We start from the raw sequence: 72089 nt of genomic DNA on the forward strand, positions 1-72089 counted from the left end.
CTGGTATTGTTATGTGTACTCCCCGACTGCTTATTGGGGCGCTCTGGTATTGTTATGTGTACTCCCTGACTGCTTATGGGGGCACTCTGGTATTGTTATGTGTACTCCCTAATTGCTTATGGGGGCGCTCTGGTATTGTTATGTGTACTCCCTGGCTGCTTATGGGGGCGCTCTGGTATTATGTGTACTCCCTAATTGCTTATGGGGGCGCTCTGGTATTGTTATGTTTACTCCCAGACTGCTTATGGGTACTGTGTGTGTACTGTGTGTGTATACGATGTGTGTGTGTGTGTACGGTGTATGTACGGAGTGTGTGTACGGTGTGTGTGTGTACGGTGTGTGTGTACTGTGTGCGTGTGTGTACGGTGTGTGTAACGTGCCTTTATTTTACCAAGTGTAATCTTATACAGCACAAACACAGATCACAGCACTTACTAATTAAGAAAGGATGTGACCAACCCGCCACATATCAGAGAGTAACACATAAGACTACAACCGAGCAGCAGGGGGCGCTGGTCACAGGAGCGAACACTCTAAGGAAACAACAATGCTAAAACCAGTCTGTACTGCTTCACTAGAGACTTATACAAGAGTATAATGAGGCCCTCACTGTACAGGCAAAGACCCGGAGCGAAGACTGTGGAAAATGTATTTTAATTTTAAAAAAGAACCGGTTCGTGAGCCGGAAGAGCCGGATCACCAAAAAGAGCCGGACTGCCCATCACTACCGGGAACCACTTCTTCTCGCGGTGTTTACTGTAACTGCTTCCCGCGTCATCCGCACGTGACAACCCGAGCGCCACTCCGGAAGCGACAAGCAGGGAACGCTGGGAAATGTAGTCCCGTGACTCTGTCAGCACCTCGTGATGGCGGGGGGCGGGGCCTCCGGGCGGCTGTGCAGTAGGGGGCAGCACACTGGCCGGTGGGAGCTGGTCTGCACAGTGCGGTCAGGACACGGCAGGGATCTGTGTTCTCACGGGTGAGCCTGGACTGTATGTCCGCTGCCTGCCCTGACTGCAGCCAAACCTGTGTAATGGCGGCTTCTCTACCACCCCTGGGTTAGCCCCCCCCTATTGAGAATTTGGGTAAAAATCATTCCTTTCGTTAGATCTTTGTTAGATCCTGTTAGATCAACCAAAACTAACGTTAGATCTCCTCTGCAAAATGAGATATTTACGATCTTTTTCAGGGGGGCTAACCCGTAGCTAGCCCCCCCCCCCCCCCCCCACTTTGAAATTTGTCGTTTTTTGGATGGATTCTGATAGATATTCATTATATCCAGTTTGATCAGCAAAAATTAACATCAGATCTCCTTTCGTTCCCGAGATATTTATGATCTTTTTCTGGGGGGGGGGGGGGGGGGGGGGGGCTAACCCATAGCTGTCTGAATGCAAAATCCTACAGAGGCAAGTAGCGGCTGGGAAAATTCATTGTGGCGGTCTGAACTAGAAATAGGAAAAGCAAATGACCCCAGTAGCAGCAAATGGCGCATGTGACCGTTGGATATAAGGCCTCTTTCACAGCACATGTGACCATTGGATATAAGGCCTCTTTCACGGCGCATGTGACCATTGGATATAAGGCCTCTTTCACGGCGCATGTGACCATTGGATATAAGGCCTCTTTCACGTCGCATGTGACCATTGGATATAAGCCCTCTTTCACGGTGCATGTGAGCATTGGATATAAGGCCTCTTTCACGGCGCATGTGACCATTGGATATAAGGCCTCTTTCACGGCACATGTGACCATTGGATATAAGGCCTCTTTCACAGTGCATGTGAGCATTGGATATAAGCCCTCTTTCACGGCGCATGTGACCATTGGATATAAGGCCTCTTTCACGGCACATGTGACCATTGGATATAAGCCCTCTTTCACGGCGCATGTGACCATTGGATATAAGGTTTCTTTCACGTCGCATGTGACCATTGGATATAAGGCCTCTTTCACGGCACATGTAACCATTGGATATAAGGCCTCTTTCACGGCACATGTGACCATTGGATATAAGGCCTCTTTCACGGCACATGTGACCATTGGATATAAGGCCTCTTTCACGGCGCATGTGAGCATTGGATATAAGGCCTCTTTCACGTCGCATGTGACCATTGGATATAAGGCCTCTTTCACGGTGCATGTGACCATTGGATATAAGCCCTCTTTCACGGCACATGTGACCATTGGATATAAGGCCTCTTTCACGGTGCATGTGAGCATTGGATATAAGCCCTCTTTCACGGCGCATGTGACCATTGGATATAAGGCCTCTTTCACGGCACATGTGACCATTGGATATAAGCCCTCTTTCACGGCGCATGTGACCATTGGATATAAGGTCTCTTTCACGTCGCATGTGACCATTGGATATAAGGCCTCTTTCACGGCACATGTAACCATTGGATATAAGGCCTCTTTCACGGCACATGTGACCATTGGATATAAGGCCTCTTTCACGGCACATGTGACCATTGGATATAAGGCCTCTTTCACGGCGCATGTGAGCATTGGATATAAGGCCTCTTTCACGTCGCATGTGACCATTGGATATAAGGCCTCTTTCACGGTGCATGTGACCATTGGATATAAGCCCTCTTTCACGGCGCATGTGACCATTGGATATAAGCCCTCTTTCACGGCGCATGTGACCATTGGATATAAGGCCTCTTTCACGTCGCATGTGACCATTGGATATAAGGCCTCTTTCACGTCGCATGTGACCATTGGATATAAGGCCTCTTTCACGGCGCATGTGACCATTGGATATAAGGCCTCTTTTCTCCTCGCCACGACAGCACCCACTTGAGAGAGGGGATCCGCCCATTAGGAACAGGAAACCCTATGGAGAGAATAAAAGGGGCGGTCCCCCTCGCTCCCACAGTTGGTTTCCTGTTCCTAAGGGAACCCAATGGAGAAGAGGATACCTAGCCTGGATGCCGCCTGTGCGGTTTACTTGTGAGGACGGCAGGGGCTCCAGTGCTGGAAGCAGCGTCGAGGGTCCTGGCTTCAGTTTCCCCCCTCCGCTGGCAGGCTCCGTGAGGCCAGGGCTGCAGGTCACATGGGTCACGGGCAGGAGGACGCATCAGGCGAGCCTGCGGCAGGAGATCATACCCCGGAGTGCGGCGCCGCTGCTGGCGGTAATTGCGCGGGTATTGCTGCCATTTTCGCTCCCCTGGAGGCCAGGTACATGCATCCAGTGTGGGAGCAGAGGAAAGATGACGCCGGGCAGTGCAGCACGAGATCCAAGATGGCCGCGACCCGGAAGTGGTGAGTACTTCCGGGTTCAACAGGAAGAAAATGGCGGCGCCCAGCATTAAAACACTCCAGCGCTGATTCCTCGGCATCCAAGCATGGCGACGCCACCTCAGGACTCAGCGGTGCCTTCAGAGGACACAGCTAAATTCCCTCGCAGCAGCGCAAGCAGCGGAAGAAGATCCTCCACAAAAAGTGCTAAAGAGAAGAAATCTGACCGATCTTCATCTCATTCTGTGCCTGCATCTCCTCCTCCACGGCCGGTACCTTGATCATCTGCTTCACTGGGGTGAGTGTATATCCTCCCTATTAAGCTGATTATGGCCCCTCTTATTTATATACCCTAGGCAAAAAGATCGGAAAAATCAAAGCACAAACAATGTGCCTTATGTACCCAGCCCCTCCCGGATAATTATACAAAGAGAATGTGTTATGTCTGTATAGAGAAGATGGTACGGGAGGAAGCCTCTGTAAGATCCGAAGACATCAGACAGATGATTAGGGACGAGTTACGGGCTTTCCATAGTACAGAAAGTATTCCTGATTCTAGGAGCAGGAAGTATAGTTCGCCAAGGTCAGATCATTCTTCTGACAAAGCAGATACAGATGCCTCTCTGGAATATGTTTCCTCAGAAGGAGAATAAGATACGTGTTTTCCTACGGAGAGTATAGATAATCTCATGAAAGCTGTATGTAACACCATGCGTATTAAAAGCAGTAAAGATCCTAAAACACCGCAGGATATTATGTTTGCGGGATTGTCAGAAAAGAAGAGACCTACCTTTCCTGTTATAACTCCAATGAAAGAGTTAATTAAAAAAGAATGGGAGAGCCAAGGGCAAAGAGGTTTACCATCTTCATCAAAAAGACGTTATCCCTTTAAGGATGAGGACATGTCTATCTTGGCCAAAGCTCCGAAGGTAGATGCAGCGGTTGCATCCACGTCCAAAAAATCCTTACTCCCCGTAGAAGATTCGGGTTCCTTACAGGACCCACTGGATCGTAAGGAAGATACCGTGTTAAAACGAGCATAGGAATCATGTTCAGGGGCATTTAGACCGGCCATATCGGCTACATGCACTGCGAGGTCCATGCTAGTCTGGCTTAATGACCTGGAGGAAGGTTTAAAAGGAGGACTATCTAGAGAGAAATTAATCTCTTCCTTACCCCTAATCAGAGGCGCTACGGCGTTTTTAGCGGACTCATCTGCTGACTCGATTAGATTGGCTGCCAAATCAGCGGGCCTAACAAACGCGGCTCGTCGAGCCCTGTGGCTAAAAGGCTGGAAGGGGGACGCCCAGACAAAGACAAAATTATGTGGCCTTCCTTGCCAGGGTGAGTACCTTTTTGGTACAAAATTAGATGAGATCCTTACCAAAGCGGGCGAAAGAAAAAAGGGGTTCCCTAATAACTATTTTCCGTCCTATAGGAGAGCCTTCCGGAAACCTATCTTTAATAATAGAAGGGATTTCAAAAACCAAGACCGCTGGGCAAATAAGGATAACAAACAAAGAGGCTCCTTTTTTGGAAAACGTCCATTTAAGATGGAAGATAAACCGCGTTAGTACGGATCTACCAGTAGTTGGTAGACTATCTTTTTTCGCCCCGCAGTGGCGTGCAGTAACTTCCAACTCTTGGGCAACTAGCCTCATAACCTCAGGCTTAAAGTTAAAATTTGCCCGAGTCCCTCCAGACTCATTCCTGTTGACTTCTGTGAAGTCTCAATCTCAACAACAGTTTTTGGAACAGGAAATAATTAATCTCCTTTCCAAAAAAGTATTAGTGGAAGTCCCGTATCATGAGAGGGGGAAAGGTTTTTACTCCCCTTTATTTTTGATCCCAAAACCTGACGGATCATATAGAACTATAATAAATCTAAAAAAGCTGAACATCTTTCTAGAAAACCAGACCTTTAAGATGGAATCAATCAGGTCCGCGATTAAACTTCTATTTCCGGGGTGCTTTATGGCCGTCCTCGACTTAAAAGATGCATACTATCATCTACCAATTTATGTTGAACACCAGCAGTATCTGCGTGTGGCAATAATGATTAATGAGCAAATACATCATTTTCAATACAGGGCCATGCCCTTCGGACTGTCAATAGCTCCTAGAGTATTTACTAAATTAATGTCGGAAGTGGTCATTTTTAAGATTAAAAGATACACTCATAATTCCATATTTAGATGATCTTCTGGTAGTTGGGAACTCCCCCTCACAGTGTAATCAGCGTCTATCTGACGCAATCTCATCCCTACAGGAAATAGGATGGTTGATTAACTGGGAAAAATCCAGATTATCTCCAACAACCCGTCAAACTTTCTTGGGTCTTATCCTAGACTCTCAATGTCAAAGATGTTAACTTCCGGAATCCAAACAGTCCATAATAATAAAAAAGGTACAGTCGGAAATTAATAACCCGGTAATCTCCTTTAGGGATGGTATGTCCCTTTTAGGTTCCTTTACGTCGTGCATTCCGGCGGTTCCATGGGCTCAATTCCACACTAGGCGGTTACAATATTTAATCTTACAGGAGGAAAGTAAATTTCAAAGCCATTTAAGTAGTCGTTTAAACCTCCCATCAAATGTAATAGAATCCCTCTATTGGTGGTTGGAGCCGAATAATCTAGTTGGGGGAGTCCCTTGGGTAATTAAACCTTCCAAGATAATTTTTACTGACGCCAGTCCTACTGGTTGGGGTGCACATCTAGAGGACCAGATGGTTCAAGGCCAATGGGCTATTAGTGAGTCAAATGATTCGTCTAACGAAAGGGAACTGAAAGCGGTTTATTATGCCATATGTAAATTCCTTCCACAGTTACACGGAACTCACACGAGAATACTATCAGACAACATGACTTCCGTGGCATATATACCTCGTAAACTATCAAGGAGGAACGAGATCAGGAGCTCTCATGTCCGTAGCAAACGACATTCTTTCCATAGCCGAAACACATCTTCTTTCGTTGTCCGCACTACACGTCAGGGGAGTGGACAATTCAAAGGCAGATTTCCTCAGTCGTCACACTCTCCATCAGGGAGAGTGGGTACTCAGTCGGCGTATCTTCATGATGATCGCCAGGAAGTGGGGCACTCCCGACATAGACCTTTTCGCAACGAGAGACAACAGACAGGTCAAAAAGTTCGCTTCATTATTCCTCTCCGACAACCCCGATATCCTGGATGCTCTCCAAGTTCCATGGACTTTCCGGCAAGCTTACGCATTTCCTCCATTAATACTCCTTCCAACTGTAATCAGGAAGATACGGGAAGACAAAGCGAACATAATCCTGATAGCACCATTCTGGCCCAAGAGACCATGGTTTTCCTGCCTCAGAGCCATGTCTGTCTCAGATCCGTGGATTCTTCCAGAGACTCAGGACCTTCTCTCTCAGGGTCCTTTCAACCACCCTCATGTGAAGGGCCTACGGTTGACAGCCTGATGTTTGAGAGGCAACTATTAAAACTGAGAGGTTTTTCAGAGAGGTTGATTGATACCCTCTTACTTAGTCGGAAGAGGTCTACAACAACCATATACATAAGAATATGGAAAAAATTCCTAACTTTCTACCCTACAGCTCTGTCAGGAGAAATTCCTATTTCCGCTATCTTGGAATTTCTCCAGAAGGGGCGTGACTTAGGCTTGTCAGTCAGTACGCTAAAAGTACAGGTTTCGGCTCTAGGAGCTCTATATAGTCACAATATTGCAGGAGACAGATGGGTAGCACGGTTCATTTCAGCATGCCAAAGAACAGAACCGATCCAAATTCCCCACATACCACCATGGGATCTTAATTTAGTCCTAGAAGCCCTAACAGGGGAACCATTCGAGCCAATGCACTCGGCCCACATAAAATTTGTATCTATTAAAACAGCCTTTCTTGTTGCTTTAGTATCAGCCAGAAGAGTAAGCGATATTCAAGCATTATCGTAGACCCTCCTTTTTTATCAATATTCCAGGATAGGATTGTGTTAAAGACAGATCCTTCCTACTTGCCTAAAGTAGGGACTAAATTCCACAGATCCCAAGAAATCTTCCTTCCTTCCTTCTATAGTAACCCTACAAATCAGGAAGAGGAAAGATACCATACTTTAGATGTAAAAAGGGCTGTAATAGCATACCTAGATAGGACTAGTCTCTGGAGGAAGAGCAGGGCTCTCTTTATTTCCTTCCAGGGCCACAAAAAAGGTTCTGGGGAAACGAAGAACACATCATCCCGGTGGATTCGGGATGCGATTCGCTTGGCCTATCTAGCAAGAGGAGAGAACCCTCCTGAGACTGTAAATGCACACTCTACCCGGGCGATGTCTTCTTCCTGGGCTGAGAGAGCGGAGGTTCCAATAGAATTGATATGTAAGGCCGCAACCTGGTCTTCCCCTACTACTTTCTATAGTCACTATAGATTGGACTTGTCTTCCTCATCTGACTTGTCCTTCGGTAGATCAGTCCTTAACACGGTGATCCCTCCCAAATGACTATCTCTGTAAGTCTCTCAAGTGGGTGCTGTCGTGGCGAGGAGAAAACACCGGATTACGTACCGGTAATGCTCTTTTATAGAGCCACAACAGCACCCCTTCACTTCCCTCCCTAATAATTATTATTCTTTCATAGATGCACTGAATGGTTCTTGTAGTTAGCTATACTTATGTTAACTAAAGATAAACGATAATATTGGATTGCCTACTAATACTGGTGGGCGGTTCCTCTCAATCTCTGTAACCCAACTGTGGGAGCGAGGGGGACCGCCCCTTTTATTCTCTCCATAGGGTTTCCTGTTCCTAAGGGGCGGATCCCCTCCCTCAAGCGGGTGCTGTCGTGGCTCTATAAAAGAGCATTACCGGTACGTAATCCGGTGTTTCACGGCGCATGTGACCATTGGATATAAGGCCTCTTTCACGGCACATGTGACCATTGGATATAAGGCCTCTTTCACGTCGCATGTGACCATTGGATATAAGCCCTCTTACACGGCGCATGTGACCATTGGATATAAGGCCTCTTTCACGGCACATGTGACCATTGGATATAAGGCCTCTTTCACGGCACATGTGACCATTGGATATAAGGCCTCTTTCACGGCGCATGTGACCATTGGATATAAGGCCTCTTTCACGGCGCATGTGAGCATTGGATATAAGGCCTCTTTCACGTCGCATGTGACCATTGGATATAAGGCCTCTTTCACGGCGCATGTGACCACTGGATATAAGGCCTCTTTCACGGCGCATGTGACCATTGGATATAAGGCCTCTTTCACGTCGCATGTGACCATTGGATATAAGGCCTCTTTCACGGCGCATGTGACCATTGGATACAGGGGTGGATTAAGGGTAGCCAGGGCCCCGGGCTGTTCAGACACTGTGGGCCCCCCCGGTCATGTGATGGGGGTCATGTTATACCTGAACCAGATTATTCCAGAAAAATGGCCGGGCCCTTCTCTACTGTAACCTATTAAATATTTGTTAAAATATGCAATACAATTTAGGTATATTTTGACCAATATCACATACAAGGAACAAATACCACCGAACCATGACCAGACCACAAATTACAACCACAGTGATCGAATAATATCACATACAAGGAACAAATACCACCGCACCATGTCAAGACCACATAATACCACCTCTTGGTGACCAAATAGCACATACAAGGGACAAATACCACAACACCATTTCCAGACCACATATTACCACCACATAGTAACTGAATACTACAATACTGATCAGTAATAAAAAAAAAAAAACAAAACAAAACAATACTATCACCATAAGTGCCAGTATTCACAGGAGATCTGTACTTAGTATGCAGTGTCTGTGTAGAGGTAATACAGTGATCACTGGTGACATTATACACAGGAGCTCTGTATATATTGTATAGATAATACAGTGATCACTGGTGACATTGTACACAGGACCTCTGTATATAGTATACAGTGTATAGTGTCAGTGTATAGGTAACACCGCCTCACCAGTGAGTCTAGGTGAAGTCCTTCATCTTTCATCCAGCACAGACCGCCATCATTTCTTCCAGCCAGGACTCGTTTCTGCAGGAAATAACACAGTTATCTCAAGCTCCGCTTGCAGAACACATTACTTAATTTTTCACAACTGCTACATTACACCACATGAAGAAAAAAAGGCGATATAGTGTCACTCTACACAGTAACAGGACCGCCCCCCCATTTAAAACAGTATACTCAAAAAATAAAATAAATACATCACTGCAGTAATGATATCCCTTAATTAGCCTATGGTAATAATATTCCCCATCCTGGCCCCATTTATCTCATTCCTGGCTCCAGACATATGTTCTCGCATCCTGCCCTCATGAGTATCCATTCTACCCCATATGATCTCCCCATCCTGCCCCATCTGTCTCCATTGTATCCATTCTACCCCATGATCCAATCCTGCCCCATGTCTTTCATTCTGCCCCGTGTCTCCAATCATGCCCCGTATCTACATTCTGCCCATGCCTCCAGTCCTGCCCCCAGTGTGTCCAGCAATCTGCCCCAGTGTGTCCAGCATATTACCCCCAGTGTGTCCAGCAATCTGCCCCAGTATGTCCACCATATTGCCCCAGTGTCCAGCAATCTGCCCCAGTGTGTCCAGCATTGCCCCCAGTGTGTCCAGCAATCTGCCCCAGTGTCTGACTCCAGCATATTGCCCCCAGTGTGTCCAGCAATCTGCCCCAGTGTGTCCAGCATTGCCCCAGTGTGTCCAGCATTGCCCCCAGACAGTGTGTTCAACAATCTACCCCAGTATGTCCAATTGTCCAGCATTGCCCACAGTGTCCAGCAATCTGCCCCAGTGTCCAGCATTGCCCCAGTGTCTCCAGCATTGTCCCAGTATGTCCAATTGTCCAGCATTGCCCAGAGTGTGTCCAGCAATCTGCCACAGTGTCTCCAGCATTGCCCCAGTGTCTCCAGCATTGCCCCAGTGTCTCCAGCATTGCCCCCAGACAGTGTGTTCAACAATCTGCCCCAGTATGTCCAATTGTCCAGCATTGCCCACAGTGTGTCCAGCAATCTGCCCCAGTGTGTCCAGCATTGCCCCAGTGTCTCCAGCATTGCCCCCAGACAGTGTGTCCAGCAATCTGCCCCAGTGTGCCCAGCATATTACCACCAGTGTGTCCAGCAATCTGCCCCAGTATGTCCAGCATTGCCCCCAGTGTGTCCAGCATGTTACCACCAGTGTGTCCAGCAATCTGTCCCAGTATGTCCAGCATTGCCCCCAGTGTGTCCTGTCCAGCAATATGACCCAGTATGTCCAATTGTCCAGCATTGCCCACAGTGTGTCCAGCAATCTGCCCCAGTGTGTCCAGCATTGCCCCAGTGTCTCCAGCATTGCCCCAGTGTCTCCAACATTGCCCCAGTGACTCCAGCATTGCCCCAGTGTGTCAAGCAATCATCTGCCCCAATGTGTCCTCCAGCATTGTCCCCAGTGTGTCCAGCAATCTGCCCCAGTGTCTCCAGCACTGCCCCAGTGTCTCCAGCATTGCCCCAGTGTGTCCAGCAATCATCTGCCCCAGTGTGTCCTCCAGCATTGCCCCCAGTGTGTCCAGCAATCTGCCCCAGTGTCTCCAGCATTGCCCTAGTGTCTCCAGCATTGCCCCAGTCAGTGTGTCCAGCAATCATCTGCCCCAGTGTGTCCTCCAGCATTGCCCCCAGTGTCTCCACCGTTAGGTTATCAAAAAACAAAAAAAAACAAACCGAGTTTTCCTCACCTGACCAGCGCTCCAGGCGGCGAGCTCCCTACAGCAGCGCGCACTCGCCAGCGACTGACAATGACGTCAGACGCCGGCGACGTGTGCGCTGCGCCTGCGGCCGACTTCAGCTGCCAGCCTCCAATTGGCTGGCAGCTGTTGTTAACTATTGGAAACCGCCGCTGCTCCGGTAGGGGGCCGGTGAGCAGATGAGACAGGGCCCGATGTGGGCCCCCTCTCTCTGCCCACTGGGTCCGGGGGGAACATAAATGATAGGTGCACGTGCAGTGATGCCCTGATGGCGGCGGCCGGTGGGCAATCTGTGCGGTAGCCCAGGGCTACTGCCCAGATTGACCCTCTTATAATCCGCCCCTGATTGGATATAAGGCCTCTTTCACGGCGCATGTGACCATTGGATATAAAGCCTCTTTCACGGCGCATGTGACCATTGGATATAAGGCCTCTTTCACGTTGCATGTGACCATTGGATGTAAGGCCTCTTTCACGTCGCATGTGACCATTGGATATAAGGCCTCTTTCTCGTCGCATGTGACCATTGGATATAAGGCCTCTTTCACGTCGCATGTGACCATTGGATATAAGGCCTCTTTCACGTCGCATGTGACCATTGGATATAAGGCCTCTTTCACGGCGCATGTGACCATTGGATATAAGCCCTCTTTCACGGCGCATGTGACCATTGGATATAAGGCCTCTTTCACGGCGCATGTGACCATTGGATATAAGGCCTCTTTCACGTCGCATGTGACCATTGGATATAAGCCCTCTTTCACGTCGCATGTGACCATTGGCCTCTTTCACATGGTCTTAGTTTTGTCGTGTAATACGCTGTGCTTTTCACGCATTTGTGTTTCACGATGAAATGTACCCATTGAAAGCGATGCGTTTATTCTCATATGAGCTATTTTCACGCATACGCAAACGCGTGTAAAAAAAAAAAAAAAAAAATACAGCATGTTTTATTTTGTAGCATATTACACGATTAGCCCATTCATACAAATCACTGGGCTGCGTGAAATACGACGGTAAATACGCAGTGACAGCGCGGCATTTTTAACGCGTGCAATACGCATATGATCGTGTGAAAGAGGCCTAAAGGTAACATAATCACTAGTGTGGTCTGCAGAGCGCCTGTGTAGCTAGTTTCTGCCTATCTATGGTCACTGTATAGGGGTAATATTGGTCTTTGCATGGTGTTTTATTCAGTCACGGTATGGCAGTATTATTTCATTACTACGTTAGTATAACTCTCATCAGAGTGGGGGCAAGTATGAAATCTTCGGTGAGTTCCCACATTTTTTTCCCAGAACTTGACCCCTGGCAGTACCTGATCTGTAATCCAATGTGAGTGTCACGCTGTTAACGGCGATAAAGGGGCAGGACGGCGTACTGGGACCCGCACCTGTCCCTGCCACTATAATGGGGCCCTGACTTTCCCTTATCTCAGGGGTACCTATGATGGTTAGGAGGCCTGAGCCGCCAGCGTATCCCTGTCTCCTGTGCAGGCCATCTCAGTGGCCCCCTCTCCCTCCAAGGGAGGTGGACTGCACCAGTGCCACAATACAACAAATAACAGGGTATACAGACAAGGTAACTAAAAGTCTCAAACTCAGCAAATGCTCACACAACCACAGAGGAAACACAGAGAAGGGAAGAGAAGGAAAAAACTAGGAAGGAAAACAGGTTTAACATGCAACCAAAACCGCAGACACCAATCTCTGTAAATAAACCTCCAACACCAACACTACGCTCCTTCAACATCCAAGCCAGGCAGTAGAACTGATCACTGACAATAGCTGAAGTCAGGACTTGGTCTATATAGAGGATGAGATTACAAAATTCACTTCAGCTGAGAGACCCAGCTCTCAGCACAGCAACTCAGCAATGAGGTTAACTCCTGCACTGCTGGTACAAAGCAGCCAGGTCAGAATACAGGAGAAGAGCTTCTGTTCACTGTGTGTGAACGAGGCCCAGAGCGCTGCGGTTCTCTGGAACCTCTCTGTCGCGGTAGCCCCGTGACAGTGAGCATGTGATGTATGGTGCTGAATGGGTTTCCTGGGATTTCCCCAGGCTGCAGAACGCTGGTGGGGTGACGTCACCCTGCCAGCGGGAAAGCTCAGGGAATCCTTACAGTGCCACAACAGAGGGATGGCGGTGAGCAGTGCTCCCCTGCACATCGTCCTCCCACTTCGCTGCAGCCGCGCGGGTACTCACGGCCTCCATTGCTGTCGGCTACCTGTGGGTCTTGTACGGCAGGGCTTGTCTGTGGTTCCCTGGCCTTTCCCCGGCATAGGACACTGGAGGGGCGACGTCACCCCGCCAGCAGGAGACACCAAGGAACCTCTGCAGTACCACATTCAAAGTTTAATTCTGGCTCAGACAAAACAGGTGTCATATTTAAGCAGTGTGAACTTAGCCTAAGTCAGCAGATAAACTTTGATATGCCACTATGACATATCAAAAATTACCTGAAAGTCAAATACAGGGCAGGAAAAGCAACAGGAGGGATAGCGGCGGAACAGAGGAACGCAGCATGATGGAGCTGATCACATGCTCATCAGCTCCCTAAGCACTGCATGATGCCATTGAAAACCACATGTGGAAAAACCCACTTAGCTCCTTTTACGTTTGCATGTAGTTTTATCAACACAATGCATCAACTTTTAAGTGATTTTGATCCCACCCTCTGTGTGACCTTGTGTGTGACCTTTTCTTTGGATGCTCATTTTCCCTTCAGTCATAAATGCAGGCAGAGAAACACATCCTCGTACAAGTGTGTTCACTAAATGTGAAGGTCGGTATTGATGTCCTATGTATGGCATGTTTCTATGCAGGGAGGTCTGATCTGCTGTGTGTAATTGTCCTATCTTTATCTGTGCATGAGTGTGTGGATCTGCTGATCAATGTATGCAGATGTGGACGGCAGCAGGAGAATGGATGGAGAGAGCTGTGTGTTAGGACATTAAATCCCACTGTAAGCACATAAGTGCACAATAGGAAAATGTGCCAAGTAGCTGCAACCAGTCCTTTACTTCCAGCTTCCCCATTACGTTATTTGTGTTGGCCAATTTATTCATATGTAGGATCTTAGTCATTCGCACGAGTGTTGAATGCTTCATTGAAAGGCTGAGAACTGGCAGCAGAGCTGGGTCTAGTGACCACATGGCCAGCCTAACCGTGCTATTAGATAGCTGGCATGTGCCCAGTTCCGGCACCTCGGAGAGGAGCGCCACTGGTGTAATTATTCTATGTATATACAGGCCTGCTGACAGCTGCATAGGGTAGCATTAGGTGGAAGATTGCCTTTAAGCACACCAACATATATAAATCCAAAAGAAAAAGAGGCATGATGCCCATTAAAGAGGCCTTCCCAGACTGACGGGTGTGCAGAGGCATTCCCAGTCTGAGGCAGCTAATTATATACTGGACATCATCCACTATACTTGAGGAACTCCCCTGCTGGCACTGTTCACTTCCATGCAGGCTCATGTGCGTGTGCCAGATGTCAGCTATCCAACCACCTCCAGCTCATGGACCAGAGGAGGTGCCAGAGAAATGATAGTCGGCGGCCTGAGACTGCATTGAAACTTATTAATTCTCTGAGGGGCAGACGACAGGACGTGCTCTGACCATCAGTGAATACTGCAGCTAGCAGCATTTTCTCCCCACTGCTTTCCCACCCAGTCTTACGATGACATGACGGGACGGTGAAGTAGTGGGGGAAAAAAAGGTAATGATAGTCCTATTTAAAGTGAATGGGACCGTCACCTCGCCTCCCATCTTCATTACAAGACGTCCTCTTCTGATCTTCAGCCACGGCTCCGGCGCAGGCGTACTTTGCTCTGCCCTCTTGAGGGCAGAGGATAGTACTGCAGTGCGCAGGCGCCGGAAAGGTCAGAGGCCCGGCGCCTGCGCACTGCAGTACTTTGTCTGCCCTCAAGAGGGCAGAGCAAAGTACGCCTGCGCCGGAGCCGTGGCTGAAGATCAGAAGAGGACGTCTTGTAATGAAGATGGGAGGCACCGCAGCGGACCAGAGACGCCCATCCGACCTGACCAGCAGCAGGACCGCCCCTGGGTGAGTATAATATAACGTCTTTTTCTCCTCTTTCAGGTAACATCGGGGGCTTATCTACAGCATTACAGAATGCTGCAGATAAGCCCCTTATGCCGGTGGGCTTACCTCACCCGCGATTTTCAGGGTGACAGGTTCCCTTTAATATCTTATTAGTGACAAGAAAAAAAACATACTAGCTTATCAATTTAATTATTTTCTTATCTTTGTTTTTAGATGCTACGAAAACCCTCTATTGATAGTCAGACATTAAAGAAACATTAAAATCTTATCCTGGCATTTTCAGTGCTAATGGACAGTTAAAACCAGCCTCTGATCCTATCTGGAGGGAAGTATGTTCTCACCCCTCCTTGCAGAAATATAGCTCCTTGATGGAGGAATCAGAAACTTCCCAGGCTATATTTAAACCCAAACAGGTACATGACTATGTATTTCAAAATAGGTATGATTTGCAGACGTTCTTGCGTATGGAACATAACATCTTGCCTCAATCAAAATATACAGAAATTAAGGCGTTGTGGCCTGACACAAGCACATCTGATGAAAACTCTTCAGAGGAACACTCTTCAGATGGTGGCTTTGTGCGCACACAGGGTCAAGAACCAACACTTCTATGACATGTATTAATCGCTTATGACCAATACTTAGAGATCAAGCCCAAAACAGTGTTCTATAATGAGGGTGACAGCAAAAAGAGGCGCAGGGTGCTCAAAAAACACCCATGGACTTCTATTATAACAGAGGTTCTTTATAAACAGCATGGACTCCCATGTGCCTTCTCCTTTAGGAGCAAAAAAGTTCGTATGGGTGAAGACAAAACAAGAAAGTTCTTAACTGCAGATGGGCATTGCACAGAGTGCAAAGCAGCAGTGCATATTTCTGCAGAAGAGGAGCCTTATCTCGGAAACCCTTTAATTCTTCATGTTCGAGCCCCTGACACAAGACCCATACCACATTTAAAAAAAAATCAGTTGAGAGGTGAGAAGAGAAGGAAACTTGGAGAAGAAATGTTAAAAACTTTACCCTCCAATTGGAGACGAGAAACAATTGATTCCGAAATAGCATTTGGAGAAAAGGAACCACCAACCATACCATCACTAAGAATTTGTCAAGATGCTAGGCAAGAAGCTATGGATAGGATGTTTGGTACACCAAAGTTGAAAGATCCAGTTTTATCACTGTCTCAGATGAAGAGTACTCGTAAGTATGCAGGAGATATTCATACTATCTCATATGATGGATTTTTTGTTCATTATTGGTTAAAGGAACAAATATATATTTTTAAGAAGTATTGTTCAAAGCATTGCTTCGCTCGCATTCAAGTAGATGCCACAGGGAGTTTGGTATGCAAAATAAAACGAGAAAATAAATTGTCTGCTCATATTTTTTTATATGAGATTGTTATTAACTTTGAGAATACACAAATGAGTGTATCTCAAATGTTGAGTGAAACTCAAGATACTCCAACTATAACTTTTTGGCTGGAAAAATGGATAAAGGATGTACAGAAATTGCCTAAAGAATGTGTCTGTGACTTTTCTCATGCATTACTTGGTGCATTGTCACAAGCTCTAAATGACTGTAGCCTTAACACATACTTGAGGACTTGCTTGTTCCTCCTACTTGACAATAAAAGTGAAAAACCGAAATGCTACATACGAGGAGATGTTGCCAAACCCTTACTTCTGTCCAGATTTTTCTCATAAACTAGTTCACCTTCTGAAGTATTTTCCTATTTGGACATCTGTGATGCAACCAGTTTTTAAATCACCAAATAAAACAGCCTCTTCGGCATCAGTTGAGGGAGATTTTGGCCTTTTGAAGAACTCCATTCTTCAGCATATTCAAACTCCAATGCGAGTTGACAAATTGGTTGCATTGCTTTTAAGTGCTCTGTGTGGGCGCTCAAAAATAGCAGCTGCTGTACATGTCACAGAAAGTAACAGTTTAGTAAAATTGCAAAAGGAAGAGGTCATCGATGAATCTGCCATAGACAAACATGGGCAGCAGGAAATAAAGTAATTAAAAAGAAGTGGTTAGTGAACACATAAAGAAACTGACAGACACTCTCCTGCCTCTTCAACAATCTATAAAAGAAACAAGTGTTTTAGAAAGTAGGAACACGAACAGAGTGTGGTAGAGCTTAGGGAAGAAGAATGTTGGTGGGGTAATACTCCCATAGCAAAAAATGAAGGTGATAACAAATCATTGAAGTCCAAGGATCTACTTTCCCCACTGAACATACCTTTCAAGAAGAGACCAACATATTTAATGCCGTATCCAAATATATGTCAAATAATTGATGATCCTTGTACACAAAAACCTTTAGGTATCCTGCGCAATGGGAATCTCTTGAACACCATTAATATAAATAATAACGTGTATAAGGTCAATAATACTTGCTGTCACGATATGGTATGAAATATCATATAAGTAGTTTCTCTTGTTAGCAGGCGGCGGGCTAAAAAGCCCCCCTTCCCTTGCACTCAGCCAAGAGCTTCCTTTCCAAGGGATGGGGAAGAAGAGTTTTATGGCCGAAAGGTATTTACGACCAGGTTAGAATCTTCCTCCAGCTAGAACTGGACTCTAAGTCTCCAGAAATCCATGGAAGTTCTTTGTTTTGTTTTTGTAAGATATTACGCAAACCGTTTACGTTAAGAACACGAAAATATATATTCGTAATCTCCCTCGGTGGACCTACCCATCCCTCGAAACACGGGCTTCTAACTCCATCTGGTAAAGAAGTAGGGATTTCTCGATAAATATGTATCACAGACAGGACACATTTGATCTCATTAGGATGCCCACGTTAATCCGAGATGAATGCTGGGTTTGTTATGACTATGACATGTTTTGTAGCGGAGTTATCGAAATTAGATATAGATTAGGATAAAATGAGTTAACTGAAGAGGTAGGAGGGACGAGGTGATCCAACCCCTTTCTGGGATGTTACAGGCTTAGCTATAGCTGTCTGTCCACATCCCCAGCTCAGTCTTCTTGCCTTTTTCCTTGGAGAGCCCTGAGCACGTCCAATGAACTGGGACGTATGGTTGCCTGCAATGCAATGAACTGAGAACATGTGAGTGTTATCTTTTCTCCTTTAATTCCCTTTATGTTATAATTACTTTGTACATATTTGCAATTGTCTCATTTGTAACATCTTTGTAAAATATTTTGATAAAGCACTGCCTAAATTTTGTGGGGTATATTATTTCATGCCAGTTCTTTCTCCATGCTCTAAAAACATACCCTGTCTTCTGAAGGGAAATACGCTACTGTGTTGGTTAGCTTCGGACCCGTTTAATCGAAGCTGGTGGCAGCGACCGTGTGCAGACTTTTGGGGGATGTTGTAGCAACTGCGGCATTGATAATTATTGTTCCTGCCTGAGTGGGAGTAGTTTATCGCGTCGCTGCAGCGTGCCCAATAGCCAGTACATAGCAGGCAGCCTGTCTGGCGACTTAATTACCCAGGGTGCAGTACCTAATCTGGCCTGAGAGTAAGGGGGGCGCCAGAGAGCTGCAAGTTTTAAGTGGAACTGTAAGCGGGATATACATAAATCCCTGCAGTTCGTGGTATATTGCAGAGCAGTGGGATACCTAGAATAAGCCCCTGCTGTAAACTAAGAGGTCAATAGCCTTGTGGGTGTTTTTTCATCACATTGTGAAGTGGAGGGATAACTAAGATAAGCCCCCCTGCACATGTGATAGCCGTCTGTTGGCCTAAAGTCACCCAGACCCGTGACATAGGGGTGACCATCACGGTGTGAATCGTGACAAATTGTTGGCAGCGGTCAGGGATTCCTGACAAATTGGTGGCAGCGGTCAGGGATTCCTGACACTTGCCCATTTGACTCTCTTCTGCATAGTTTGTCAACTATGTTTGTTAATTTTGACTCATACAGAAACTTCATAACTAACTCAGAAAACCCATTTTTGGGTGTTGTTAAGTATTTTGTGGAATTTGGGGCAAATCAAAACGTACAGAAAGAGAGCTCAGTTGATACTGGAAAATTACACAAGCCACACACTTATAGGTGGAATTACGAGCTTGGATGCAGAAGATTACATTGGCCATACAGTAGAAGTGTTTTTAAAAGACATCCCCAGTTCAATAGAAATATCTACATGTCAAAATGTCACATGTAAAAACAACAAAGAACGATGCAATATCTTTTGGCCAATCAACACTAATGATGTAAAACATGATTTTGAGCGTGCTATGCAAATTTCATCTAAGGTCATTAATAAACCATGTACACCAACTGCAGCCAACGTACTACGATTATCTACAAACCAGGACCACTTCTTATAATAGAGCCACGTGTTGGTTTACCGATAAAGTGACGGATCTCTGAATTCCCCACTCAAGTGATCATATCAGATATACGTTATACATTAGGAGCCATTCTAATGCATGTTCAAGGAAACCATTACATTTCATATTGTAGAAGAAAGGACAGTTGTTGTGAAGTTTACGAGGACATGAGCTTGTCACGGAGTTACCGCGACAGAGCAATACCAGAAGACCACGGTGTCTTACGGCTTCTGCTTCATCGCTGAGAAGAAGCATTTCTCCTGTGTATTAAAGGTGTTTTGTTTTCTTTCAGCAGGACAGGGGTTAAAGGGAACCTGTCACCCTGAAAATCGCGGGTAAGGTAAGCCCACCGGCATCAGGGGCTTATCTGCAGCATTCTGTAATGCTGTAGATAAGCCCCCGATGTTACCTGAAAAAGGAGAAAAAGACGTTATATTATACTCCCCAGGGGCGGTCCCACTGCTGGTCAGGTCGGATGGGCGTCTCTGGTCCGCTGCGGCGCCTCCCATCTTCATTACAAGACGTCCTCTTCTGATCTTCAGCCACGGCTCCGGCGCAGGCGTACTTTGCTCTGCCCTTATGAGGGCAGAGGATAGTACTGCAGTGCGCAGGCGCCGGAAAGGTCAGAGGCCCGGCGCCTGCGCACTGCAGTAATTTGTCTGCCCTCAACAGGGCAGAGCAAAGTACGCCTGCGCCGGAGCCGTGGCCGAAGATCAGAAGAGGACGTCTTGTAATGAAGATGGGAGGCGCCGCAGCGGACCAGAGACGCCCATCCGACCTGACCAGCAGCGGGACCGCCCCTGGGTGAGTATAATATAACGTCTTTTTCTCCTTTTTCAGGTAACATCGGGGGCTTATCTACAGCATTACAGAATGCTGCAGATAAGCCCCTGATGCCGGTGGGCTTACCTCACCCGCGATTTTCGGGGTGACAGGTTCCCTTTAATAGGCCATGTGGAAATTCCTGCTTTCAGCTGTGCTCAGTTAGCCACTCCTTTCTCCTATAAAAGCTAGGCTTTCTGATCAGATCCTTGTCTGAAATAGCACTTGCTTGATAGACCTGGAGAAGTGAGGAGCTGGTGTTTGGAGAGCTGGAGGAATTTATTGTGCGACAGTTGTATGGTTTGTACTCTTGGAATATTCCTCATCCTTACCTGCTTTATTTACCGTCCCTGTCCTTCACACCCTGGTGGATACCTTTATTTGTGTGTGCATATTTTGTGTGAGTGGAGTTTTCTTTTTACCCTTGTCTTTGTTTCCCTGTTTGTCGAGTTGGTGTACTGTTGTAAACTGCAGCGCCTCTCTTCCCCGGGTGGGGGAGGGGGACAGACGCAGGGCAGCCGTCAGGAGACAGGGCGAGGGCGGAGGCCCCGGCATCCTCACCATCTGAGGTATCCCGGGGAACAGGGCGAGTTAGGGTGCCCCCTAGAGCTAGGGCCAGGAAAGGTGCCCCTGGTCCCAGTTTACTCGCCAGTCCAATCGTGAAATTATTTCAGAACCGAAAGCATTTTCTGATCCGTAATGGATCCTATCACAGCGCTGACAGGGCAGTTGCAGCAGCTCAGTCTGGAGGTGGAGGATTTACGCACGGTGGTTTCACAGCACTCTGTTACGTCTGGTGTGGGGATCTTACTTTCCAAACAAAACATTGTGGAGCCCAAGGTCGCACTGCTAGACAGGTTCTCCGGAGGGCGGGACAAGTTTGTTGTGTTCCGGGAGGCCTGCAAACTTTATTTCCGGCTGCCTCCGGTATCCTCTGGTACGGAGGAGCAACGGGTGGGGATTGTTATCTCGCTCCTACAGGGGGACCCGCAAGCATGGGCATTCTCTCTTCCATCTGACTCACAGATGCGGTGGGCCACTGACACTAGGTGGAATGACCCGGCCCTCCGTAGTCAGTTCTGCGAGAGTCTCTCCGTAAGAGTAAGGGATGCTTTAGCTCTCTATGAGACTCCGGATTCCCTTGAGGCGGCCATGTCTCTGGCGATCCGGGTTGATCGCTGACTTTGCCAGAGGCATAGTGAGACACCTCTTGGGGCAGGAGGTCCAAGTTTGAGCTTGACCAGTACTGATAATACTGTGGAACCCATGTAAGTGGGTGCAACATCCCAATCTAGCAAACTTGCATTAACTCGACGTAAGGGGGGAGTGTGTTTTTGTTGTGGCAAGAAAGGTCCTTTTGTGAGCACATGTCCTACCCGTCGCTTGTTTAAACAACCGCCGGAAAACTAGAGAGCCCGGGTTGCGGGGAGGTAGGCAACTCGGGTGTACTCATAACCTCTGTGGGAAAGACTCGTTTTTTTCCTTACAGCTATGTTATATGTGGGTGAAAATAAGGTTGATGTGTCCGCTTTCTTGGACAGTGGGGCGGGGTTTAATTTGGTCGACGCAGGGTTCGTCCGGGACCAAGGCCTTGTCTCACAAACCTTGTCCAGACCTATACCCATAATAGCTATTGATTCCGGTCCTCTAAGACAGGGGCACTTCACGCACGTAGTCCATGACTTACGGCTACAGGTAGGGGCCATACACTCTGAGGTGTTAAAATGTTATGTGCTTGAGGGCCTGCCCTCACCTGTGGTACTGGGACTTCCTTGGCTCGCTCTGCACAATCCGGTAATTGATTGGCAGACACAGGAAGTGGTAAAGTGGAGTACATACTGTCAGGGACACTGGGTACCCGGTTGGCAAGGGTGGATACCCAGTCTGTGCCCCATTACCTGTCAGACTTCGTGGATGTGTTTTCTGAGCAGGGGAGCCAAGAGCTTCCCCCACATCGTCCTTATGATTGTGCCATCAATCTCGTTCCTGGTGCCAAGCTGCCCAAGAGCAGACTCTATAATATCTCAGGTCCAGAAAGGCAGGCCATGAAGGACTATATTACTGAAAGTCTGGCTAAGGGCCATATCCGACCTTCTTCTTCACCCCTTACTGCAGGGTTCTTTTTTGTAAGGAAGAAGGATGGTGGGTTACGTCCTTGCCTGGATTTCTGGGAACTTAATGCTATCACGGTCTGTGATCCGTATCCGCCACCTCTTATACCTGACCTTTTTAATCAAATTGTTGGGGCAAAATGGTTCTCTAAAATGGACCTCAGGGGGGCATACAATCTCATCCACATTAAGGAGGGTGATGAGTGGAAGTCTGCATTCAATACGCCAGAAGGACACTACGAGAATCTAGTGATGCTTTTTGGGTTGACGAACGCGCCCACCGTCTTCTAGCATTTTATTAATGACATCTTTAGTCACCTTGTAGGCAGGTTTGTTGTTATCTACCTGGATGACATTCTTGTGTACTCACCTGACCTTGAGTCACACCAGCAACATGTCATACAAGTCCTACAGATACTTCATGACAATAAATTGTATGTCAAACCTGAAAAGTGCATGTTCTCGGTGGAGGAGATCCCTTTCCTTGGATATGTATTATCTGCCACCGGTTTTCGCATGGATCCGGCGAAAGTCCGGGCGGTATTAGAATGGGATCGTCCTGAGGATTTGAAGGCCTTACAAAGGTTTTTGGGTTTTTCCAATTACTACCGTAAATTCATAAAGAACTTTTCAGTAGTAGCTAAACCGCTCACTGATATGACTAAAAAGGGGACGGACTTCTCTAAGTGGTCCAGGCCTGCCAGGGAGGCATTTGACACTTTGAAAGGGTGTTTTGCTTCGGCGCCGATTCTTATTCAGCCTGATGTCACTCAGCCATTCATTGTGGAGGTGGATGCATCCGAGGTGGGAGTGGGGGCTGTATTATCGCAAGGTGCATCTCCTGGTAAATGGCAACCATGTGCTTTTCTAAAAAACTGTCGTCAGCTGAGAGAAACTATGATATTGGTGACAGGGAACTCTTAGCTATCAAATGGGCATTTGAGGAGTGGCATCACTTCTTGGAAGGAGCAGTTCACCCTGTTATGGTGATCACTCACCATAAGAATCTGGTTTACTTGGAGTCGGCAAAACGTCTTACACCTTGTCAGGCAAGATGGGCTTTGTTCTTTACCAGATTTAACTTTTTTGTTACTTTTAGGCTGGGAAGCAAAAATGTTAAGGCAGATGCTTTATCCCGTTCCTGGGGGAGGCGATAAGTGCAAACCAGTACCTATACTACAAAAAGGGGTAGTAATGGCGTCCATATGCTCCAATCTTGAAAGAGAGGTTGCGGGCGCTCAGGGGGACGCCCCTGCTACCTGTCCTCTAGGTAAACTGTTTCTACCAGTCAATCTCCATCTTAAAATCCTCAGTGAACATCATGATACGGTGCTGGCTGGACATCCAGGGATTAAGGCTACCGCGGATCTACTTACTCGGCGTTTTTGGTGGCCAGGTGTTTATAAGGATGTTCAGGAGTATTTCGCCGCCTGCAATATCTGTGCGCGTTCTAAGACTTCACATACTCATCCTTCAGGGGCTCTCCTACCTTTGGAGACTCCCAGCAGACCTTGGACTCATTTTTTAGTCGATTTTATTACGGATCTACCTGTGTCTGCAGGGAACACTGTAATCCTGGTGGTGGTGGACAGGTTCAGTAAAATGTCGCATTTTATTGCTTTGACAGCTTTGCCTAATGCCAAGACTCTGGCACAAATCTTCGTCAGGGAAATAATAAGACTGCATGGGGTTCCTACGGATATTGTTTCTGATCGGGGGGTGCAGTTTATCTCCAAATTTTGGAGGACGTTTTGCACCCGTCTGGGGATCCATTTGTCTTTTTCTTCGGCGTTTCACCCACAGTCTAACGGGCACACTGAATGGGATAATCAGAATTTGGAGACATATCTTAGATGTTTTGTATCTGAGAATCAGGAGGACTGGGTGACCTACTTACCGTTGGCCGAATTTGCAGTTAATAATCGCTGTCAGGAATCAACTGGTAAGTCCCCATTTTTTGGGGCATATGGGTTTCATCCGCAGTTTAGTTCCTTCAATGATGATCGCCCTTCTGGTTTACCGGAAGAGGAACATTTGTCTTCTTCTATTTCTACGATTTGGCAGGGGGTGATTAATAATTTGCAAAAGATGGGCTCCAAATATAAGTGTGGCTGATCGGAGACGTTTGGTGGGTCTGGACCTGAGTGTTGGTGACTTGGTGTGGCTGTCCTCAAGGAACATTAAGCTAAAGGTTCCATCTTGGAAATTGGGTCCCAGGTTTATTGGTCCCTATAAGATCCTAGCCGATGTCAATCTGGTAGCATACCGCCTTGCTCTGCCACCTACTTTTAAAATCCACAATGTGTTTCACCGTTCTCTTCTCAAGAAGTACGTGGCATCTGCAGGATCTTCACCTCTGCCACCTTCTAATGTCATTGTTGATGGTAATCTGGAGTTCCAGATAGCCAAGGTCTTAGATTCTCGTCTGGTTCGTCGGTCACTTCAATACATGGTACATTGGAAGGGGTACGGTCCTGAGGAGAGGATGTGGGTTCCAGCTTCCGACGTTCATGCGACCAGACTGGTTCGGGCCTTTCATGCGGCCCACCCAGATAAACTAGGTCCTGAGGTTCCGGAGGTCCCTCATAGAAGGGGGGGTACTGTCACGGAGTTCCCGCGACAGAGCAGTACCAGAAGACCACGGTGTCTGACGGCTTCTGCTTCATCGCTGAGAAGAAGCACTTCTCCTGTGTATTAAAGGTCTTTTGTTTTCTTTCAGCAGGACAGGGGTTAATAGGCATTGTGGAAATTCCTGCTTTCAGCTGTGCTCAGTTAGCCACTCCTTTCTCCTATAAAAGCTAGGCTTTCTGATCAGATCCTTGTCTGAAATAGCACTTGCTTGATAGACCTGGAGAAGTGAGGAGCTGGTGTTTGGAGAGCTGGAGGAATTTATTGTGCGACAGTTGTATGGTTTGTACGCTTGGAAAATTCCTCATACTTACCTGCTTTATTTACCGTCCTGTTGTGAATTCTGCTCTTGGGCTCCCTCCGGTGGTTATGAGTGGTAGTGCTGCTGTCTTTGGATGGCAGCATTCATCAGGTGTGTCCACTTATTGCAATTTGGACTGGGTTATTTAGTCTTGCTTGATTCTTTAGTCAGTGCCAGTTGTCCATTGTTTTTGGAGGATTCACATCCCTGCCTGGTCTCTCCTGTTTTGCTGTTCATTTCAACAAAGATAAGTTCTGGCTTTGTTTTTGCAGTCCACATGCTGTGGGCCTTATAGTTCAGTGTATTTCCATGTTTTGTCTTGTCCAGCTTTGTCTGTGTAAGGATTTTTTCAGTCAAGCTGTATCTCTGGAGATGCAAATATACCCTCCATGTCTTTAGTCAGTTGTGGAGATTTTGTATTTTCTGTGGTGGATATTTTCTAGTGTTTTAATACTGACCGTATAGTACTCTGTCCTATTCTTTCTTTTTAGCTAGAAAGGCCTCCTTTGCTAAATCCTGATTTCAGTCTGCGTATGTCATTTCTCTCTCCTCTCACAGTCAATATTTGTGGGGGGCTGTCTATCCTTTGGGGATTTTCTCTGAGGCAAGATAGTTTTTCCATTTCTATCTTTAGGGGTATTTAGTCCTCCGGCTGTGTCGAGGTGTCTAGGGAGTGTTAGGTACATCCCACGGCTACTTCTAGTTGAGGGTCTGCGGTCAGTACAGGTACCACCTTCTCAGAGTACATCTCATGATGCTCCTAGGCCACCAGATCTGTTGTGAATTCTGTTGTCGAACTCCCTCCTGTGGTCGTGAATGGTACTTCAGCGAGTTCTGTCTATGGGCTCCCTCTGGTGGCTGTGAGTGAAGCTGCTGCTTCTGAGGTTCCTTACACAGGTGACGTGGTTTATCCTTTGGTTGACTGCTCTATTTAACTCCTCTCAGATCGTTACTCCATGCCAGCTGTCAATGTTTTTGCATTAGTTCAGTTCGTTCCTGGATCTCTCTGGTGACCTGCCTTCTCCTGCAGAAGCTAAGTTCCTGATAGTCATTATTTGTTCATTGTTTTCTTGTCCAGCTGGTTTTCATTATTTTGTCTTGCTAGCTGGAAGCTCTGGGATGCAGAGTGGCCCCTCCGCACCGTGAGTCGGTGCGGAGGTCTTTTTTGCACACTCTGCGTGGTCTTTTGTAGGTTTTTGTGCTGATCGCAAAGTTACCTTTCCTATCCTCTGTCTATTTAGTAAGTCTGGCCTCCCTTTGCTGAAACCTGTTTCATTTCTGCGTTTGTGACTTTCATCTTTACTCACAGTCAATATATGTGGGGGGCTTCCTTTACCTTTGGGGAATTTCTCTGAGGCAAGGTAGGCTTTATTTTCTATCTCTAGGGCTAGATAGTTCTTAGGCTGTGACGAGGCGCCTAGGTCTGGTCAGGAGCGCTCCATGGCTATTTCTAGTGTGTGTGATAGGATTAGGGCTTGCGGTCAGCAGAGCTCCCACATCCCAGAGCTCGTCCTGTATGAGGTTTAACGATCAGGTCATTCCGGGTGCTCCTAACCACCAGGTCATAACAGTACAGCTGGCCCAAAGTATTAATGCATCTCAATAGAGGGATAAGAGAACTTCTGAGACCATTTTTTTTTCTTTGCACTGTGTTTTGTCTTTCTTTTCCCCTAGACCTTTGGGTGGTTCAGGACACAGGTGTAGATATGGACATTCAACGTCTGTCCTCTTGTATGGATCATCTCTCTGCAAGGGTACAAAACATTCAAGATTTTGTGGTTCAGAATCCTATGTTAGAGCCTAAAATTCCTATTCCTGGCTTATTTTCTGGGGATAGATCTAGGTTCTTGAATTTCAAAAATAATTGTAAACTGTTTCTAGCTTTGAAACCCCGCTCCTCTGGTGACCCCGTTCAACAGGTAAAAATCATTATTTCTTTGTTGCGTGGTGACCCTCAAGACTGGGCATTTTCCCTTGCGCCAGGAGATCCGGCATTGCGTGATGTTGATGCGTTTTTTCTGGCGCTTGGATTGCTTTATGATGAACCAAATTCAGTGGATCAGGCAGAGAAAATCTTGCTGGCTTTGTGTCAGGGTCAGGATGAAGCGGAGGTGTACTGTCAGAAGTTTAGAAAGTGGTCTGTGCTTACTCAGTGGAATGAATGTGCCCTGGCGGCAATTTTCAGAAAGGGTCTTTCTGAAGCCCTTAAGGATGCCATGGTGGGATTTCCCACGCCTACTGGTCTGAATGAGTCTATGTCTTTGGCCATTCAGATCGATCGGCGCATGCTTGAGCGCAAAGCTGTGCACCATCTGGCGGTATTCTCTGAGCATAGGCCTGAGCCTATGCAGTGTGATAGGACTTTGACCAGAGCTGAACGGCAAGAACACAGACGTCGGAATGGGCTGTGTTTTTACTGTGGTGAATCCACTCATGCTATCTCCGATTGTCCTAAGCGCACTAAGCGGTTTGCTAGGTCTGCCACCATTGGTACGGTACAGTCTAAATTTCTTTTGTCCGTTACTCTGATTTGCTCTCTGTCGTCCTATTCTGTGATGGCATTTGTGGATTCAGGTGCTGCCCTGAATTTGATGGACTTGGAGTTTGCCAGGCGCTGTGGTTTTTTCTTGGAGCCCTTGCAGTATCCTATTCCATTGAGAGGAATTGATGCTACGCCTTTGGCAAAGAATAAGCCTCAGTACTGGACTCAATTGACCATGTGCATGGCTCCTGCACATCAGGAGGATATTCGCTTTTTGGTGTTGCATAATCTGCATGATGTGGTCGTTTTGGGGTTGCCATGGCTACAGGTCCATAATCCAGTGTTGGATTGGAAATCTATGTCTGTGTCCAGCTGGGGTTGTCAGGGGGTACATGGTGATGTTCCATTGCTCTCAATTTCACCTTCCACTCCTTCTGAAGTCCCTGAGTTTTTGTCAGATTACCGGGATGTATTTGAAGAGCCCAAATCTGGTGCCCTACCTCCTCATAGGGATTGCGATTGTGCTATTGATTTGATTCCTGGTAGTAAGTTTCCTAAGGGCCGTCTGTTTAATTTATCTGTGCCAGAGCACGCCGCTATGCGGAGTTATATAAAGGAATCCATGGAGAAGGGTCATATACGTCCGTCGTCGTCACCATTGGGAGCAGGGTTCTTTTTTGTGGCCAAGAAGGATGGTTCTTTGAGACCTTGTATTGATTACCGCCTTCTTAATAAGATCACAGTCAAATTTCAGTATCCTTTGCCACTGCTGTCTGATTTATTTGCTCGGATTAAGGGGGCTAGTTGGTTCACCAAGATAGATCCTCGTGGTGCGTATAATCTTGTGCGAATTAAACAGGGTGATGAATGGAAGACGGCATTTAATACGCCCGAGGGCCATTTTGAGTACCTGGTTATGCCATTCGGGCTTTCTAATGCTCCATCTGTGTTTCAGTCCTTTATGCATGACATCTTCCGAGAGTACCTGGATTGATTCATGATTGTATATTTGGATGACATTTTGGTCTTTTCGGATGATTGGGAATCTCATGTGAAGCAGGTCAGAATGGTGTTCCAGGTCCTTCGTGCGAATTCCTTGTTTGTGAAGGGGTCAAAGTGTCTCTTTGGAGTTCAGAAGGTTTCATTTTTGGGTTTCATTTTTTCCCCTTCTACTATCGAGATGGACCCTGTTAAAGTTCAGGCCATTTACGATTGGACTCAGCCGACATCTGTGAAGAGCTTGCAGAAGTTCCTGGGCTTTGCTAATTTTTATCGTCGCTTCATCGCTAACTTTTCCAGTGTTGCTAAGCCGTTGACTGATTTGACCAAGAAAGGTGCTGTTGTGGTCAATTGGTCCTCTGCGGCAGTAGAGGCTTTTCAGGAGTTGAAGCGTCGTTTTGCTTCTGCCCCTGTGTTGTGCCAGCCAGATGTTTCGCTCCCTTTTCAGGTGGAGGTTGAAGGTTCTGAAATTGGAGCAGGGGCTGTTTTGTCGCAAAGAAGTTCTGATGGCTCGGTGATGAAACCCTGTGCCTTCTTTTCTAGAAAATTCTCGCCTGCTGAGCGCAATTATGATGTGGGCAATCGGGAGTTGTTGGCCATGAAGTGGGCATTCGAGGAGTGGCGACATTGGCTTGAAGGAGCTAAACATCGCGTGGTGGTCTTGAGGGATCACAAGAATTTAACTTATCTCGAGTCTGCCAAACGGTTGAATCCTAGACAGGCTCGATGGTCGCTCTTTTTCTCCTGTTTTGATTTTGTGGTTTCATACCTTCCGGGATCTAAGAATGTGAAGGCTGACGCCCTGTCAAGGAGTTTTGTGCATGACTCTCCGGGTGTTCCAGAGCCGGCGGGTATTCTTAAAGAAGGGGTAATTTTGTCTGCCATTTCCCCTGATTTGCGGCGTGTGCTGCAAAAGTTTCAGGTTGATAGACCTGACCATTGTCCTACGGAGAAACTGTTTGTCCCTGATAGATGGACTAGGAGAGTTATCTCGGAGATTCATTGTTCAGTATTGGCTGGTCATCCTGGAATCTTTGGTACCAGAGATTTGGTGGCTAGGTCCTTTTGGTGGCCTTCTTTGTCACGGGATGTGCGTTCTTTTGTGCAGTCCTGTGGGATTTGTGCTCGGGCTAAGCCCTGATGTTCTCGTGCCAGTGTGTTGCTTTTGCCCTTGCCGATCCCGAAGAGGCCCTGGACGCATATTTCCATGGATTTTATTTCTGATCTCCCTGTTTTTCAAAAGATGTCGGTCATTTGGGTGGTTTGTGATCGCTTCTCTAAGATGGTCCATTTGGTACCCTTATCTAAACTGTCTTCCTCCTCCGATTTGGTGCCATTGTTTTTCCAGCATGTGGTTCGTTTGCATGGCATTCCAGAGAACATCGTCTCGGACAGAGGTTCCCAGTTTGTTTCGAGGTTTTGGCGGTCCTTTTGCGCTAAGATGGGCATTGATTTGTCTTTTTCTTCGGCTTTCCATCCTCAGACTAATGGCCAAACCGAACGAACTAATCAGACTTTGGAGACATATCTGAGATGCTTTGTTTCTGCTGATCAGGATGATTGGGTGTCCTTCTTGCCTTTGGCTGAGTTCGCCCTTAATAATCGGGCCAGCTCGGCTACTTTAGTTTCTCTTTTAATCTGTAATTCTGGTTTCCATCCTCGTTTCTCTTCAGGGCAGGTTGAGCCTTCGGACTGTCCTGGTGTGGATGCGGTGGTGGACAGGTTGCAGCAGATTTGGACTCATGTGGTGGACAATTTGACATTGTCCCAGGAGAAGGCTCAACGTTTCGCTAACCGCCGGCGATGTGTTGGTCCCCGACTTCGTGTTGGGGATTTGGTTTGGTTGTCATCTCGTCACGTTCCTATGAAGGTTTCCTTTCCTAAGTTTAAGCCTCGTTTCATTGGACCATATAAGATTTCTGAAGTTCTTAATCCTGTGTCATTTCGTTTGGATCTTCCAGCTTCTTTTGCCATCCATAATGTGTTCCATAGGTCGTTGTTGCGGAGATACGTGGCGCCTATGGTTCCCTCCGTTGATCCTCCTGCCCCGGTGTTGGTCGAGGGGGAGTTGGAGTATGTGGTGGAGACGATTTTGGATTCTCGTGTTTCGAGACGGAAACTCCAGTACCTGGTCAAGTGGAAGGGTTATGGTCCGGAAGATAATTCCTGGGTTTTTGCCTCTGATGTTCATGCTGCCGATCTGGTTCGTGCCTTTCATTTGGCTCATCCTGATTGACCTGGGGGCTCTGGTGAGGGTTCGGTGACCCCTCCTCAAGGGGGGGTACTGTTGTGAATTCTGTTGTCGAACTCCCTCCTGTGGTCGTGAATGGTACTTCGGCGAGTTCTGTCTATGGGCTCCCTCTGGTGGCTGTGAGTGAAGCTGCTGCTTCTGAGGTTCCTTACACAGGTGACATGGTTTATCCTTTGGTTGTCTGCTCTATTTAACTCCTCTCAGATCGTTACTCCATGCCAGCTGTCAATGTTTTTGCATTAATTCAGTTCGTTCCTGGATCTCTCTGGTGACCTGCCTTCTCCTGCAGAAGCTAAGTTCCTGATAGTCATTATTTGTTCATTGTTTTCTTGTCCAGCTGGTTTTCATTATTTTGTCTTGCTAGCTGGAAGCTCTGGGATGCAGAGTGGCCCCTCCGCACCGTGAGTCGGTGCGGAGGTCTTTTTTGCACACTCTGCGTGGTCTTTTGTAGGTTTTTGTGCTGATCGCAAAGTTACCTTTCCTATCCTCTGTCTATTTAGTAAGTCTGGCCTCCCTTTGCTGAAACCTGTTTCATTTCTGCGTTTGTGACTTTCATCTTTACTCACAGTCAATATATGTGGGGGGCTTCCTTTACCTTTGGGGAATTTCTCTGAGGCAAGGTAGGCTTTATTTTCTATCTCTAGGGCTAGATAGTTCTTAGACTGTGACGAGGCGCCTAGGTCTGGTCAGGAGAGCTCCACGGCTATTTCTAGTGTGTGTGATAGGATTAGGGCTTGCGGTCAGCAGAGCTCCCACATCCCAGAGCTCGTCCTGTATGAGGTTTAACTATCAGGTCATTCCGGGTGCTCCTAACCACCAGGTCATAACACAGATCATAACAGTACAACTGGCCAACAATGAGTTAAACGCATCTCAGAAGAAGGGAAGAAAAGTGCTGAGCCATTTTTTTTTCCCGTAGTCTGTTGTGTCTTTCCTTCCCTCTTTTCCTCTGGGTGGCTCAGGAGTTTGGCGCTGGCATGGAGGTTCAGGAATTGGTTTCTCGTGTGGACCAACTTGCTGCTAGAGTACAGGGTATTTCTGATTATATCGTTCAGACTCCGGTTTTAGAGCCTAGAATTCCAACTTCTGATTTGTTTTTTGGGGACAGGTCCAAATTTTTGAGCTTTAAGAATAACTGTAAACTGTTTTTTGCTCTGAAACCCCGTTCTTCTGGTGATCCCATTCAGCAGGTTAAAATTGTTATTTCCCTGCTGTGTGGTGATCCTCAGGATTGGGCATTTTCCCTGGAATCTGTGAATCCTGCTTTGCTTAATGTAGACACCTTTTTTCAGGCGCTAGGGTTATTGTATGATGAACCTAATTCAGTGGATCATGCAGAGAAGACCTTGTTGGCCCTGTGTCAGGGTCAAGAAGCGGCAGAATCGTATTGCCAGAAATTTAGAAAATGGTCTGTGTTGACTAAATGGAATGAGGATGCCTTGGCGGCAATTTTTAGAAAGGGTCTTTCTGAATCCGTTAAAGATGTTATGGTGGGGTTCCCCACGCCTGCTGGTCTGAGTGATTCTATGTCTCTGGCCATTCAGATTGATCGGCGCTTGCACAAGCACAGAGTTGTGCACACTGTGGCGTTGTCCTCCGAGCGGAGTCCTGAGCCTACGCAGTGTGATAGGATTTTGTCTAGAGCTGAACGACAAGGATTCAGGCGTCAGAATAGGTTGTGTTTTTACTGCGGCGATTCTGCTCATGTTATTTCTGATTGCCCTAAGCGTACAAAGAGAATCGCTAGTTCTGTTACCATCAGTACTGTACAACCTAAATTTCTGTTATCTGTGACCTTGATCTGCTCGTTATCATCATTTTCTGTCATGGCATTTGTGGATTCAGGTGCCGCTTTGAACTTAATGGACTTAGAATTTGCCAGACGTTGTTGTTTCCCTTTGCAGCCTTTGCAGAACCCTATTCCTTTAACCCTGCTGTTCTGTTCGGTCTGGGGAGACCTATTTTGAACTTTGGTATTTTTTGGGGTGTTCAAGATGCGGTTCTGAAACTTGTGGTTGATTGACTTAAATGAGGATGGGTCGGTCGGCCACGGGTTTCAGAGCCGCATCTTGAATATTTTAAAGAATATTGAAGTTCAAAGTCGGTCATTTTTGACCAACAGAACAGCAGGGTTAAGGGGCATTGATGCTACACCGTTGGCTATAAATAAACCTCAGTTTTGGACACAGCTGACCATGTGCATGGCGCCAGCCCATCAGGAAGATTGTCGTTTTCTGGTGTTGCATAATTTGCATGATGCTATTGTGCTGGATTTTCCATGGTTACAGGTACATAATCCGTCGTTAGATTGGAAATCTATGTCTGTGACTAGTTGGGGTTGTCAGGGGGTTCATGGTCACGTTCCTTTGATGTCGATTTCCTCTTCCCCCTCTTCTGAAATTGCTGAGTTTTTGTCAGATTTCCAGGATGTATTCGATGAGCCCAAATCCAGTTCCCTTCCACCGCATAGGGACTGTGATTGTGCTATTGACTTGATTCCAGGTTGTAAGTTCCCTAAGGGCCGACTTTTCAACCTGTCTGTGCCAGAACATGCCGCCATGCGGAGCTATATTAAGGAGTCTTTGGAGAAAGGGTATATTCGGCCATCTTCTTCACCATTGGGAGCAGGGGTTTTTTTTGTTGCCAAAAAGGATGGCTCCTTGAGACCCTGTATTGATTATCGCCTCTTGAATAAGATCACGGTCAAATTTCAATACCCTTTGCCTTTGCTTTCTGATTTGTTTGCTAGGATTAAGGGGGCCAAGCACCATATTGTGGTGCTGACCGATCATAAGAATCTGATTTACCTCGAGTCTGCCAAACGGCTGAATCCTAGACAGGCTCGATGGTCCCTGTTTTTCTCCCGTTTTGATTTTGTGGTCTTGTATCTTCCGGGTTCTAAGAATGTTAAGGCTGATGCCCTCTCTAGGAGTTTTTCTGATTCCCCTGGGTTCCTTGAGCCGGTCGGCATTCTGAAGGAAGGGGTGATTCTTTCTGCCATCTCCCCTGATTTACGACGGGTTCTTCAGGAATTTCAGGCTAATAAACCTGACCGCTGTCCAGTGGGGAAACTGTTTGTTCCTGATAGATGGACTAGTAAAGTGATTTCTGAGGTTCATTGTTCTGTGTTGGCTGGCCATCCTGGGATTTTTGGTACCAGAGATTTGGTTGGTAGGTCCTTTTGGTGGCCTTCTTTGTCGCGGGATGTGCGTTCTTTTGTGCAGTCCTGTGGGACTTGGATGCATATTTCTATGGATTTTATTTCAGATCTTCCGGTTTCCCAGAGGATGTCGGTTATCTGGGTGGTTGGTGACCGGTTTTCTAAGATGGTTCATTTGGTACCTTTGCCTAAATTGCCTTCCTCTTCTGATTTGGTTCCGTTGTTTTTTCAGCATGTGGTTCGTTTGCATGGCATTCCGGAGAATATTGTGTCCGATAGAGGTTCCCAGTTTGTTTCTAGGTTTTGGCGGGCCTTTTGTGCTAGGCTGGGCATTGATTTGTCTTTTTCTTCCGCATTTCATCCTCAGACAAATGGCCAAACCGAGTGAACTAATCAGACTTTGGAAACTTATTTGAGATGATTTGTGTCTGCTGATCAGGATGATTGGGTGGCTTTCTTGCCATTGGCCGAATTTGCCCTTAATAATCGGGCTAGTTCTGCTACCTTGGTTTCGCCTTTTTTTTGTAATTTTGGTTTTCATCCTCGTTTTTCTTCAGGGCAGGTTGAGCCTTCTGATTGTCCTGGCGTGGATTCTCTGGTTGACAGGTTGCAGCAAATTTGGGCTCATGTGGTGGACAATTTGGTGTTGTCTCAGGAGGAGGCTCAGCGTTTTGCTAACCGTCGTCGGTGTGTTGGTTCCCGACTTCGGGTTGGGGATTTGGTCTGGTTGTCTTCCCGTCATGTTCCTATGAAGGTTTCTTCCCCGAAGTTCAAGCCTCGGTTAATTGGTCCTTATAGGATTTCTGAGATTATCAATCCAGTGTCTTTTCGTTTGGCCCTTCCAGCCTCTTTTTCCATCCATAATGTTTTCCATAGATCTTTGTTGCGGAAATATGTGGTGCCCGTTGTTCACTCTGTTGATCCTCCAGCCCCGGTGTTGATTGATGGGGAGTTGGAGTATGTGATTGAGAAGATTTTGGATTCTCGTTTTTCGAGGCGGAAGTTTCAGTATCTTGTCAAATGGAAGGGTTATGGCCAGGAAGATAATTCTTGGGTTGTTGCCTCCGATGTTCATGCTGACGATTTGGTTTGTGCCTTTCATTTGGCTCATCCTGATCGGCCTGGGGGCTCTGGTGAGGGTTCGGTGACCCCTCCTCAAGGGGGGGGGGGGTACTGTTGTGAATTCTGCTCTTGGGCTCCCTCCGGTGGTTATGAGTGGTAGTGCTGCTGTCTTTGGATCGCAGCATTCATCAGGTGTGTCCACTTATTGTAATTTGGACTGGGTTATTTAGTCTTGCTTGATTCTTTAGTCAGTGCCAGTTTTCCATTGTTTTTGGAGGATTCACATCCCTGCCTGGTCTCTCCTGTTTTGCTGTTCATTTCAACAAAGATAAGTTCTGGCTTTGTTTTTGCAGTCCACATGCTGTGGGCCTTATAGTTCAGTGTATTTCCATGTTTTGTCTTGTCCAACTTTGTCTGTGTAAGGATTTTTTCAGTCAAGCTGTATCTCTGTAGATGCAGATATACCCTCCATGTCTTTAGTCAGATGTGGAGATTTTGTATTTTCTGTGGTGGATATTTTCTAGTGTTTTAATACTGACCGCATAGTACTCTGTCCTATTCTTTCTTTTCAGCTAGAATGGCCTCCTTTGCGAAATCCTGATTTCAGTCTGCGTATGTCATTTCCCTCTCCTCTCACAGTCAATATTTGTGGGGGGCTGTCTATCCTTTGGGGATTTTCTCTGAGGCAAGATAGTTTTCCCGTTTCTATCTTTAGGGGTATTTAGTCCTCCGGCTGTCTCGAGGTGTCTAGGGAGTGTTAGGTACATCCCACGGCAACTTCTAGTTGCGGTGCTAAGTTCAGGGTCTGCGGTCAGTACAGGTACCACCTTCTCAGAGTACGTCTCATGCTGCTCCTAGGCCACCAGATCATAACACCGTCCCCGTCCTTCACACCCTGGTGGATACCTCTGTTATTTGTGAGAGCACATTTTGTGTAAGTGGAGTTTTCTTTTTACCCTTGTCTTTGTTCCCCTGTTTGTCGGGTTGGTGTACTGTTGTACACGGTAGCGCCTCTCTTCCCTGGGTGGGGGAGGGGGACAGACGCAGGGCGGCAGTCAGGAGACAGGGGGAGGGTGGAGGCCCCAGCATCCTCGCCATCTGAGGTATCACAGGGAACAGGGCGAGTTAGGGTGCCCCCTAGAGCTAGGGCCAGGAAAGGTGCCCCTGGTCCCTGTTTACTTGCCAGTCCAATCGTGACAGAGCTACTCTGTAAGAACAGTAGACCCAAATAAACTATGTGGAAATGCAGAAGTTGTAATATATGTTAAATGTAGCTTTTCCTGTTTACAGGTATAACAAATGAGTAAAGACAATCGCTCTTTAAAGAGTAGCTAAACTTTTAAGCAAGTTTACCTCTATTGTCTCTTTGGGCCTTGTTGTTATGACTTTACTTAGTCCTGCATCAGTACAGCGCTCCTGGCCGCTGCATCGCACTCTGTCTCCCCAATGTCCACCAGATATTTCCTCTTGCTGGTGACTACATATGTAGTCACCCAAGATTGCACCAGAAGTGATCAGAGCCTTCCTTTCCTTATTGCTAATCAGATTTCAGAGAAAGCCTCCAATTGGGGCTGATGCCATCTTGGGTGACTACACATGTAGACACTTGCCAGAGAAAATATTGGGTGGATGTCAGGGAGACAAGAGCGGGTGTGAATGGCAAGAACCATGGCTGATACCACAGTGTAGGAACACAAAACTGGCAGGACTAAAGGTACCATCTCACAGTGGCACTTTGGTCGCTACGACGGCACGATCTGTGACGCTCCAGCATCGCTCCAATATCGCTCCAGCGTCGTACACTGCGGTCACACTTCGCAATGCACGATGCTGGAGCGATAATTTCATGACGTGTTTGCGATGTAGAAGCTGTTGGTTACTATGCGCACATCGTATATAATATCGTGCACACCTTTGTTACACCATACGATCATGCTGCCACAGCGGGACACTAGACGACGAAAGAAAGTTTCAAACGATCTGCTACGACGTACGATTCTCAGCGGGGTCCCTGATCGCAGTAGCGTGTCAGACACAGCGAGATCGTAAGGATATCGCTGGAACGTCACGGATCGTGCCGTCATAGCGACCAAAGTGCCACTGTGAGATGGTACCCTAAGGTAAGTTATAATGAGGGTGGGGAAGCACTGGTTTGAAAGTTAAGCTATTCTTTAAAACACTTCTTGTAAAGCTAAGGCTGGGGGTCAGGGGGTTAAATTCAGCTCCTCTGTCAACAATAAGAGGCTGAATACAACAAAACAAAGACTTTTGCTTCTCCGATAACTTGAATAAGCTCCTCACAGGCTGAGAACAGCTACAGCATCTACTAGGCACCAAGCCAGCCTCAGAGCACTCTGACCGCCACGCACTTCTTTCTATCCAAAGACTGTTCCTCCATTCCGAAGTAGGGTTTTTGTATGAGTGGAGAAAAACTATAAGGGAAATGGAGATAAATTTATTCAAATATGTTTAATATCATAAAAAAAAAAAAATATTCACAAAAGATGTAGGCTGTATCTAAAGAATAGAAGGACTGAAAATTCCCATGAGTGCCAAATAACTCAAACAAAGGAAAGAAGAAGAACAGTAACACCCCGGTGTTGGGGTCTTAGTGTTCTTCTTTCTTTTGTTTGAGTTACTTTGCACTCATAGGAATTTTCAGTCCTTCTATTCTTTAAATAAAGCGTACATCTTTTGTGAATATTTATTGTAAACTAGATGGTGGCCCGATTCTAACGCATCGGGTATTCTAGAATATGTAGGTAGTATATAGCACAGGCTACGTACTATATTGCACAGTGACGTAGTATATAACACAACCGACGTAGTATATAACATAGCTACGTAGTATATACAGTGGGGCAAAAAAGTATTTAGTCAGTCAGCAATAGTGCAAGTTCCACCACTTAAAAAGATGAGAGGCGTCTGTAATTTACATCATAGGTAGACCTCAACTATGGGAGACAAACTGAGAAAAAAAAATCCAGAAAATCACATTGTCTGTTTTTTTAACATTTTATTTGCATATTATGGTGGAAAATAAGTATTTGGTCAGAAACAAAATTTCATCTCAATACTTTGTAATATATCCTTTGTTGGCAATGACAGAGGTCAAACATTTTCTGTAAGTCTTCACAAGGTTGCCACACACTGTTGTTGGTATGTTGGCCCATTCCTCCATGCAGATCTCCTCTAGAGCAGTGATGTTTTTGGCTTTTCGCTTGGCAACACGGACTTTCAACTCCCTCCAAAGGTTTTCTATAGGGTTGAGATCTGGAGACTGGCTAGGCCACTCCAGGACCTTGAAATGCTTCTTACGAAGCCACTCCTTCGTTGCCCTGGCGGTGTGCTTTGGATCATTGTCATGTTGAAAGACCCAGCCACATTTCATCTTCAATGCCCTTGCTGATGGAAGGAGGTTTGCACTCAAAATCTCACGATACATGGCCCCATTCATTCTTTCATGTACCCGGATCAGTCGTCCTGGCCCCTTTGCAGAGAAACAGCCCCAAAGCATGATGTTTCCACCACCATGCTTTACAGTAGGTATGGTGTTTGATGGATGCAACTCAGTATTCTTTTTCCTCCAAACACGACAAGTTGTGTTTCTACCAAACAGTTCCAGTTTGGTTTCATCAGACCATAGAACATTCTCCCAAAACTCCTCTGGATCATCCAAATGCTCTCTAGCAAACTTCAGACGGGCCCGGACATGTACTGGCTTAAGCAGTGGGACACGTCTGGCACTGCAGGATCTGAGTCCATGGTGGCGTAGTGTGTTACTTATGGTAGGCCTTGTTACATTGGTCCCAGCGCTCTGCAGTTCATTCACTAGGTCCCCCCGCGTGGTTCTGGGATTTTTGCTCACCGTTCTTGTGATCATTCTGACCCCACGGGGTGGGATTTTGCATGGAGCCCCAGATCGAGGGAGATTATCAGTGGTCTTGTATGTCTTCCATTTTCTAATTATTGCTCCCACTGTTGATTTCTTCACTCCAAGCTGGTTGGCTATTGCAGATTCAGTCTTCCCAACCTGGTGCAGGGCTATAATTTTGTTTCTGGTGTCCTTTGACAGCTCTTCGGTCTTCACCATAGTGGAGTTTGGAGTCAGACTGTTTGAGGGTGTGCACAGGTGTCTTTTTATACTGATAACAAGTTTAAACAGGTGCCATTACTACAGGTAATGAGTGGAGGAAAGAGGAGACTCTTAAAGAAGAAGTTACAGGTCTGTGAGAGCCAGAAATCTTGATTGTTTGTTTCTGACCAAATACTTATTTTCCACCATAATATGCAAAAAAATGATAAAAAAACAGACAATGTGATTTTCTGGATTTTTTTCTCAGTTTGTCTCCCATAGTTGAGGTCTACCTATGATGTAAATTACAGACGACTCTCATCTTTTTAAGTGGTGGAACTTGCACTATTGCTGACTGACTAAATACTTTTTTGCCCCACTGTAACAGCTACGTAGTGTATTGCACAGGTATGTAGTATATTGGTGAGCCACATAGTATATAGCAGAGCCACGTAGTATATAATATAGCCACGTAGTATATTGCCCAGCCATGTAGTATATTCCCCAGCCATGTAGTATATTGCACAGGCACGTAGTATATTGCACAGCCACGTAGTGTATTGCACAGCTGTGTAGTATATTGGTCAGCGACGTAGTATATAGCAGAGCCACATAGCATATAACAGCCATGTTAGTGTATAGCACAGAGATGTAGTATATAACGCAGCCCACGCAGTATGTAACACAGCCCACGTAGTATATAGCAATGTGGGCACTATATATGCGTGGTTAAAAAAGACTTAAAATAAAAAATAAACATATACTCACCTTCCGAAGGCCCCTTGAAGTCCTGGTGCCTGTATGCGGTGCACGCGGCAGCTTCCGGTCCCAGGGTTGGTATGAGCGCAGGACCTGTGATGACGTCGCGATCACATGACCGTGACGTCATGGCAGGTCCTTCTCGCATAGCATCCTTGGCACCGGAACCTGCCGCTTGCACTGCCGAGGACAGCGCGCCATGTCGGAGGGTGAGAATAACGTTTTTTTAATTATTATTATTTGTAACAGATCTTTTTACTATTGATGCTGCATATGCAGCATCAATAGTAAAAAGTTGGTCACACAGGGTTAATAGCCGCGTTAATGGAGTGCGATACATCGCGGCATAACGCAGTCCGTTAACGCTGCCATTAACCCTGTGTGAGGGCTGACTGGAGGGTAGTATGGAGCGGGCACTGACTGCGGGGAGGAAGGAGCTGCCATTTTACCACCGGACTGTGCCCGTCGCTGATTGGTCGTGGCAATGGTCGTGGGCGTTTTGCCACGACCAATCAGCAACTTGGATTTCTATGACAGACAGAGGCCGCGACCAATGAATATCCGTGACAGACAGAAAGAGAGACATAAAGACAGACAGACGGTTTTAGGGCTAGCAGAACGCACCGAGTAAATATAGAGGTTTTATTATAATAGATGCGTTCGCAGCCTGGGGTCCACCGTGCAGGAGAACCTGCTGCTAGCAAACAGCGGAACTATATGGCGGTATGAGCTAACTCTGTTACTTCACAGAGTAGCCGTGAACTCAAAGCACTGCGCCCTGTTAGACTTCACAGAGGCACAGGCTAACTACCCAACTGAGAGCAGTCAGTGGTCATGCATGCACACAAAAACTCCTCGCCGAAGGTGCCAGCATTCTAGGGGCTTATTTCAGCCAGGTCCCTGAATACATTCACACAAAATCTCCTCGCCGGAGGTGCCAGCATTCTAGGGGCTTATTTCAGCCGGGTCCCTGAACACAACCTCACATGACCACACTGGCGCAAAGCACATAACATAGAATAATACTAGCGCATGGCCGTGGGGCCATGCGAGCCTTAAATAGTTGCAGGACGTACAGGACCTAGAAGGACCAATGAGAGGCTGCCACAGAACGTGAGCACCTACAGCACCTTCCTGAAGGACCACTGACTTTAGCTGCAGTGTCTGATCATGTGACCCTCGATCTCCACTGAGAGATCTTACTCTGGGCATGCTCAGAACGAGAAAAGCAGGACTTAGTCCCAGAAGCGTCTGCTCGCCGCTGCCCAGCACTGACTTCAATGGCAGAAGCTGGAAGGACAGCAGTAACTCTTAGCACAGAGTCAGACTGAGCAAGACGCTGGGACCGACGTCTCCGCTGAGCAGGCTCCACTGCAGTAGGAGAAGAATCGGAGACCGCAGCGGAGATGGCCCGAGATTCCCCCTGTGCAGAGGCGGGAACTCGACCCCTAACAGACGGAAGTGACCCTTAGACAATTATATAGTAGATTATTGTTGGTATTCTATGATATTAAACATTTGAATAAACTTATATCTAGTCACATTAGTAATTTTCTTTGTTTTTTGTATAAGACAAACACCGATAACTCAGGAACTCCGTCTAGATGATAAAATGTACGTGTTCTATTTATATTACAGGGATTTGCAGTCCTAAACTTTCAGGTTTCCATTGTTAAAGGGAACCTGTCACCTGAATTTGGTGGGACAGGTTTGCGGGGTTTTCAGGTGTTTGATTCACCCTTTCCTTACCTGCTGGCTGCATGCTGGCCGCAATATTGGGTTGAAGTTCATGCTGTGTCCTCCAAAGTACACGCCTGCGCAAGGCAATCTCAGCTCCGTAGTCAGACAAATAAAAGTGCTACGGGGCTGCGCATGTGGCGAGGTAAAATCCTCTCATTTAAAAACAAACGGTTTTACTTTTTAAAATTAGTAAAAAAAAAAAAAATTTACATAAATTTGGTATCGGTGTGTCCGACCTGACCTGGAGAATAAAGTAATTCTGTTATTTTTAACGCACGGGAAATTAACTAAAAATAAAACTCAAAAAACATTAGCGTAATTATTTTTTTTAAATTTTTTCCCTCTCCTAAAAAATAGATAAAAGTTGTACAGAACATTTTTATGCACCCCAAAGTGGTGCCAAGGAAAAATACAACTTGCTATGCAAAAACAAGCCCCACCTACTTTGAACTTTGCCTTTTTTAATGGATTCTGATAGATATTCATTAGATCCAGTTTGATCAGCAAAAATTAACGTTAGATCTCCTTCCGTTCTTGAGATATTGGGGGGTGTCAGGTGGGGGGTTAGCTACGGGTTAGCCCCCCTACTTTGAAATTTGCAGTTTTTTATGGATTCTGATAGATATTCGTTAGATCTGTTTGAGCAGCGGCGACTTCGGCGGGGGCCAGTTGTGCACAGCATCAGGACTTCATTGGCGATGTGTTGCGGTGGGGAAGGGGGCAGTGTGTTGCGATGATTGTGAAGAGGCGGCCTTTAGGCATCACGGGGGACGAGAATGACTCACTGACCGAACTTTCAGATTGTCCCACTCAATCACCACCTCCTCACTTCACTCTCTCTCTGTTGGTCTCCCCAATGCTCTGTCCTTAGACCCCTCCTCTTCTCCATCTACACGTCAGGACCGCTGCTCAAACGGATCTAACGAATATCTATCAGAATCCATCCAAAAAACTGCAAATTTCAAAGTATGGGGGCTAATCCATAGCTAACCCCCCACATGACACCCCCAATATCTCGGGAACGAAAGGAGATCTAACGTTAGTAACCAAAAGAATATCAGAATCAATCCCAAAAAAATGCAAATTTCAAAGTATGGGAGCTAACCCCCACATGACACCCCCAATATCTCGGGAACGAAAGGAGATCTAACGTTAGTAACCAAAAGAATATCAGAATCAATCCCAAAAAAATGCAAATTTCAAAGTATGGGAGCTAACCCCCACATGACACCCCCAATATCTCGGGAACGAAAGGAGATCTAACGTTAATTTTTGCTGATCAACCAAAAGAATATCAGAATCAATCCAAAAAAACTGCAAATTTCAAAGTAGGGGTGCTAGCTACGGGGTAGCTTCCCCCTGAAAAAGATCGGAAATATCTTATTTTGTAGAGGAGATCTAATGTTAGTTTTGGTTGATCAAACCGCATCTAACAAAGATCTAATGAATGAAATCATTTTTTACCCAAATTCACAATAAGGGGGCTAACCCGGGGTGTGTGGCTTCTCTGCCTGTACTAAGTCAGGGCACTCCCCCAGTGTGACACGCCCCCAGAATGACGTCACACTTGGGAGGAGCCGCACAGTCTGGTGTTAGAAGCTCCTTTCTCCCCGTGGATTCCCGGTGTGCGGCTCTGCAGGTGGAGTCTGCGCAGTCCTCGTCATCCTCCATGTGGGGGATTCCTCCTCCTATATCGCCTCCATACTCCACCCCCTCACCATAGCGCTTATTCACACCTGGGAGTCCTGGCTGTGTCTGTGCAGTGAGTGCGTTTTCCTCTTTGTCTCCAGACAGTAATGTCCTCCCCTGTGTACCGGCCGCTGTAAGAATTCTCCCTTCTTCCCCCACATGGTAATATTCACCTACAGGGGCCATAAGTCCTTCTATGTGGCCCTAACTAGTATTAGTGGCCCCTGTGTGTCCCCATATATTACTACTGGCCCCTGTGTCCCCCCATATATTACTACTGGCCCCTGTGTGCCCCCATATACTTCTGGCCCCCGTGTGCCCCCATATATTACTACTGGCCCTTGTGTGCCCCCATATATTACTACTGGGCCCATATATTACTACTGGCCCCCGTGTGCCCCCATATATTACTACTGACCCATGTGTGCCCCCATATATTACTACTGGCCCCTGTGTGCCCCCATATACTACTACTGGCCCCCGTGTGCCCCCATATATTACTACTGGCCCTCGTGTGCCCCCATATATTACGACTGGCCCCGTGTGGCCCCATATATTACTACTGGCCCCCGTGTGCCCCCATATATTACTACTGACCCATGTGTGCCCCCATATATTACTACTGGCCCCTGTGTGCCCCCATATATTACTACTGGCCCCCGTGTGGCCCCATATATTACTACTGGCCCCCGTGTGCCCCCATATATTACTACTAATATATTTGATACCGTGCCGCACAAGAGGTTGGTACACAAAATGAGAATGCTTGGTCTGGGGGAAAATGTGTGTAAATGGGTTAGTAACTGGCTTAGTGATAGAAAGCAGAGGGTGGTTATAAATGGTATAGTCTCTAACTGGGTCGCTGTGACCAGTGGGGTACCGCAGGGGTCGGTATTGGGACCTGTTCTCTTTAACATATTCATTAATGATCTGGTAGAAGGTTTACACAGTAAAATATCGATATTTGCAGATGATACAAAACTATGTAAAGCAGTTAATACAAGAGAAGATAGTATTCTGCTACAGATGGATCTGGATAGGTTGGAAACTTGGGCTGAAAGGTGGCAGATGAGGTTTAACAATGATAAATGTAAGGTTATACACATGGGAAGAAGGAATCAATATCACCATTACACACTGAACGGGAAACCACTGGGTAAATCTGACAGGGAGAAGGACTTGGAGATCCTAGTTAATGATAAACTTACCTGGAGCAGCCAGTGCCAAGCAGCAGCTGCCAAGGCAAACAGGATCATGGGGTGCATTAAAAGAGGTCTGGATACACATGATGAGAGCATTATACTACCTCTGTACAAATCCCTAGTTAGACCGCACATGGAGTACTGTGTCCAGTTTTGGGCACCGGTGCTCAGGAAGGATATAATGGAACTAGAGAGAGTACAAAGGAGGGCAACAAAATTAATAAAGGGGATGGGAGAACTACAATACCTAGATAGATTAGCGAAATTAGGATTATTTAGTCTAGAAAAAAGAAGACTGAGGGGCGATCTAATAACCATGTATAAGTATATAAGGGGACAATACAAATATCTCGCTGAGGATTTGTTTATACCAAGGAAGGTGACGGGCACAAGAGGGCATTCTTTGCGTCTGGAGGAGAGAAGGTTTTTCCACCAACATAGAAGAGGATTCTTTACTGTTAGGGCAGTGAGAATCTGGAATTGCTTGCCTGAGGAGGTGGTGATGGCGAACTCAGTCGAGGGGTTCAAGAGAGGCCTGGATGTCTTCCTGGAGCAGAACAATATTGTATCATACAATTATTAGGTTCTGTAGAAGGACGTAAATCTGGGGATTTATTATGATGGCATATAGGCTGAACTGGTTGGACAAATGTCTTTTTTCGGCCTTACTAACTATGTTACTATGTTACTGGCACCTGTGCTCCCTCATATATTAACACTGGCCCGTGTGCCCCCATATATTACTACTGGCCCCGGTGTGCCCCCATATATTACTACTGGCCCCTGTGTTCCCCCATATATAACTACTGGCCCCCATGTGCCCCCAAATATTAGCAATGCCCCCTGTGTGCCCACATATATTACAACTGGCCCCTCTGTGTCCCCATATATTACTACTGGCCCCTATGTGCCCCCATATATTACTACTGGCCCCTGTCTGCCCTCATATATTACTTCTGGACCCTGTGTGCCCCATATATTATTTTTTGCCCCTGTATATCCCCATATATTAGTACTGGCCCCTGTGTGCCCCCATATATTAGTACTGGCCCCTGTGTGCCCCTGTATATTACTACTGGCCCCTGTGTGCCCCCATATATTACTACTGGCCCCCGTGTGCCCCCATATATTACTACTGGCCCCCGTGTGCCCCCATATATTACTACTGGTCCCTTTGTGCCCCCATATATTACTACTTGCCCCTGTGTGCCCCCATAGATTACTACTGGCCCCTGTGTGCCCCCATATATAACTACTGGCCCCCATGTGCCCCCATATATTAGTAATGTCTCCTGTGTGCCCCCATATATTACTACTGGCCCCTGTGTGCCCCAATATATTACTACTGGCCCCTGTGTGCCCCCATATATTACTACTGGCCCCTGTGTGTCCCCATATATTACTACTGGCCCCTGTGTGCCCCAATATATTACTACTGGCCCCTGTGTGCTCCCATATATTACTACTGGCCCCTGTCTGCCCCCATATATTACTACTGGCCCTTGTGTGCCCCATATATTATTTTTTGCCCCTGTATACCCCCATATATTAGTACTGGCCCCTGTGTGCCCCCATATATTAGTACTGGCCCCTGTGTGCCCCTGTATATTACTACTGGCCCATGTGTGCCCCCATATATTACTACTGGCCCCCGTGTGCCCCCATATATTACTACTGGCCCTCGTGTGCCCCCATATATTACTACTGGCCCCTGTGTGCCCCCATATATTACTACTGACCCCTGTGTGCCCCCACATATTACACATGATTTTTGTGATGTTACATCGTCTCATCTTCTCATTCAGGTCTCTACAATATCGTATCCTCTCAGTGAAGATCTTCTACAAAAGAGAATTTTCCTGATTTACCCATCAAAGATGGATATGGACAGACACAAGATGGCGGAGAGGATATTACACCTCACCCTAGAGATCCTCTTCCGGCTTACTGGAGAGGTGAGAGATTCTGATGACGTCACATTACATCATTCTTATCTATGGGAATAACAGATGGACAGAACTGGAGAGGTGAGGACTCTGGAAATGTCTGTAGTGAGATTTATTAATGTGTCTCTCCATTACCAGGATTACACAGTGGTGAAGAAGACCTCTAGTGATCGCTGTCAGGACCCTGTGTCTGAGGGATGGGGAAGACCCCTGAGCCCAATCACGGGGCCTCCACCTCACCTCCTGATCCATGAGGACATCAATGACCAGAAGATCCTAGAACTCATCTACAAGATGATTGAGCTGCTGACTGGAGAGGTGAGAATGCTGGGACATTATACAGTAACGCTATGAAGGGATCGGGGGATGACGGTATCATTGTATGTGTCAGGTTCCTATAAGGTGTCAGGATGTCGCTGTCTATTTCTCCATGGAGGAGTGGGAGTATCTAGAAGGACACAGAGATCTGTACAAGAACGTCATAATGGAGGTTCCCCAGCCCCTCACATCTCCAGGTAATAGACAGGACTAAATACATACAGCCTAAAATTATCTGTATGTAAAGAATGAATTCACCCCCTGTATGTGTTTCCTCCAGATCTATCCAGTAAGAGGACAACACCAGAGAGATGTCCCCGTCCTCTTCTTCCACAGGACTGTAACCAAGAAGATCCCAATGCTCCTCAGGATCATCAGGTAGATGGAGAGAAGGTGTCAGGAGATCTCCCCTATGATGTGTAGACGCCGGTGAAGGTCTTGTGCTCAGTCTTGTTTTATCCACCAGTATTATATGTTTTATACTTGTGTAATGAGAGCGGTGGAGATGGCAGGATTAGAGCTGATCATAGATGTGACTTCTCCATCTGTCGGTGACTTTTACATTATTTGTTTCAGGGTGAAGATCTGACCGATATTAATACTACAGAGACATATGTGAGGGGGGATGAGCGGTGTCAAGAGGAGATTCTCACATATGACTACCCAAGTGAGTAGTGACCACTGATTCTTCTCAGTCACTGGCTGTGGCGGCTTTATCGGTGGTGTAGTCCGGCCGTATTACCATGATCACCATTTTACCTCTAGACCACAACATTCTCCTCCACCCAAAACTGTTCTAATGACTTTGGTCATTGAAAGCCCTTTTCTGTAGAACTTACAACCTGGTAGATCCACCTCCCCCATGGGTTTAGGAGACGCTGTTACCTGCCCAGATCTGTAAGCTATAAAGCCAAATGACAGCGTACGTAGAATGTGCTGACAAGATAGAAAATCACTTGAAGAAAAATATGATGGGCCTGTAAGAGAAAGCGGAGGGTAATGATGCTGTTGGCTTCCTAGAACCCTGAGATCTTATCGGAGGAATCTCCCTTCTCTCCCTTCTGTGCTGCTGAATGTGATCATATGGTCCCTACAAGACCAGGTCCCGTCTTTCTGGCCAAACTTCACTTTTATGATGGACAACATTAAATGTGCAGTGAGGCCAAGTGTGAATTTCTGGACAATAACAGAGTTTCCCTTTATCCTGGAGGATTGTGATAATCTACATAAACCCATCACACCGGCTGTGCGTGGCTGATGGCTGTAATATACATTTATTCCCGCCTGCAGGAGATGTGTTGGCTCCAGCCCTGGTTTCATGGAGTCACTCCACCTCATAACTTACATTGTTTTTGATCCTAAGAAACTCAGATTACGGCACAATCTCTCCTGAAATGGGGAGCAATATTATTTCCTCTAATCTTCTGGTCAGGATTCATAGTAGCTCCAATGGACCATAAATGAGTGCAACTCTGGTTTACTGTAGTTTAATCTGTATTTGTAGTTTTCAGTTAACGATATTCTCGTGCTCTGGGGCGGGGCTGTGGGTTGAGCTTTATGTGGTGCTCTGGGGCGGGGCTGTGGGCGGAGCTTTGTGTGGTGCCCTGGGGTGGGGCTTTATGTGGTGCTCTGGGGCGGGGCTGTGGGCGGAGCTTTGTGTGGTGCCCTGGGGCGGGCATTATGTGGTGCTCTGGGGCGGGGCTTTATGTGCTGCTCTGATTACATATTCATCTGTATTGGCTTATGTCCGGTCGCTGATCCCTCACTGACCTGCCCCCCCCATGTTACATAATTTATATAATAGTGTTGATATTATTGTTGATAATGCCTATAATATTGTGGCTATTGGGAGGATTAGAAAAAAATATTACATCCAGCAAAATGACACCAGCGGCACCTGCACAGTAGCATCTATCTCTTACTTATAGACTGCGCAGGCGCCGCCATCACCAGTGACTTTTTGCTGGATGAAATTTTTTTTTTCTAAGCACGAGAATCTCATTAACTGAAAACTACAAATACAGATTAAACAACAACCACAAGACGGATTTCATCACCAGGTATCAGTGTAATCAGTATAACGGCACCGACCTGACAATGTCTGTAGTCACTGAGCACAATCCTGCTGACAGGTTCCCTTTAAGACATCTCCGCTCTGCATTATTATACACAGTTCTCTTTAAATGTGTAATATTTCTTCTTGAAACTCATCTGACAGAAAATATTGGAGCTTCCGATAGTTTAGATTGTGAAGTCACCGAGCCCCGTGCTCTAATTACCCCAGAGAGGTTTCACCACTAGCTCCTCATTTATTACTGATGGAGACTGTTCAGTTTGAGCATTTCAGTAGATGTTATTGTCTATAGTCAGTTTTTGATTACAGTAGTGTCCAGAATCCTCTGATTTATCCTCTTCCCGCAGCCAGTTTTGTGTTCTTAATCAGGCCCCATTTTTACAATCTGACGTGTGTCACTTTCTGTGGTGATAACTTTGGCATTATTCACAAAGGATAATAGAAAACAAATGGATCTTACAAATTATTTTCCAGCTTCTCACAATACCCTACATACGATTGTACACTACTCTCTGGGCACATGGCAGTGTTCAGAAGGGAAGGAGCGCCATTTAGCTGTTTGAATAGAGATCTAGCTGGAATAGTTTGCAGACACAATGTATTGGGAGCACTGTTCGTGGTCAACTGGCAGCTCAATAGATCTCCACCATGAACATGCTTGGCACTATCTTCTCTGCTTTCCTTCTTCTTACTTACAGGACCCACAGTGCTTTTAGGGACTCTGTGCCCTGTCCGTGCCGTTCCGGACCTCCGTTCCCCTGTCTCCTGGACCATTTGTGGAGCCTCTGTCTCCATTTACCGGACAAGTTTCGTCCTCCTCCTCTTTCCTCCATTACTATTCACTAAGTGAGGTTTGAGAAAGACCTTTCAGGTCGAAACGTTCCTCCTCAGAAATCTGTTGACCACTGTGGTGTTACCTTAATAAATACTTCACATCTCTGATGCAAAATATTGTCTGAGTGCGGTTGTTTGCCCAAATCCATGAATCAGGCCTGGACAGAAATGATGTTACCCCTGAAAATAATGTGACAAAAGGGACATGTTAAATCACGGTGTGTCCAGTAACTAGCATCACAGGTGTCTACAATCCTGGAATCAGTGAGTGGCCTGTATATAGGGCTACAGATACTCATTGTCCAAAAAGAGTTATTTTATAAAACTAACAATGTTTGTTAAAAACATATTACAAGAAAATCACCAAAAAATTATGATAAAACAGCTCATCAATGACAAGGCATATAGAGAGCTTCTGTGTGAAGGACACAAAAACAGTGGCACTGAGAAAAAGCAGGCTGGGCAAACAGAGGTCATAAATCTCCACCTTAATAAACGTCAAAGCAACAGCAAAAAAGTGCATAGTGCAAATAAGGTGCAAACATTATACCAATTATCCGAAAAAGTAGAGGGCTTAATATGGCTTCATGTGGGAGAGTGTACATCACTCTAAATAAACCCATTAGCCAAATATCACTACTCTAGGAAGAAAAGCGACATTCAAAGTCTTTCTTACCCATGTCGCCAGTCACATATGTCCAAGGCAGCCCTGGACACTCGCTGACAGGCGACATGGGTAAGCAGGACTTTGTTTGAGTGTCACTTTTTCCCTAGGGCAGTGATATTTGGCTAATGGGTTTATTTACAGTGATGTATACTCTCCCACATTAAGCCTAAAAAAATGGTCTGAAATTCCTGGCTTATGCTCGAGTATATACGGTAATTCTTTTTGGACATTTACTCTGTGTGTTTGTGCAGGAATTCTCTATTTTGGAGTGTCCATATTGATCTAGTCCCTTGAAAAGGTATGTAATCGGAACAGTTTAACTAGTATGTATCAATGGTTTCTCAGATACTCATTGTGCTCTTTGGTGACATGGACCAGGGGAAGGGAAGGAAAAAGTTGTCTCAGGAGATTAGAAAGAACATTATAGACAAACATGTTAAAGGTAAAAGTTATGAGACCATCTTCCAAGCATGTTCCTGTGAATACAGTTGCACATATTATTCAGAAATGTAAGATCCATGGGCCTGTAGCCAACCTCCATGGAAGTCACCGCAGGAGGAAAATTGAGGCAAATCAAGGAGACGGATGATACGAATAATAACAAAAGAGCCAGAAAAACTTCTAAACCGATTTAAAGGTGAACTTCAAGCTAAAGGAACATCAGCGTCAGATCGCACCATCTGTTATTGTATGAGCTAAAGTGGACTTCATGGGAGATGATCAAGGAGGTCAACATTGTTGCAAAAAAATCTTATAAAAGCCAGACTGGAATTTGCCAAGCTACATGTTGACAAGCCCCAATGCTTCTGGGAGAATGTCCTGTGGGCAGATGCGACAAAAATTGAACTTTTTGACAAGGCACATCAGCACTATGTTCACAGATGGAAAAATGAAGCATATCAAGAAGAGAACACTGTCCCTACTGTGAAACATGGAGGAGGCTCTGTTCTGTTCTGGGGCTGCTTTGCTGCATCTGGCACAGGGTGTCTAGAATCTGTGCAGGGTACAATGAAATCTCAAGGCTATCAAGTGATTCTAGAGAGAAATTTGCTGCCCAGTGTCAGAAAGTTTGGTCTCAGTCGCAGCTCATGGGTCTTGCAACAGGATAATAACCCAAAACACACAGCTAAAAACACCCAAGAATGGCTAAGAGGAAAACATTGGACTATTCTGAAGTGGCCTTCTGTGAGCCCTGACCTAAATCCTATTGAGCATCTTTGGAAATAGCTGTAACATGGCGTCTGGAAAAGGCAACCTTCAGACAGGAGACAACTGGAGCAGATTGCTCTTGAAGTGCGGCCAGAATACCTGTCAAGAGGTGCAGACGTCTCATTGACAGTTACAGAAATTGTTTGATTGCAGGGATTGCCTCAAAAGGTTGTGCAGCAAAATATTAAGTTAAGGATTCCATCATTTCTGTCCAGGCCGATTTCATGTCATGACTTTCAATGTCTGACTTTCATTTGTTCATTTTCATAGATTATTTATTTATTATTACTTTTGTCAGATTCAAGTTATTTCTGTGACCATTGTTGGTTTTTCTGTCATTAAATGAGGAGTACCAACAATTTAGACCACGTGTGTAGGAAGAATTAACATTTTAACTCCACAGCCACTTTCCGGAAATTAACACGCAGTGGATGTTGGAGAGTGAAAATTACACATTTGCCATTTTACTTCCCAGCACATAGTGCCCAGATTGTGCTCCAGGAGACACACACCGCAAATTAAGTGGATTCTTCTCATGTTGTTTGAGCACACTGCAAGACTCAGAAGTGAGAGCGGATTTTGCTATTTTGGTTTATAGAAACTGTTACTTTTCAACAGCCTTTGAGCCACTAGTAGTGTGGGAACCTCTGTTTTTCCATTGACAGATGATGGACCTGAGTGGGGACTTGTTTTTGTGAGATGAGAATTGGTATTATTTTCTCCTACATAACATTGATTGGTTTCTTTTTATTTGATATTTGGGAGGCAGAATGAACAAACAGTTGAACACCACACGCTACTGGTTCATCCAACAAGGTTTTCTATTAGACTGTGAACAGTCCTTGTCTTGGTAAATAACACCATGGAACACAATCTTTATTCCTGGCTTCCAAGTGTAATATTTCAAGTGCTTATGTTTAAAGACTATGGAAAAACGACTACAGTCAAAAATCTCTCAAAAAGGTTCAGAAATGAGGTGTTCTAGATTTGCTGGTGTACTGCTAATCGCTTTCTCAATGAAGCCCCCAAATGTAGTCCCCATCATGTTTTCGTTATACTGTCCTTGGTAACGTTCAAAGTCCAATATATCTAGATGAAAGCACTCGCATTGCTCCTCTGAGTTTTCTTGTTCTCCTTGAACTTGCCAAGATGAGCGTCAAGATGAGCATCAAGGATATGGACTTTGAGAGACATTCTGCATCCCATTATGGCGTAATTCTTTATGAGAGTCTGAACCAACTGCACATAGTTTTCATAGTTTTGATGCCATCTAAAAAAATATTGCTCTTTAACTACGATTCGTTATTCTCTTACTCAGCAATAACAAACTGAAATGTTGGTTCGAGTCACCTGTGCTTTTATACTTGCATGACTACTATTGAACAGTCCTAGAATGTTCTTGAAAGTTCTAAAAGTTTCTAGAAACTTCTAGATAATTCTGGAAAATTGTAGAATCCTCTGCACAATTCTAGCAGTTCAAGAATATTCTAGAAGACTACTCAGTATTGAATAAAGATCGAGATTTTTACCAAAAAACGAAAAATGTCGTTGTCTTGATCACAGAAGCAAAGTTTTGGTGGAACAACAACTATTTTCTATTTGTTTTAGGGTTAGGAAAACACACTGTCTACTCCGGAAATCAATAATCATTACATAGTGTAATTAAAGGTTTTTTTTACATAGCATGCCATTTTTATGGACAGTTTAAGTAGAAATGTTCAAATATATAAAACTAAAGGATATTTTATTAAAAAATAATAATTGTTTTTTATCTTAGCAGATTACTGTACCAGGAGATCAGAGGGACAGCTGACATCTTCAATTTTCAAATCTAATGAACTTGAGATCCTACAAGATACAACTAAAGTGAATGCCATTACTCCAGATATATCATCATCCATTCACAGCAAAGATCTGTCATCTGATCCTATGAAACAGGTCCCATCTTCTGATTCATTACTGACTACTAAGGAAAATCAAAGTCACAAAAGAGGCATTAAAAAACAAACTGCCCCTAAAGCAAAGAAGTCATTTTCCTGTTCAGAATGTGGGAAATGTTTTAAATATAAATCAGATTTGGTTATTCACCAGAGAACTCACACAGGGGAGAAGCCTTTTTCTTGTTCAGAATGTGGGAAATATTTTAACCAGAAATCAGATTTGGTTAGGCACCATAGTACTCACACAGGGGAGAAGCATTTTTCCTGTTCAGAATGTGGGAAATGTTTTACTCTCAAAAAGAGTCTTGTTAGACACCAGAGAACTCACACAGGGGAGAAGCCTTTTTCATGTTCAGAATGTGGGGAATGTTTTATCCAGAAATGCGAATTGGTTATTCACTATAGAACTCACACAGGGGAGAAGCCTTTTTCCTGTTCAGAATGTGGAAAATGTTTTAAGGGGAAATCATATTTGGTTAATCACCATAGAACTCACACGGGGGAGAAGCCTTTTTCCTGTTCAGAATGTGGGAAATGTTTTACTCTCAAAAAGAGTCTTGTTAGACACCAGAGAACTCACACAGGGGAGAAGCCTTTTTCATGTTCAGAATGTGGAAAATGTCTTCGCCATAAATCAGAATTGGTTACTCACCAGAGAACTCACACAGGGGAGAAGCCTTTTTCCTGTTTAGAATGTGGGAAATCTTTTAACAAGAAATCAGATTTGGTTAATCACCATAGAACTCACACGGGGGAGAAGCCTTTTTCCTGTTCAGAATGTGGAAAATGTTTTAACTGGAAAAAAGATTTGGTTAGGCACCATAGAACTCACACGGGGGAGAAGCCTTTTTCCTGTTCAGAATGTGGGAAATGTTTTAAATGGAAAGAGCTTCTTATTAGACATCAGAGAACTCACACAGGGGAGAAGCCTTTTTCCTGTTCAGAATGTGGGAAATGTTTTAATCAGAAATCAGATTTGGTTAATCACCATAGAACCCACACAGGAGAGAAGCCTTTTTCCTGTTCAGAATGTGGGAAATGTTTTAAATGGAAAGAGCTTCTTGTTAGACATCAGAGAACTCACACAGGGGAGAAGCCTTTTTCCTGTTCAGAATGTGGGAAATGTTTTAAATTGAAAGAGCTTCTTGTTAGACATCAGAGAACTCATACAGGAGAGAAGCTTTTTTCCTGTTCAGAATGTGGGAAATGTTTTAACCAGAAATCATATTTGGTTGGTCACCAGAGAACTCACACAGGGGAGAAGCCTTTTTCTTGTTCAGAATGTGGGAAATGTTTTAAATGGAAAGCACTTCTTGTTAGACATCAGTGCAGTCACACAGAGGAGAATCCTGTTTCATTTTCTTAATGTGGGAAATATTTTACTTGGAAATCAACTGTTAATAAACATCAGACGCTTCACATAGGGGAAAAGCCTTTTTTATGTTAATAATGTTGGAATAGTTTTAACTAAAGTTGAATTTTCTTAAAGGAGTTGTCTCTTGTCATTCCTCATGTTTGCTGTCAAAAGGATAAAACTAAACTTTATTAATTCCAAATGTAAAACTATACCCATAATTCACCCCCTGAAGATTAGTCAGTAGGTTACTAATAGAAAAATCATGTACCCAACAGTTCAGTAAATAGGGTGAGGTGACGTATACACACTCACTCTCCAAGACTCTCATTTCTACGGGTTTCATCGTCCTCACCAAAGGCGACTCATCAGGAGACTATTTAATATTGATATTCAAGCGGGACTAGACAAAAAATAAACTAAAGTCATGTATCATATTATCCAAAACAGTCAGAAAACCAGCCACATATTGGCAGATCCCAGACTTCAAACTTTATACTTCGTCAGTTTATAAGCCACTCCAGTGTCAGGAATAGATAGTATGTGACATTACAGTATAATTCTTGTGTTTTTTCTCCTATAGGGACTGCCCTAGTTTGGTATTGTAACAGCTGTTAATTGGTAGTGCAGACAAATTGTCCTAGACTAAACTCCGTTTTCAGATGGCCCAATATGTACCACTCAGGGAAAACTTACCTGTTCAGAATGTGGGAAATGTTTTAACCAGAAATCATATTTGGTTGGTCACCAGAGAACTCACACAGGGAAGAAGCCTTTTTCTTTTTCAGAACGTGGGAAATGTTTTAAATGGAAAGCACTTCTTGTTTGACATCAGAGCAGTCACATAGGGGAGAAGCCTTTTTTCATTTTCTTAGTGGGAATAACCGAGACATGGTTAGATGAAAGCTATGACTGGGCAGTTAACTTACAGGGTTACAGTCTGTTTAGAAAGGATCGTAAAAATCGGAGAGGAGGAGGGGTTTGTCTCTATGTAAAGTCTTGTCTAAAGTCCACTTTAAGGGAGGATATTAGCGAAGGGAATGAGGATGTCGAGTCCATATGGGTTGAAATTCATGGAGGGAAAAATGGTAACAAAATTCTCATTGGGGTCTGTTACAAACCCCCAAATATAACAGAAAGCATGGAAAGTCTACTTCTAAAGCAGATAGATGAAGCTGCAACCCATAATGAGGTCCTGGTTATGGGGGACTTTAACTACCCGGATATTAACTGGGAAACAGAAACCTGTGAAACCCATAAAGGCAACAGGTTTCTGCTAATAACCAAGAAAAATTATCTTTCACAATTGGTGCAGAATCCAACCAGAGGAGCAGCACTTTTAGACCTAATACTATCTAATAGACCTGACAGAATAACAAATCTGCAGGTGGTTGGGCATTTAGGAAATAGCGACCACAATATTGTGCAGTTTCACCTGTCTTTCACTAGGGGGACTTGTCAGGGAGTCACAAAAACATTGAACTTTAGGAAGGCAAAGTTTGAACAGCTTAGAGATGCCCTTAATCTGGTAGACTGGGACAATATCCTCAGAAATGAGAATACAGATAATAAATGGGAAATGTTTAAGAACATCCTAAATAGGCAGTGTAAGCGGTTTATACCTTGTGGGAATAAAAGGACTAGAAATAGGAAAAACCCAATGTGGCTAAACAAAGAAGTAAGACAGGCAATTAACAGTAAAAAGAAAGCATTTGCACTACTAAAGCAGGATGGCACCATTGAAGCTCTAAAAAACTATAGGGAGAAAAATACTTTATCTAAAAAACTAATTAAAGCTGCCAAAAAGGAAACAGAGAAGCACATTGCTAAGGAGAGTAAAACTAATCCCAAACTGTTCTTCAACTATATCAATAGTAAAAGAATAAAAACTGAAAATGTAGGCCCCTTAAAAAATAGTGAGGAAAGAATGGTTGTAGATGACGAGGAAAAAGCTAACATATTAAACACCTTCTTCTCCACGGTATTCACGGTGGAAAATCAAATGCTAGGTGAAATCCCAAGAAACAATGAAAACCCTATATTAAGAGTCACCAATCTAACCCAAGAAGAGGTGCGAAACCGGCTAAATAAGATTAAAATAGATAAATCTCCGGGTCCGGATGGCATACACCCACGAGTACTAAGAGAACTAAGTAATGTAATAGATAAACCATTATTTCTTATTTTTAGTGACTCTATAGCGACAGGGTCTGTTCCGCAGGACTGGCGCATAGCAAATGTGGTGCCAATATTCAAAAAGGGCTCTAAAAGTGAACCTGGAAATTATAGGCCAGTAAGTCTAACCTCTATTGTTGGTAAAATATTTGAAGGGTTTCTGAGGGATGTTATTCTGGATTATCTCAATGAGAATAACTGTTTAACTCCATATCAGCATGGGTTTATGAGAAATCGCTCCTGTCAAACCAATCTAATCAGTTTTTATGAAGAGGTAAGCTATAGACTGGACCACGGTGAGTCATTGGACGTGGTATATCTCGATTTTTCCAAAGCGTTTGATACCGTGCCGCACAAGAGGTTGGTACACAAAATGAGAATGCTTGGTCTGGGGGAAAATGTGTGTAAATGGGTTAGTAACTGGCTTAGTGATAGAAAGCAGAGGGTGGTTATAAATGGTATAGTCTCTAACTGGGTCGCTGTGACCAGTGGGGTACCGCAGGGGTCAGTATTGGGACCTGTTCTCTTCAACATATTCATTAATGATCTGGTAGAAGGTTTACACAGTAAAATATCGATATTTGCAGATGATACAAAACTATGTAAAGCAGTTAATACAAGAGAAGATAGTATTCTGCTACAGATGGATCTGGATAAGTTGGAAACTTGGGCTGAAAGGTGGCAGATGAGGTTTAACAATGATAAATGTAAGGTTATACACATGGGAAGAGGGAATCAATATCACCATTACACACTGAACGGGAAACCACTGGGTAAATCTGACAGGGAGAAGGACTTGGGGATCCTAGTTAATGATAAACTTACCTGGAGCAGCCAGTGCCAGGCAGCAGCTGCCAAGGCAAACAGGATCATGGGGTGCATTAAAAGAGGTCTGGATACACATGATGAGAGCATTATACTGCCTCTGTACAAATCCCTAGTTAGACCGCACATGGAGTACTGTGTCCAGTTTTGGGCACCGGTGCTCAGGAAGGATATAATGGAACTAGAGAGAGTACAAAGGAGGGCAACAAAATTAATAAAGGGAATGGGAGAACTACAATACCCAGATAGATTAGCGAAATTAGGATTATTTAGTCTAGAAAAAAGACGACTGAGGGGCGATCTAATAACCATGTATAAGTATATAAGGGGACAATACAAATATCTCGCTGAGGATCTGTTTATACCAAGGAAGGTGACGGGCACAAGGGGGCATTCTTTGCGTCTGGAGGAGAGAAGGTTTTTCCACCAACATAGAAGAGGATTCTTTACTGTTAGGGCAGTGAGAATCTGGAATTGCTTGCCTGAGGAGGTGGTGATGGCGAACTCAGTCGAGGGGTTCAAGAGAGGCCTGGATGTCTTCCTGGAGCAGAACAATATTGTATCATACAATTATTAGGTTCTGTAGAAGGACGTAGATCTGGGGATTTATTATGATGGAATATAGGCTGAACTGGATGGACAAATGTCTTTTTTCGGCCTTACTAACTATGTTACTATGTTACTATGTTAATGTGGGAAATATTTTACTTGGAAATCAACTGTTAAAAAACATCACATAGGCTTCACATAGGGGAGAAACCTTTTGTATGTTCATAATGTTGGAATAGTTTTAACCAAAATTGAATCTTCTTAAACTTTATTAAATCCAAATGTAAAACTATACCCATAATTCACCCCCTGAAGATTTGTCAGTAGGTGACTAATAGAAAAAAACATGTACCCCACAGTTCAGTATATAGGGTGAGGTGATGTATACACACTCACTCTCCAAGCCTCTCATTTCTACTGGTTTCATCGTCCTCACCAAAGGCGACACATCAGGAGACTATTCAATATTGACCTATACTCAAACGAGACTAGAAAAAAAAAAAAAACCTAAAATCATGTATCATGTTATCTGAAACAGTCAGAAAACCAGCCACATATTGGCAGATCCCAGACTTCAAACTATATACTTCGTAAGTGTATAAGCCACTCCAGTGTCAGGAATAGATAGTATGTAACAATACAGTATAATTCTTGTATTTTTCCTCATATAGGGACTGCCCTAGTTTGGTATTGTAACAGCTGTTAATTAGTAGTGCAGACAAATTGTCCTAGACTAAACTCTGTTATCAGATGGCCCAATATGTACCACTCAGGGAAAACTTACCTGCTCCAAAGATCAATAGCAGCTTCTAACTAATGGCCATGCTGCGGTCTGTCAAGGAATGAGTGCAATATCGACTAGGGATGTGTGCAATCATAGTAACATAGTAACATAGTTAGTAAGGCCGAAAAAAGACATTTGTCCATCCAGTTCAGCCTATATTCCATCATAATAAATACCCAGATCTACGTCCTTCTACAGAACCTAATAATTGTATGATACAATATTGTTCTGCTCCAGGAAGACATCCAGGCCTCTCTTGAACCCCTCGACTGAGTTCGCCATCACCACCTCCTCAGGCAAGCAATTCCAGATTCTCACTGCCCTAACAGTAAAGAATCCTCTTCTATGTTGGTGGAAAAACCTTCTCTCCTCCAGACGCAAAGAATGCCCTCTTGTGCCCGTCACCTTCCTTGGTATAAACAGATCCTCAGCGAGATATTTGTATTGTCCCCTTATATACTTATACATGGTTATTAGATCGCCCCTCAGTCGTCTTTTTTCTAGACTAAATAATCCTAATTTCGCTAATCTATCTGGGTATTGTAGTTCTCCCATCCCCTTTATTAATTTTGTTGCCCTCCTTTGTACTCTCTCTAGTTCCATTATATCCTTCCTGAGCACCGGTGCCCAAAACTGGACACAGTACTCCATGTGCGGTCTAACTAGGGATTTGTACAGAGGCAGTATAATGCTCTCATCATGTGTATCCAGACCTCTTTTAATGCACCCCATGATCCTGTTTGCCTTGGCAGCTGCTGCCTGGCACTGGCTGCTCCAGGTAAGTTTATCATTAACTAGGATCCCCAAGTCCTTCTCCCTGTCAGATTTACCCAGTGGTTTCCCGTTCAGTGTGTAATGGTGATATTGATTCCCTCTTCCCATGTGTATAACCTTACATTTATCATTGTTAAACCTCATCTGCCACCTTTCAGCCCAAGTTTCCAACTTATCCAGATCCATCTGTAGCAGAATACTATCTTCTCTTGTATTAACTGCTTTACATAGTTTTGTATCATCTGCAAATATCGATATTTTACTGTGTAAACTTTCTACCAGATCATTAATGAATATGTTGAAGAGAACAGGTCCCAATACTGACCCCTGCGGTACCCCACTGGTCACAGCGACCCAGTTAGAGACTATACCATTTATAACCACCCTCTGCTTTCTATCACTAAGCCAGTTACTAACCCATTTACACACATTTTCCCCCAGACCAAGCATTCTCATTTTGTGTACCAACCTCTTGTGCGGCACGGTATCAAACGCTTTGGAAAAATCGAGATATACCACGTCCAATGACTCACCGTGGTCCAGCCTATAGCTTACCTCTTCATAAAAACTGATTAGATTGGTTTGACAGGAGCGATTTCTCATAAACCCATGCTGATATGGAGTTAAACAGTTATTCTCATTGAGATAATCCAGAATAACATCCCTCAGAAACCCTTCAAATATTTTACCAACAATAGAGGTTAGACTTACTGGCCTATAATTTCCAGGTTCACTTGTAGAGCCCTTTTTGAATATTGGCACCACATTTGCTATGCGCCAGTCCTGCGGAACAGACCCTGTCGCTATAGAGTCACTAAAAATAAGAAATAATGGTTTATCTATTACATTACTTAGTTCTCTTAGTACTCGTGGGTGTATGCCATCCGGACCCGGAGATTTATCTATTTTAATCTTATTTAGCCGGTTTCGCACCTCTTCTTGGGTTAGATTGGTGACCCTTAATATAGGGTTTTCATTGTTTCTTGGGATTTCACCTAGCATTTCATTTTCCACCGTGAATACCGTGGAGAAGAAGGTGTTTAATATGTTAGCTTTTTCCTCGTCATCTACAACCATTCTTTCCTCACTATTTTTCAAGGGGCCTACATTTTCAGTTTTTATTCTTTTACTATTGATATAGTTGAAGAACAGTTTGGGATTAGTTTTACTCTCCTTAGCAATGTGCTTCTCTGTTTCCTTTTTGGCAGCTTTAATTAGTTTTTTAGATAAAGTATTTTTCTCCCTATAGTTTTTTAGAGCTTCAATGGTGCCATCCTGCTTTAGTAGTGCAAATGCTTTCTTTTTACTGTTAATTGCCTGTCTTACTTCTTTGTTTAGCCACATTGGGTTTTTCCTATTTCTAGTCCTTTTATTCCCACAAGGTATAAACCGCTTACACTGCCTATTTAGGATGTTCTTAAACATTTCCCATTTATTATCTGTATTCTCATTTCTGAGGATATTGTCCCAGTCTACCAGATTAAGGGCATCTCTAAGCTGTTCAAACTTTGCCTTCCTAAAGTTCAATGTTTTTGTGACTCCCTGACAAGTCCCCCTAGTGAAAGACAGGTGAAACTGCACAATATTGTGGTCGCTATTTCCTAAATGCCCAACCACCTGCAGATTTGTTATTCTGTCAGGTCTATTAGATAGTATTAGGTCTAAAAGTGCTGCTCCTCTGGTTGGATTCTGCACCAATTGTGAAAGATAATTTTTCTTGGTTATTAGCAGAAACCTGTTGCCTTTATGGGTTTCACAGGTTTCTGTTTCCCAGTTAATATCCGGGTAGTTAAAGTCCCCCATAACCAGGACCTCATTATGGGTTGCAGCTTCATCTATCTGCTTTAGAAGTAGACTTTCCATGCTTTCTGTTATATTTGGGGGTTTGTAACAGACCCCAATGAGAATTTTGTTACCATTTTTCCCTCCATGAATTTCAACCCATATGGACTCGACATCCTCATTCCCTTCGCTAATATCCTCCCTTAAAGTGGACTTTAGACAAGACTTTACATAGAGACAAACCCCTCCTCCTCTCCGATTTTTACGATCCTTTCTAAACAGACTGTAACCCTGTAAGTTAACTGCCCAGTCATAGCTTTCATCTAACCATGTCTCGGTTATTCCCACTATGTCAAAGTTACCTGTAGATATTTCTGCTTCTAGTTCTTCCATCTTGTTTGTCAGGCTTCTGGCGTTTGCGAGCATGCAGTTTAGAGGATTTTGTTTTGTTCCAATCTCCTCACTGTGGATTGTTTTAGAAATGTTCTTACCTCCCTTCTGAGTATGTTTTCCTGGGTCGTCTTTGTTCGAGTCTAATGTTTTTCTTCCCGTCCCCTCTTCTTCTAGTTTAACGCCCTCCTGATGAGTGTAGCGAGTCTTCTGGCGAATGTGTGTTTCCCAGGTTTGTTGAGGTGTAGTCCGTCTCTGGCGAGGAGTCCATCATACCAGTAATTCACACCGTGGTCCAGGAATCCAAATCCTTGTTGTCTGCACCATCGTCTTAGCCAGTTGTTTGCATCAAGGATCCTGTTCCATCTCCTGGTGCCATGCCCGTCTACTGGAAGGATAGAAGAAAAAACTACCTGTGCATCCAGTTCCTTTACTTTCTTCCCCAACTCTTCAAAGTCCTTGCAGATTGTCGGTAGGTCCTTCCTTGCCGTGTCATTGGTGCCAACATGTATCAGAAGAAATGGGTGGACGTCCTTGGAGCTGAAGAGCTTTGGTATCCTATCGGTCACATCCTTGATCATCGCACCTGGAAGGCAGCATACTTCTCTTGCAGTTATGTCCGGTCTGCAGATGGCTGCTTCGGTGCCTCTCAGTAGTGAGTCTCCCACCACCACCACTCTTCGTTGCTTCTTGGCTGTACTTTTTGCTGTCACTTGTTGCTGTGTGCCCTTTTCTTTTTTGCTTGCTGGTATTGCTTCATTCTTAGGTGTGCCATCTTCATCCTCTACAAAGATTTGATATCGGTTCTTCAGTTGTGTGGTTGGTGATTTCTCCATGGTCTTCTTGCTTCTTTTGGTCACATGCTTCCACTCATCTGCTTTTGGAGGTTCTCTGACACTTTTTGCACCTTCTGTGACCAGTAGAGATGCTTCTGTTCTGTCTAGAAAGTCTTCATTCTCTTTGATGAGTTTCAAAGTTGCTATTCTTTCTTCCAGACCCCGCACCTTTTCTTCTAAAAGGGCCACTAGTCTACACTTCTGACAGGTGAAATTGGATTCTTCTTCTGGTCGATCTGTGAACATGTAGCACATGCTGCAGCTCACCATGTAGGTTGTCACATCTGCCATGTTGCTCCTAGATCCTGCTGACTTGCTGTGTGTTTTCCTTCTTGTGTAATCTACTCAGCCAAGCTCTCTTGCAATAATGTCCTACAGGCTGGTGATGCTTTCGAAGCAGCTGGTCCCGGCTGTACCCAACGATCTTCTAGCTTAGGGAGACTTCGCTTCTCCCAGAAGGCACCTGGAATATGCAAATTAGCCTCCTGAAGCTTGAATCCCTGGTTTGGTGATGCTTTCGAAGCAGCTGGTCCCGGCTGTACCCAACGATCTTCTAGCTTAGGGAGACTTCGCTTCTCCCAGAAGGCACCTGGAATATGCAAATTAGCCTCCTGAAGCTTGAATCCCTGGTTTGGTGATGCTTTCGAAGCAGCTGGTCCCGGCTGTACCCAACGATCTTCTAGCTTAGGGAGACTTCGCTTCTCCCAGAAGGCACCTGGAATATGCAAATTAGCCTCCTGAAGCTTGAATCCCTGGTTTGGTGATGCTTTCGAAGCAGCTGGTCCCGGCTGTACCCAACGATCTTCTAGCTTAGGGAGACTTCGCTTCTCCCAGAAGGCACCTGGAATATGCAAATTAGCCTCCTGAAGCTTGAATCCCTGGTTTGGTGATGCTTTCGAAGCAGCTGGTCCCGGCTGTACCCAACGATCTTCTAGCTTAGGGAGACTTCGCTTCTCCCAGAAGGCACCTGGAATATGCAAAGTAGCCTCCTGAAGCTTGAATCCCTGGTTTGGTGATGCTTTCGAAGCAGCTGGTCCCGGCTGTACCCAACGATCTTCTAGCTTAGGGAGACTTCGCTTCTCCCAGAAGGCACCTGGAATATGCAAATTAGCCTCCTGAAGCTTGAATCCCTGGTTTGGTGATGCTTTCGAAGCAGCTGGTCCCGGCTGTACCCAACGATCTTCTAGCTTAGGGAGACTTCGCTTCTCCCAGAAGGCACCTGGAATATGCAAATTAGCCTCCTGAAGCTTGAATCCCTGGTTTGGTGATGCTTTCGAAGCAGCTGGTCCCGGCTGTACCCAACGATCTTCTAGCTTAGGGAGACTTCGCTTCTCCCAGAAGGCACCTGGAATATGCAAATTAGCCTCCTGAAGCTTGAATCCCTGGTTTGGTGATGCTTTCGAAGCAGCTGGTCCCGGCTGTACCCAACGATCTTCTAGCTTAGGGAGACTTCGCTTCTCCCAGAAGGCACCTGGAATATGCAAATTAGCCTCCTGAAGCTTGAATCCCTGGTTTGGTGATGCTTTCGAAGCAGCTGGTCCCGGCTGTACCCAACGATCTTCTAGCTTAGGGAGACTTCGCTTCTCCCAGAAGGCACCTGGAATATGCAAATTAGCCTCCTGAAGCTTGAATCCCTGGTTTGGTGATGCTTTCGAAGCAGCTGGTCCCGGCTGTACCCAACGATCTTCTAGCTTAGGGAGACTTCGCTTCTCCCAGAAGGCACCTGGAATATGCAAATTAGCCTCCTGAAGCTTGAATCCCTGGTTTGGTGATGCTTTCGAAGCAGCTGGTCCCGGCTGTACCCAACGATCTTCTAGCTTAGGGAGACTTCGCTTCTCCCAGAAGGCACCTGGAATATGCAAATTAGCCTCCTGAAGCTTGAATCCCTGGTTTGGTGATGCTTTCGAAGCAGCTGGTCCCGGCTGTACCCAACGATCTTCTAGCTTAGGGAGACTTCGCTTCTCCCAGAAGGCACCTGGAATATGCAAATTAGCCTCCTGAAGCTTGAATCCCTGGTTTGGTGATGCTTTCGAAGCAGCTGGTCCCGGCTGTACCCAACGATCTTCTAGCTTAGGGAGACTTCGCTTCTCCCAGAAGGCACCTGGAATATGCAAATTAGCCTCCTGAAGCTTGAATCCCTGGTTTGGTGATGCTTTCGAAGCAGCTGGTCCCGGCTGTACCCAACGATCTTCTAGCTTAGGGAGACTTCGCTTCTCCCAGAAGGCACCTGGAATATGCAAATTAGCCTCCTGAAGCTTGAATCCCTGGTTTGGTGATGCTTTCGAAGCAGCTGGTCCCGGCTGTACCCAACGATCTTCTAGCTTAGGGAGACTTCGCTTCTCCCAGAAGGCACCTGGAATATGCAAATTAGCCTCCTGAAGCTTGAATCCCTGGTTTGGTGATGCTTTCGAAGCAGCTGGTCCCGGCTGTACCCAACGATCTTCTAGCTTAGGGAGACTTCGCTTCTCCCAGAAGGCACCTGGAATATGCAAATTAGCCTCCTGAAGCTTGAATCCCTGGTTTGGTGATGCTTTCGAAGCAGCTGGTCCCGGCTGTACCCAACGATCTTCTAGCTTAGGGAGACTTCGCTTCTCCCAGAAGGCACCTGGAATATGCAAATTAGCCTCCTGAAGCTTGAATCCCTGTCTGGAAGATCTGTGCCATTATTTAGTATGAATATGGAGATTATCTCTGGAAGTTAAGTGTTCCCTGAGCGGTATATACTGTATTTTCACTTACTATCTATTCATGACAGTGGAGTGGCGTATAAACTTACGAAGTATACAATTTGAGGTCTGGGATCTGCCAATATGTGGCTGGTTTTCTGACTGTTTCGGATAACATGATGCATGATTTTAGTTTTTTTTTGTCTAGTCTCACTTGAATATAGGTCAATATTAAATAGTCTCCTGATGAGTCGCCTGTCACGGTCAGCTGCGGCCCCAATGCGGCCCAGCCCATAGACACCCCCAAGCCGACCAACCTTAGAAGGCGAGGGGCGCGCGTCCCCTGGGGACGCAATACGGACCCTTTAAACTGCAGAGGGGGACCCGGCCTACCCAAACTAGGGGAGGGCATCAGCCGGGGTTCTGTGGCTGCTGAGCATGTGGACAGGGAAAGAGACACGTAGAACTCGATTACTTTTTCTATACCTGAAGTATCAGTGTAAAGTTTTCTAAAGTAAAGTCACACAGTACATAAACAAAACATGACGATGTCAGGCTCCTGATTCCACACCTCAGAAGGGTACCACCCAGTGGACCCCAAGGCACCAACGGATCACCGAGGCACAGATAGGGCGGGACATCAGGACCCAGGCAGAACATCAGGGTACACGATGACATCAGGGTACAGGCAAAACATCAGGACACAAACAGGACATCTGGGCTCAGGAAAGACATCAGGACACAGGCAGGGCATCAGGGTACAGACAGGACATCTGGACCCAGGGTCACCGGCAGACATCAGACAGGAGTCGTTCAGTTCCGGACATCTGACACGACCTACAGGCACCACCAGAGACATCAGGCTCCAAGCTCCAGACAGCGGTCATGAGGTTCAAGACTGCGGTCATCAGGCTCCGGGCATAGGACCTAGGAAGGAACTCAAGCGTGAAGGTGCAGACACCGCCATACTGGATGTGAGCCAGACGGGGTTAACACCGCATGGTAGTCAAAGCACAGAGTAGTAGATGCTCAGCAGAAACACCGGTTTCAAGAGACAGTCACTGGGAGTGAGGCTCCAGATGCAGAGGGATTTCAGGAACATAATCACAGCAGACACAGTTCCTGAGAGATTCAGGTACAGGATCAAGGATTCAGGCCTGGATATGCTGCCTCCAGGACAGGCACCAAAACAGGACAAAACAGGAATCAAGGCAGGGACTTTGGTACCAAAACATAGACAGGAGAGGTGCCGGAACACAAACACACATAGCAAAGTTCAGGAGCTTTGTGAGTAGCTCAGGCTCTTCCCATAGGGCAGGGGAACTTTATATATGAGCTGCTCCTAAGCAATTGGCTGGGGACAGCATTTCAAGAACACACCCTAACACTGATAAAAGCAGGGGAGGTGTGGCCGCGCACGCCCTAAGCACACACAGAAACCATTACAGCACCAACAGTGCAGGATCTGAGGCTCAGGGCACCTGACTGAAACTGCATGTACTGACCCACGTGGAAAGTCATGCACCAGCCACAAATGACCTCACAACCCGCGGACAGCTTCACAGCAGCAACCGGGGACCGCACATGAGGAAGGTATGCAGCAGGGTAAATACCTAAACACCCATGTACGACTGCGCAGAAGAGAAGGGAACTGAGAAGGCTCCATTCATGTAACAGCCAACAGTATCCCTGCTCAAATTAGGGGGAAAAGAGTAAAGAGTTAAAGCAAACATGCATTGTCATGCCGAAAATCAAATACAGACAGAACGGTGTGACATCGCCTTTGGTGAGGACGATGAAACCCGTAGACATGAGAGGCTTGGAGGGTGAGTGTGTATACGTCACCTCACCCTATATACTGATCTGTGGGGTACATGTTTTTTCTATTAGTCACCTACTGACTAACCTTCAGGGAGTGAATTATGGGTATAGTTTTACATTTGGAATTAATAGTTTAGTTTTATCCTTTTGTCAGTGAATCTTCTAATCAAGGGATCATTTTATATATAATTATATCTTATTAGAATGTTTTTCTGAGTGAACTCATTCCTCATTTTTGGCCTCATTAAAATAAAACCCTCATACTCCTCTGGCGGCCGGCTCCACTTCAGCGGTGTCGAGACTCGCTGTCCCGGGGCTTATGTGAGGTTGTTACATCATACGAGCCCTGCACCCGATCAGCGGCAGCTTCACTGCTCCTTCCTTCGGACGTATTGATCATGAACATGAAGCCAGGGCCGCGGCTGCTCTCTGCCTCATGATGCTTGATATGTCCGTAGGTGGGGAAAGTGACGTCAGCGCTGATTGGGCACAGGGCTCACATGACGTAAAAACCTCAAAAGAGCCCCAAGAACACAAGCGCCAACACCAGTGAAACGGCGCCACCATGGGAGGCTTGTATGAGGATTTTTATTTTAACAGGACCGAACATAAGGAATGAGACGGGCTTGTCCAATTAGTTGTCAACCTTTATAAACAGCAAAAATCCCACACAGGGAAAAGCCATTATTGTACCTAGAGGGTGAGAAATGAATTACAGGAAAATCGTATTTTGTTCACCTTCAAAAATTACTCAGCCGTGTTGAACCTATATATATTATCGACAAATTATACAAAAATATGATGTGTGCAGCGTGCGTTCAAGGTGAGAATATTATATGGGAGTTTTATAGGATAAACCAAACACCAACAGAAAATAAACGACCCAAAACAAACATTTATCAGTAAAAATAACTCCTCTTTATTAGGTAAAGTATGAAAGAACATGCAATTAAAAACAGAGTTTAACCCCTGAACCACCAGAGGTATTTTTGGTTTTGCATTTTCATTTTTTGATCACATTCCTCCCAGACCCATATCTTTTTTTTTTTTTATTATTATTATTTTTTAGTCAAAATGGCCATGTGAGGGCTTGTTTTTTGAGGCACGAGTTGTACTTTTGAACAACACCATTCGTTTTAACATAACATGTACTGGAAAACGAGAAAAAAAAATTAACTTTGGTGAAATTGCAAAAAAAAGTGCAATCCCACAGTTGTGTTTTTTTTTTTACCATGTTCACTAAATGCTAAAACTGAGCTGCCGCTATGATTCTCCAGGTCATTATGAGTTCATAGACACCAAACATGTTTAGGTTCTTTTTTATTGAGGCGATGGAAAAAAATTCCAAGTTTGTTGGAAACTTTTTGGGTTGGGTGAGGGCTTATTTTTTGCGTGCCGAGCTGATGTTTTTAATGATACCATTTTGGTGCAGATACAAGCTTTTGATCGCCCGTTATTGCATTTTAATGCAATGTTGTGGCGACCAAAAAAAGTAATTCTAGTGTTTTGATTTTTTTTTTCGTTATGCTGTTTAGCGATGAGGTTAATTCTTTTTTCATATTGATACATTGGGCGATTCTGAACGCGGCGATACCTAATATGTGTATGTTTGATTTTTTTTAATTGTTTCATTTGGAATTTTAGGCGAAAGTGGGGGTGATTTGAACTTTTATTTTTTTATTTTATTTTTTTTGTGTTGCTTTTGGTATTGTGAAGACAATAAACATTGTATGTGTTAGGAGTCGAGTTTCCTCTGGGGGAATGGGTTGGTGGAGAGAACCAACCAGACTCTGGTGACATACAGTGGGGCAAAAAAGTATTTAGTCAGTCAGCAATAGTGCAAGTTCCACCACTTAAAAAGATGAGAGGCGTCTGTAATTTACATCATAAGTAGACCTCAACTATGGGAGACAAACTGAGAAAAAATAAATCCAGAAAATCACATTGTCTGTTTTTTTAACATTTTATTTGCATATTATGGTGGAAAATAAGTATTTGGTCAGAAACAAAATTTCATCTCAATACTTTGTAATATATCCTTTGTTGGCAATGACAGAGGTCAAATGTTTTCTGTAAGTCTTCACAAGGTTGCCACACACTGTTGTTGGTATGTTGGCCCATTCCTCCATGCAGATCTCCTCTAGAGCAGTGATGTTTTTGGCTTTTCGCTTGGCAACACGGACTTTCAACTCACTCCAAAGGTTTTCTATAGGGTTGAGATCTGGAGACTGGCTAGGCCACTCCAGGACCTTGAAATGCTTCTTACGAAGCCACTCCTTCGTTGCCCTGGCGGTGTGCTTTGGATCATTGTCATGTTGAAAGACCCAGCCACGTTTCATCTTCAATGCCCTTGCTGATGGAAGGAGGTTTGCACTCAAAATCTCATGATACATGGCCCCATTCATTCTTTCATGTACCCGGATCAGTCGTCCTGGCCCCTTTGCAGAGAAACAGCCCCAAAGCATGATGTTTCCACCACCATGCTTTACAGTAGGTAGGGTGTTTGATGGATGCAACTCAGTATTCTTTTTCCTCCAAACACGACAAGTTGTGTTTCTACCAAACAGTTCCAGTTTGGTTTCATCAGACCATAGGACATTCCCCCAAAACTCCTCTGGATCATCCAAATGCTCTCTAGCAAACTTCAGACGGGCCCGGACATGTACTGGCTTAAGCAGTGGGACACGTCTGGCACTGCAGGATCTGAGTCCATGGTGGCGTAGTGTGTTACTTATGGTAGGCCTTGTTACATTGGTCCCAGCTCTCTGCAGTTCATTCACTAGGTCCCCCCGCGTGGTTCTGGGATTTTTGCTCACCGTTCTTGTGATCATTCTGACCCCACGGGGTGGGATTTTGCGTGGAGCCCCAGATCGAGGGAGATTATCAGTGGTCTTGTATGTCTTCCATTTTCTAATTATTGCTCCCATTGTTGATTTCTTCACTCCAAGCTGGTTGGCTATTGCAGATTCAGTCTTCCCAGCCTGGTGCAGGGCTACAATTTTGTTTCTGGTGTCCTTTGACAGCTCTTTGGTCTTCACCATAGTGGAGTTTGGAGTCAGACTGTTTGAGGGTGTGCACAGGTGTCTTTTTATACTGATAACAAGTTTAAACAGGTGCCATTACTACAGGTAATGAGTGGAGGAAAGAGGAGACTCTTAAAGAAGAAGTTACAGGTCTGTGAGAGCCAGAAATCTTGATTGTTTGTTTCTGACCAAATACTTATTTTCCACCATAATATGCAAAAAAAATGATAAAAAAACAGACAATGTGATTTTCTGGATTTTTTTTTCTCAGTTTGTCTCCCATAGTTGAGGTCTACCTATGATGTAAATTACAGACGCCTCTCATCTTTTTAAGTGGTGGAACTTGCACTATTGCTGACTGACTAAATACTTTTTTGCCCCACTGTATTTGCGACATTTCGTCTCTGCTAGGCAGGATGACTGGGCATCTTTGCTACCTTGGGCGGAATTTGCCCTGAACAACGCCGTAGCCGATTCCACTGGTCAAACTCCTTTTCTCCTTAATTACGGCCAGCATCCGCGTGTCCCTGTGCCCATGCCCGTGTCATCCACCGATTCTAGGGTGGCAGACTGGGCGGTGGAGGCACGTGACATCTGAGACCGCACACAGGATGCCATCCGGGCCTCCAAGGAGAGAATGAGGGTTTCGGCTGATACACACCGGCGCCCCGCTCCGGTCTTTGCTCCTGGCGACTTAGTGTGGCTCTCCGCCCGTAACATCAGGCTGCGAGTTGAGTCCACTAAGTTTGCTCCTCGCTACATTGGCCCGTTTAAGGTTCTGGAACAGGTCAACCCTGTGGTCTACCGTTTGGCTATTCCTCCACGCCTTGGTATCACCGATACTTTCCACGTTTCCCTCTTAAAGCCCGTTCATTTGTCCCGGTTTTCCGAGTCATCTGCTGGGACATCGGGTTCATCCACAGATGAGTTTGAGGTGAATGCTATTGTGGGGTGCAAGGTGGTACGTGGCAAGAAATTTTATCTGGTGGACTGGAAGGGTCACGGCCCAGAGGATAGAACCTGGGAGCCTGTGGAGCACATTCGGGCTCCGCTGCTTATCGCAGCTTTTGAGCGTAGTGAGGCTCAAGGAGGGGGGGCCCTAGGAGGGGGGGTAATGTTAGGAGTCGAGTTTCCTCTGCTGCACAGGGGGAATCTCGATCCGTGTCTGCTGCTGTCTCCCATTCGGTATAGGCCGCAGTGGGCTCTGCTCAGCGGAGACGTCGCTCCCAGCGTCTCGCTGGGGCTGATTCGGTGCATAGGGTCACTACTGCCTTTTCTGGCTTTCCTGTGGTACCCTGCACTGATCTGCGGCGAGCGAGCCTCTCTGGGACTAAGTCCTTGTTTACTCACACTGAGCATGCCCAGGGCAGGGTCTCCCATTGGAGGTCGAGAGCCACATGTTCGGTCACATGCTCAGGTGCTGCAGTACATTCCATTGGTCCTTCTGGAAGGTCCTGAAAGGGCAAAACATGC

The 72089-nt window shown here is 45.4% G+C and overlaps 1 protein-coding gene across 1 annotated transcript; it reads left to right on the top strand.

Annotated features, from left to right (window-relative positions):
* Positions 1 to 8037: 8037 nt before the first annotated feature.
* On the top strand, positions 8038 to 55095 carry LOC138662804 (oocyte zinc finger protein XlCOF6-like). Its single transcript, XM_069748760.1, has 7 exons — positions 8038 to 8093; positions 46455 to 46604; positions 46734 to 46913; positions 46987 to 47110; positions 47194 to 47291; positions 47490 to 47580; positions 53475 to 55095. Exons 2-7 carry the CDS (start codon positions 46527 to 46529, stop codon positions 55001 to 55003), a joined length of 2100 nt encoding a protein of 699 aa, XP_069604861.1. The 5' UTR covers positions 8038 to 8093; positions 46455 to 46526; the 3' UTR covers positions 55004 to 55095.
* The last annotated feature ends 16994 nt before the right edge of the window (positions 55096 to 72089 follow it).

Source organism: Ranitomeya imitator, chromosome 2, assembly GCF_032444005.1.
Source record: "Ranitomeya imitator isolate aRanImi1 chromosome 2, aRanImi1.pri, whole genome shotgun sequence".
Taxonomy (NCBI): domain Eukaryota; kingdom Metazoa; phylum Chordata; class Amphibia; order Anura; family Dendrobatidae; genus Ranitomeya; species Ranitomeya imitator.

Bases quoted from the DNA above. Each gene is read 5' to 3' on its own strand.
- LOC138662804 (XM_069748760.1), top strand. From the start codon at position 46,527: ATGGATATGGACAGACACAAGATGGCGGAGAGGATATTACACCTCACC. The intron at 46,605-46,733 runs GTGAGAGATTCT...CTCCATTACCAG, and splicing joins TCTTCCGGCTTACTGGAGAG to GATTACACAGTGGTGAAGAA. The intron at 46,914-46,986 runs GTGAGAATGCTG...TGTATGTGTCAG, and splicing joins TTGAGCTGCTGACTGGAGAG to GTTCCTATAAGGTGTCAGGA.